The sequence below is a fragment of the Helianthus annuus genome, chromosome 14 (assembly GCF_002127325.2).
Source record: "Helianthus annuus cultivar XRQ/B chromosome 14, HanXRQr2.0-SUNRISE, whole genome shotgun sequence".
Classification (NCBI taxonomy): domain Eukaryota; kingdom Viridiplantae; phylum Streptophyta; class Magnoliopsida; order Asterales; family Asteraceae; genus Helianthus; species Helianthus annuus.
This window is the reverse complement of record NC_035446.2, coordinates 20,667,546-20,739,634: the sequence shown is the minus strand read 5'-3', so window position 1 is coordinate 20,739,634 and position 72,089 is coordinate 20,667,546. Positions and strand designations below refer to the sequence as shown.

General features: G+C 36.1%; 1 protein-coding gene and 2 long non-coding RNA genes across 3 annotated transcripts; all 3 read left to right on the top strand.

The window, feature by feature from the left end:
- The first annotated feature begins 42,545 nt into the window (after window positions 1–42,545).
- LOC110905338 lies at window positions 42,546–42,875 on the top strand. The gene is made up of 2 exons (XR_002573039.2): window positions 42,546–42,606; window positions 42,682–42,875. It is a non-coding gene; the product is annotated as an uncharacterized LOC110905338 (long non-coding RNA).
- Window positions 42,876–47,694: 4,819 nt separating this feature from the next.
- On the top strand, window positions 47,695–50,074 carry LOC110905339. The gene is made up of 2 exons (XR_002573040.2): window positions 47,695–49,707; window positions 49,892–50,074. It is a non-coding gene; the product is annotated as an uncharacterized LOC110905339 (long non-coding RNA).
- Window positions 50,075–54,756: 4,682 nt separating this feature from the next.
- Window positions 54,757–57,348, top strand: LOC110905340. Its single transcript, XM_022151157.2, has 3 exons — window positions 54,757–54,885; window positions 56,248–56,580; window positions 57,025–57,348. The coding sequence occupies exons 1-3, from the start codon at window positions 54,769–54,771 to the stop codon at window positions 57,091–57,093; spliced, it is 519 nt and encodes a 172-aa protein (XP_022006849.2). The 5' UTR covers window positions 54,757–54,768; the 3' UTR covers window positions 57,094–57,348.
- Window positions 57,349–72,089: the final 14,741 nt, after the last annotated feature.

Below are 72,089 nucleotides of genomic sequence, written 5' to 3'. Positions count from 1 at the left end.
GGGTATAGCCAGTACGATGAGGTTGTCAGCCCCGGAAGTGGGTACTGGTCCCAAAGACGTGAACTATATCAGGATCATCGTGCGCTGCTGGCGGAAACTGGGGATAATCCCAAGGATAACTGGGGTTGGACCCAAGGATCTGTGTTGCTTTTGAAGATCTTTGACGATATGCTGTAGATATCTGAACTATCATAACTCAAATGGTTCGTGAGAAGAGGATGAAGGATACAGGATCCTTATCCTTTGGTAAAAAGTAAGGAAATGTAATAGTTTTAAGATAAGGACATTACCAGAGTAAGGATCACTGACATCGCCGGGATCCTTTGAGGATACTTCAACATAAGGATCACATGCTTGAAGGATCACGTTCACATAAAGTATCTCTTTAAGTGAACAGCATTCCAGGCTCTTGGTAATAAGTTTCCTTCCATGGTTAGCAATCTGTATGCCCCCTTTCCTGCTTCAGCCTCAATCAAGTAAGGGCCTTCCCACTTTGGTGCTAACTTTCCGTCAGCAGGATTAATAGTGTTTTGGAATGTTTTTCTCAACACCATATCTCCGACTTGGAACTTCCTTATCCTAACATTTTTGTTGTAAGCACCAGCCATTCTTTGTTGGTAGCTTGCCATCCTTATCCTAGCCAGGTCCCTGATTTCCTCAATAGTATCCAAATCCTGAGCCAGGATTGTAGCATTCTCTTCAGGATCACGAGCACTTGTTCTAGCGGTTGGGATCACCATCTCTGTTGGGATCACTGCTTCTGCCCCAAATACTAAAGAAAAAGGTGTTTGACCAGTGGCATTCTTGGGAGTTGTCCTGTCAGCCCATAGCACATAAGGTAGCTCCTCTGCCCATTTTCCCTTCTTGGATCCTAGCTTCTTCTTCAGATTGTTGATGATGATCTTGTTGGATGATTCTGCTTGGCCATTGGCCTGTGGATGAACTGGTGTTGATGTTATCATCTTGATTCCCCAACTGTCACAAAAGTTAGTAGTTCTGCTTCCAATGAATTGGGAACCATTATCACATACAATTTCAGAGGGAATGCCAAATCTAGTTATAATGTTTCTTTTGATAAAGGATATAACTTCTTTTTCTCTGACTTGAGCAAAAGCTTCAGCCTCTATCCACTTAGAGAAGTAGTCAGTCATGGCAAGCATAAATATTTTTCCACCAGGTGCTTTAGGGAGCTTGCCAACTATATCCATCCCCCATCTCATGAATGGCCAAGAGGATGGTATGGGGTGTAGCAATTCAGCTGGTTGATGAAGGATATTGATGTGTCTTTGACAAGGATCACATTTCCTAGCATATTCTACAGCATCCCTTTTCATGGTTGGCCAGTAGTATCCTGTTCTAAGGATCCTTGAGAACAATGCCCTGCCCCCAGTGTGGTTTCCACAATCTCCTTCATGGAAGTCTCTCAACATTTCTTTAATTTCAGGATCCTCGATACATCTTAAATATGGTCCTGCAAGAGATCGTTTATATAGCACATTATTTAAGATTGTGTATTGAGATACCTTAATCCTGAAGGCTCTAGGATTTTCTCCCATCGGAATCTCCCCGTTTTGCAAGTATCTCATGATTGGTGAGATCCATGATCCTGCATAAGATTGATCTTCTTCACTAGGGATTACTGCAGTATCCTCTTCTATTTCCATGGCCACCTGATTTTCAATAGCAGGAGCCAGGATATGGATGATAGGGATACTTATATCTTCTGGAATCTTTAAGGATGATCCTAGGTTGGCCAATGCATCAGCTTCCGTGTTATCCTCCCTTGGTACCTGTGTTAAGCTGAAAGAAACAAAAGAAAGTGCCAATTTTTTGACTACCTCTAAATATTTGGTTAGTTTTTCACCTTTAACAGCATAGGATCCATTAAAGTGATTGGTGATCAATAATGAGTCTACATATACTTTAAGATATTTCACCCCCATATCCTTAGCAATTTGCAAGCCAGCAATTAAGGCTTCATATTTAGCCTCATTGTTAGTTGCTTGGAACTCACAGGCTATGGAGTGGGGTATTATGTCCCCCTGTGGCGATTTTAGTAGTATCCCGAGCCCTGTGCCCTTGACATTTGAGGATCCATCAGTGTGTAGTATCCAAGGATCCTTGGTCTCATCCAGCTGCTGGACTTCCAATTCTGCTTCTTTTTGTAGATCACTACTGAAATCAGCCACAAAATCAGCTAATGCTTGGGATTTAATGGCTGTTCTTGGCTCATATCTTATATCATGGGCACTAAGCTTTACTGCCCACTTAGCCATTCTTCCTGACATCTCTGGTTTCCTGAGGACATTCTTAATTGGAAAGTTAGTTCTAACAACAATAGTATGGGTTTCAAAATAATGCCTTAACTTAGTTGATGCCATGATTAATGCAAGAATAAGTTTTTCGAGGTGTGAGTACCTGGATTCGGCATCAAGTAAACTCTTACTTACATAGTAGATAGGATATTGTGTACCTTCATGATCCTTAACAAGGACAGCACTTACAGCGGTTGAGGATGCCGCCAAATATAAGGATAACACATCTCCTTTTTCGGGCTTTGATAATGCTGGTGCTGAGGACATATATTCTTTCAGGGCTTGTAAAGCATTCTCATGTTTCTCAGTCCATTCAAACTTCTTGTTCTTCCTTAGGATATCGTAAAATTCTTTACATTTTTCTGAGGATTTTGATATGAACCTGTTCAGAGCTGCTATCCTGCCTGTTAGCCTTTGCACATCCTTAGCATTGGCAGGGGACTTGATGTTTACTAGTGCTTTAATTTGCTCCGGACTTGCCTCAATGCCCCTTTGAGTTACCATATATCCTAGGAATTTACCTGCCTTAACACCAAAGTGGCATTTTGAAGGATTAAGCTTCATGTTATAATTATCAAGGATATCAAATGCTTCTTCCAAATCCCTTAGGTGATCCTCAGCTTTCTTTGATTTGACTACCATATTATCTATGTATACTTCCATAGTTTGTCCAATTTGATCTTTGAACATCATATTCACCAGCCTTTGATATGTTGCACCTGCATTTCTTAATCCAAAAGGCATGGCAATATAACAATACAAACCTGTTGGGGTCATAAAGGCTGTATCCTCTTGGTCAGATGGTTCCATCTGGATTTGTTGGAATCCAGATGATGCATCCATAAAGGTCAACAGTTCATGCCCCGCTGTTGCATCCACCATGGAGTCAATGTGGAGAAATGGGAAAGGATCCTTGGGACATGCCTTATTCAGATCAGTGAAATCGACACATACCCTCCACTTTCCGTTTTTCTTTTGGACAACGACCACATCGGCTAACCATTTTGGATACTTTACCTCTCTGATCATACCTGCTCGAAGTAGTCTCTCTACTTCTTCTTGGATAATGGCATTCCTTTCTGGTGCAAACTTCCTCCTTTTTTGATGGATTGGTTTAATAGACCTGTCAATGCCAAGTTTGTGAGTAATAATATCCTTAGATATACCTGTCATATCTTCATGTTTCTAAGCGAAGGTAGATTTTCTTCTTTTGAGGAAGGATATTAAGTCTTCTTTCATCTTGCCAAGGATCCCTGATCCGATATAGATTTTTGATTCAGGATCACTAGGATCCAAGAGGATTTCGTCCACATCTTGTTCCCTTGCCTCCAAGACATTCCTCGGAGGATACTGTAATTGCTATTGCTCCCTTGGCTTCGAGGTTGGCTTCATGGATGAGGTATAACAATCCTTAGCCTCCTGCTGATCACTGTCGATCTTGATTATCCCCCATGGGCTAGGGAGTTTCACACATTGATGATAGGTGGATGAGACTGCTTTCATATCATGTATCCAGGGCCTGCCAAGGATAACATTGCAACAAGATAAACAGTCAATAACACAAAATTTTTGATAATTATGTAATCCTTCCACGTAGATTGGGAGTTTGATGTCCCCCAGAGTTTTCTTCGTTTCTCCACTGAATCCTACAAGCACGGAGGATCTTGGTGTGATGTCTGATTCTGGAATACCCATTTTCTTCAGAACATCAAGCTGGATAATGTTCACTGAGCTTCCTCCATCGATAAGGATCCTGCGGACAAAGTGGTTAGAGATAAAGAGAGTAATAACCAAACTATCATGATGAGGATCCTGAATGTTAATGCGATCATCCTCATCAAACGTTATCATCTTCCCCTCTGAGACACTTGATGTTCTAATAGGTCTTTCTCCATTATCCATTTTTGACTCCTTTACATGCCTTTTGGCCGCCGAGAAGGATGTACCACAGATGTCTGATCCTCCGGAAATAAAGTTGATCACTTGTGCATTTGCCGGAGGTGCTGGAGCCTTTTCAGGGATCCTTTCAGGATCCTGAGTCCTTTGCTTTTTTCTTCCCAACAGTTCTTTTAGGTGCCCCTTGCTTAACAGATATCCAATCTCTTTTCTTAAAGCTATGCATTCTTCAGTTAGATGCCCGAAATCCTCATGGTATGCACACCATTTTGACTTGTCTTTAGTCCCGGATGGTTTATCATTCTTCCTGGGCCACCTAGCTTTTTCACCTAGATTCTGCATTGCAAGGATTAGTTCATGATTATCAACGGAAAAACAATATTCTGAGATTGGAGGATAATCTTCATCATCCTCTTCTTGGTCAACAGCATGCACATTCTGGTTCTCATTTCTATGGTAGGATTTGAATTTGTTGTTCTTGAAGGAGGATCCTTGCTTCTCCTGTTTTGAGGATCCTACTTGTCTCTCCTGGATCCTCTTGTCATCCTCTAGCCGGATGAACCTGAGTGCCCGAGTTCTTACTTCATCTAGATTCCTGCACGGTGTCATAACAAGATCATCATAGAATAATGAATCCTTAAACAGTCCCATTTTGAAGGCTTCAACAGCCGTAGCCATATCCAAGTTGGGAATGTCCAAGGATTCTTTACTAAATTTAGTTATATAATCCCTTAATGATTCATTATGACTTTGAGTTACCCTATATAAATCACTGGTTAATCTTTCAAATTTTCTACTGCAAGAGAATTGGTTATTGAATAAATTAACTAAATTGGCAAATGAAGTAATAGAGTAAGGGGGAAGACTTAGCAGCCATTTAAGAGCTGAACCAGTAAGAGTGGATCCAAATCCTTTACATAGGCATGCTTCCTTCAGCTTTTCTGGGATAGGATTGATCTCCATCCTCTCCCTGTATTGTGCTACGTGTTCCTCTGGATCCGTTGTACCATCATACAGCTTCATAGTAGGGATATGGAACCTTTTGGGTACCTCTGCATCACAAATTGGTGGTGCAAAGCAAGATACCTTATGGCTTCCATCTGCAATCTCTGGGATAGGCTTGACTACCCCTGGAACACTTGAGATCATATCTTTTAGCTTCTGCAACTCCCTGGCCATAGCATGATTGATACTTGTATCCTGCATGAATCCATGGTTAGTGGTAAGATAATTATTTAAAGTGTTACCTCCCATTGGGTTCAAGTTAGTGAATCCATATTGCTGGGATTCTGGAATAACGGATGGACCAGTGGAAGCAATGGTCTGCATTGGAATGAAGTCCCCTTGATGGACATCTAGACTTCCTGTTTGCAAACTTTTTAGGGATCCTGGCATCTGGAAGGATCCTGGTATCTGGAAGGATCCTGGAGCGAAGGAGGATCCTTGACCCTGGGATGATCCTGGAACAAAGTAGGATCCTTGACCCTGGGATGATCCTGGAACAAAGTAGGATCCTTGACCCTGGGATGATCCTGGAACAAAGTAGGATCCTTGAAACTGTTGTGTTCCCGGATAGGCTCCCGAATTCATGAAGGATCCCATATGCTGGGGATAGGATCCTGCCGGCTGAAAGTGTGAGCCTGATGCCTGAGTCATTACTGTTGATCCGAGGTGCAATCCTCTTGATTCTCCCATAATTTGCACGTCTGGAATTTCCGATGGCTGAGAAGTGATCATTGGAGTATCAAAGTTCAAGGATTTGGGCATCAGTGGGGAATGATCCTCTGCCGTTCTTTTTTGTCTTTTGAGATCTCCAATTTCCCTGAGGATCCTATCATTAGTTTCATCCTGCCGCTGCATGCGATCCTTCATCTGCAAAATCAAAGTAAATACGTCACTAGTACTGGGAGTATAAGAATTCATAGCAGAGGAAGATGGGGGTTTAGAGTTAGTAGGAGTTGGTCTCTTCTCAGCATTCTTCTGGGATCCTGCCGGTGGAGGAGGCAGAGTGTTCTGAGATGAGGTGACTGCAGACATCGCCGTGGACATGTTTTTCAATGATGAAGCCATGTAATCTTTTGAAATGATTTCGAACAACAGGTTTTCTTATGAATGAAGCACCAATTGCCCCACGGTGGGCGCAAAACTGTTTTGGTCAAAAATCACACAAGGATAATGCAACCAAACTTTATGTAAACGGGGTATGATGCTTGGTTTGTAGAAAAAGTAAAGGATCACTTCAATGTGAAATATGCAAAGACATGATGATTTATACGAGGAAAAAGCCCTTGATCAATGTATGATCTCCGGCATAAAAAAACTCGGGTGATGGCAACTACCGATCACCAAACTTCAATATAAGAAAAATGGTTACAACTTTGGATGATAATGAGCGGAGTACAAGGATCACTATAGTTTCGAGTGTCTAAGCGTGTGAGAGTTGTGTTGTGTGTTCTTCCGAATGAGGAAGAGTGTTATATATACAAGTGTAGGTGACCTATTTTAGGTAAAAAGACTAATAATCAGCTCATTACCCCTTTAGAAATAAAAGTAAATCTAGCCTAAATTATCGCCCTTAAATCATGCCATGTTTCCATATCCTTCACAACGTCCATCTCCGATTAAGCACATGCCATAGCTGTAAAGACGTGTCCTCTAATTGTGATGCTTAAGAGCGGATCCTGCTAGATGTCCTGCAAAACAACATTAAATTCAACGAAAGCAACTGTTAGCATGAGGATCCTATGATGGTCCGTGATCCTGATCCTGGAACTCTGCTGAGGATCACTATCTGCCAAAGAAACAAGGATCACTGGTTAGGATCACATGTGAGGATCATGTAATGTAAAAATCCAGCCCCAACAGCATTATCAAAACCTGAAAAAGGAGATGTGTTATCCTTATACCTGGTGGTATCCTCAACCGCTGTAAGTGCTGTCCTTGTTAAGGATCACAAAGGTACACAATATCCTATCTACTATGTAAGTAAGAGTTTACTTGATGCCGAATCCAGGTACTCACACCTCGAAAAACTTAATCTTGCATTAATCATAGCATCAACTAAGTTAAGACATTATTTTGAAACCCATACTATTGTTGTTAGAACTAATTTTCCAATCAAGAATGTCCTCAGGAAACCAGAGATGTCCGGTAGAATGGCTAAATGGGCAGTAAAGCTTAGTGCCCATGATATAAGATACGAGCCTAGAACAGCCATCAAATCCCAAGCACTAGCTGACTTTGTGGCTGATTTCAGTAGTGATCTACAAAAAGAAGCAGAATTGGAGGTCCAGCAGCTGGATGAGACCAAGGATCCTTGGATACTACACACTGATGGATCCTCAAATGTCAAGGGCACAGGGCTCGGGATACTACTAAAATCGCCACAGGGGGACATAATACCCCACTCCATAGCCTGTGAGTTCCAAGCAACTAACAATGAGGCTGAATATGAAGCCTTAATTGCTGGCTTACAAATTGCTAAGGATATGGGGGTAAAGTATCTTAAAGTATATGTAGACTCATTATTGATCACCAATCACTTTAATGGATCCTATACTGTTAAAGGAGAAAAACTAACCAAATATTTAGAGATAGTTAAGGAATTGGCACTCTCTTTTGTCTCTTTCAGCTTAACACAGGTACCAAGGGAGGATAACACGGAAGCTGATGCATTGGCCAACCTAGGATCGTCCTTAAAGATTCCAGAAGATATAAGTATCCCTATCATCCATATCCTGGCTCCTGCCATTGAAAATCAGGTGGCCATGGAAATAGAAGAGGATACTGCAATACGGGGAGATTCCGATGGGAGAAAATCCTATTCAGGATCATGGATCTCACCAATTATGAGATACTTGCAATACGGGGAGATTCCGATGGGAGAAAATCCTAGAGCTTTCAGGATTAAGGTATCTCAATTCACAATCTTAAATAATGTGCTATATAAACGATCTCTTGCAGGACCATATTTAAGATGTATCGAGGATCCTGAAATTGAAGAAGTGTTGAGAGACTTCCATGAAGGAGATTGTGGAAACCACACTGGGGGCAGGGCATTGTTCTCAAGGATCCTTAGAACAGGATACTACTGGCCAACCATGAAAAGGGATGCTGTAGAATATGCTAGGAAATGTGATCCTTGTCAAAGACATAGCAATATCCTTCATCAACCAGCTGAATTGCTACACCCTATACCATCCTCTTGGCCATTCATGAGATGGGGGATGGATATAGTTGGCAAGCTCCCTAAAGCACCTGGTGGAAAAGTATTTATGCTTGTCATGACTGACTACTTCTCTAAGTGGATAGAAGCTGAAGCCTTTGCTCAAGTCAAAGAAAAAGAAGTTATATCCTTTATCAAAAGAAACATTATAACTAGATTTGGCATTCCCTCTGAAATTGTATGTGATAATGGTTCCCAATTCATTGGAAGCAGAACTACTAACTTTTGTGACAGTTGGGGAATTAAGATGATAACATCAACACCAGTTCATCCACAAGCCAATGGTCAAGCAGAATCATCCAAGAAGGGAAAATGGGCAGAGGAGTTACCTTATGTGCTATGGGCTGATAGGACAACTCCCAAGAATGCCACTGGTCAAACACCTTTCTCTTTAGTATTTGGGGCAGAAGCAGTGATCCCAACAGAGATGGTAATCCCAACTGCTAGAACAAGTGCTCGTGATCCTGAAGAGAATGCTACAATCCTGGCTCAGGATTTGGATACTATTGAGGAAATCAGGGATCTGGCTAGGATAAGGATGGCAAGCTACCAACAAAGAATGGCTGGTGCTTACAACAAAAATGTTAGGATAAGGAAGTTTCAAGTCGGAGATATGGTGTTGAGAAAAGCATTCCAAAACACTATTAATCCTGCTGACGGGAAGTTAGCACCAAACTGGGAAGGCCCTTACTTGATTGAAGCTGAAGCAGGAAAGGGGGCATACAGATTGCTAACCATGGAAGGAAACTTGTTACCAAGAGCCTGGAATGCTGTACACTTAAAGAGATACTTTATGTGAACATGATCCTTCAAGCAGGTGATCCTTACATTGAAGTATCCTCGAAGGATCCCGGTGATGTCAGTGATCCTTACTCTGGTAATGTCCTTATCCTAAAACTATTACATTTCCTTACTTTTTACCTAAGGATAAGGATCATGTATCCTTCATCCTCTTCTCACGAACCATTTGAGTTATGATAGTTCAGGTATCTTCAGCATATCGTTAAAGATCTTCAAAAGCACCACAGATCCTTGGGTTCAACCCCAGTTATCCTTGGGATTATCCCCAGTTTCCGCCAGCAGCGCACGATGATCCTGATATAGTTCACGTCTTTGGGACCAGTACCCACTTCCGGGGCTGACAACCTCATCGTACTGGCTATACCTAGGATCCTACGTATAATGGTAGACGTACCATACATCCGTTCATAAGGTTTCTAACGTTTTCACATTAGCTAAGGTTTTGACATTTTCATGTCACTAAGTTTGGATAGTCGCCAGTAAGGGCCATACTCCAGTTTACATACGATCCTTTGGGCTTGTCCCCAGTTATCCTTTGGGCTTGTCCCCAGTTATCCTTTGGGCTTGTCCCCAGTGATCCTTTGGGATCATCCCCAGTTATCCTTTGGGCTTATCCCCAGTGATCCTTTGGGATCATCCCCAGTTATCCTTTGGGCATGTCCCCAGCTACTAATTTATCTTTTACATTGGCTTAGTCCCAAGTTATGTTCCATTTTTCAGGTTCTCGAAGTTAAACAAATAAGGATCCTTAATCCTTATCATGCGTTAAAATTTCACTTATGGTTATCTTGATTAAAGGTTAGGATCCCAACTTGGATCCTCAGGTATGATCCTTGACTATTTTGATTATACTAAACAACCCTTACACTTTGACAACTAAACCTATGATCCTTGAAATTGATTGCTTCAAAAATTTTCAGTGTCAGGATATTTGATCTAGGATCATATCCTAAATTTATTAAACATGGTTTGCTCGACTCTTGTTACTCTAACGAATATGTTTCTAAAACAAACTGGAAAATAAGAAGATAAATAAAGGATAACAACACGAGATAAGCCAGAAAAATTAAAGTTATATTATTAACAAAAGGATCTTAAACCCTTTCAAAAAGTTGTCAAAATTGCCAACCCACATTTCTACCAGCAAAACGTGGCCCGTCCACATGGGTTGGCAAAGGGTGTCCATTGTCTGTGCGGTCTTAGCAGGTGCAGGAAATTAAAGGCGGCAGGATCACAAAGGCTTCATCCCCCAACAGAGGATCCCTCCACCTTTTGTAATCCTACCTATTGTCCAAAGGATCCATGATCCTTAACCCTAAAAAACTATTGTTTAAGTACAGACCATCATTGTTTCAAAACATCACAACCAAACCACTACCAAACTTAAAAAATTGGGCTCCGGCCTAGTCACAAATATCCATCATTGCCCAATCCTACAGCTCAAACCTTCGCTGCTCCATCACCACCGGCTCCACTAGCTTCTCCACCCTGATCATTGCCAGCATCACCACCCTCCAGCATTGGGATATCCTCAACATCATCATCATCCTCCAACTCTGCCAGCCTTGCCTTCCAACCTTCCACGTCCCATGTGCCTTTGTCAAAGGAAGGATCCTGAGCCTCCGCAGCCATTTGCAGCTGGATCTTATACATGGTTATCGCAGCAGAGACCTTGGCATCCTGGGTGATCTCCTGCTTCTCGCCATCCATGTCGATCAGCCTTTGAGCAGCCTCATCCTTTGTAGCCCGGAGTTCCTTCTCAAGATCGGCTATTTTGAGATCCTTCAACACGCCCATTTGTTGGAGGTCGGCGATTTGGCTTTCCTGATCCTCGACATGGCCAAGGTAGGTCTCAATCTCAGCAAGTTTCTGCAAAGGAGAAAAAAGGTAAGCTCAGGATTAGGTGATCCTCAAAGAAGCAGGATATACAGGCAAAATACACAAGCAGGATATTCAAGAAGGATAACCAACAGGGGTAATGATCCTTACCTCATTGACATAGTCAAGGAACTGCTGGCGGAGCAGGGGAAATCCTTGGAGATCCTCAGAAGTCTTTCTCTTCTTCCCCTTACCCCTAACAGGCGCTTTAGGGGCCGAAGCAGAGGGACTGGCAACAGAAGTCTTCTTTCTTGAAGACTTGACAGTGGCAAGTTCATCAATCCCGAACTTAGAGGCAGACTTGGCAGACTTAGTAGACTTCCCAGTGCCTACACAATCAAAACAAGATAAGTCTCCTAACTAATTTAACATTTTTGCATAGAACTTACTTTTTGGTAGGGATACTTACTTGACATTGTGGCAGATGCGGAGGATACTTCTTGTGAATCTTGGATGGTGACTTGAAAACTTCTGATTTCAGGATCAAGCTTTCTGAAGGCTAGAACTCTCTCTCTTGCAGCAGGGGTCAACTTGAGATAAGCAATGGATATAGCTGCATAAAAAACAAAAAAGACATTAGTGATCCTCATCATAAGGAACAAGTCTGATGGTGATCCTTCCAGGATCCTCTATCCTACCATGAGTAGCCCACTCCTTGGGCAGATCCTTCCCATTAGGGATGGTATCCCTTCTAACAAAGAAAAAACGCCGCTTCCAATTTGTATCATTCTTGGTGACCTTAAGAACAGGGTGATCCTCCCCAGCTTTCCGTTTCAACAAGTACCGACAGGAACCAAATGTGGTAAGATCATATAGCTCAGCCAGCTCTGCCATTCCCAAATCAATCCCCTCCTGCTCGATGATCCTTTCGAAGGTATACAACACCCTCCAGATCATCGGCATGGCTTGGATATAAGATATGCCGGTCAGGGAAAAGAAGGATTGGGTAAAGGCTGGAAAAGGATACGAATATCCTATGGTGAACGGAGTTGCAGGAAAAGCCACCCAGGTGTCGGAAACAAAATCACTTAGAGCGGTGGAAGTGAATGACTTGAAGATAGCATCCGCCGGAAAACAATGACGGATCCTATCAACATGAGCATCAGTAAAGCAGCACCTCTCCGTAGGAGAGTCTTTGACGATCCCTTGGCTTTTTAGGGGACTGCTCTTCTTGTGACCCTTGTGAGGAGAATTTCGGAGCAACATACTTACAGCAGAATGAAAACAGAGGAGCAGAAAAACAGAGCAAGAGAAGGAAGAAAGAAAAGAAGAGAATACCTGATCGATCTTCGGTAGAGATTATAAAGGGAGTATATCTTGAATTTAAATGCAGATTGATCCTTACCCTATCTCCTATTTATAATCATGATTTGCAGGGATGTCACCTCAGTGACGTAAGGATTGCAACGGCTAGTTCGAGATTAACTGCTAGTTATCCGAGTTGTTCGTTGCAGATAAGATCAAAGCAAAATATAACTCATTTATTTACAAAATCACTCCATATATTTTGGGGGCAATTGTTAGGGCTGGATTTTCACAATACATGATCCTCACGTGTGATCCTAACCAGTGATCCTTGTCTCTTTGGCAGATAGTGATCCTCAGCAGAGTTACAGGATCAGGATCACGGACCATTATAGGATCCTCATGTTAACAGTTACCTTCATTGAATTAAGTGATGTTTTGCAGGAACATTTAGCAGGATCCGCTCTTAGCATCATGATCAAAGGACGCGTCTTTACAATTATAGCATGTGCTTAATCGGAGATGGGCGTTGCAAAGGATATGGAAACTTGGCATGATTTACGGGCGACAATTTAGGCTAGATTTACTTTTATTTCTAAAGGGGTAATGAGCTGATTATTAGTCTTTTTACCTAAAATAGGTCACCTACACTTGTATATATAACACTCTTCCCCATTCGGAAGAACACACAACACAATTCTCACACGCTTAGACACACATTACGATAGTGATCCTTGTACTCAGCTCATTATCATCCGAAGTTGTAACCATATTTTGATATATTGAAGTTTGGTGATCGGTAGTTGCCATCACCCGAGGTTTTTTATGCCGGAGATCATTCATTGATCGAGGGCTTTTTCCTCGTATAAATCCTTGTGTCACTTGCATATTTCATACTAAAGTGATCCTTTACTTTTTCATCAAACCAAGCATCATTCCCCGTTTACATAGAGTTTGGTTGCATTATCCTTGTGTGATTTTTTGACCAAAACAATAGCCATCTGCAGCTGGATCTTATACATGGTTATTGCAGCAGAGACCTTGGCATCCTGGGTGATCTCATGCTTCTCATAATCAAAATTGATCAGCATTTTGGTCGCATCATCCTTGGTGGCCCGGAGCTCCTTCTCAAGATCAGCAATCTTAAGATCCTTCAGCACACCCATTTGTTGGAGGTCAGCAATTTGGCGGTCTTGATCCTCGACGTGGCCAACATAAGTCTCTATCTCAGCAAATTTCTACAAGGAAAACAAGGCATAACATCAGAAACAAGTGATCCTCGAAACTGTCAGGATACACAAACAGGGGCAGTGATCCTTACCTCGTTGAAGTAGTCCAGGAACTGTTGGCGGGGCAGGGGCAGACCTTGTAAATCCTCAGAGGCCTTTCTCTTCTTTCCTTTACCCCTGATAGGTGCTTTAGGGGCTGAAGCGGTTGGGCTGGCAGCAGGAGTCTTCTTCCTTGAGGATTTGACATTTGTAAGATCATCGATACCAAACTTTGAAGCAGACTTAGAGGATTTCCCAGCACCTACACAACCAAAATAAGATAAGTATTCTAACTTGAAAATCCTACATAGAATTACTTTTTAAATGAGGATACTTACTTGACATTGTGACAGAGGCAGAGGATACTTCTTGAGAATCCTGGATGGCAACCTGAAAAGTTCTTATCTCCGGATCAAGCTTCTTAAAGGCCAAGAGTCTCTCTTTTGCAGCAGGAGTCAACCTAAGATGAGCAACGGATATAGCTGCACAATAAACAAGAAAATGTTAGTGATCCTTATCCTAAGGAACAAGTTCTATGGTGATCCTTCCAGGATCCTCTATCCTACCATGGGTAGCCCACTCCTTGGGCAAATCCTTCCCATTAGGGATGGAATCTCTCCTAACAAAAAAGAATCGTCGCTTCCAGTTCGTGTCATTTTTGGTAACTTTGAAAACAAGGTGATCCTCTCCAGCTTTTCGCTTGAACAAATATCGGTGGGATCCAAAAGTTGTAAGATCATACATCTCACCCAACTCCGCCATACCAAGGTCAATACCCTCTTGCTCAATGATCCTTTCAAGGGTGTATAACACCCTCCAGATCATCGGCATAGCCTGGATATAGCAGATGCCGGTAAGGGAGAAAAAAGATTGGGTGAATCGAGGAAAAGGATATGAATATCCTATCAAGAAAGGGGTGACCGGGAAAGCTACCCAAGTCTCAGAGATGAAATCACTCAAAGCGGTAGGACTAAAAGACTTGAAAAGGGTTTCCGCCGGGAAACAACGACGGATTTTATCGATTTTAGGGTCGGTGAAGCAACACCTCTCGGAGGGGGAATCTTTGATGATCTCTTGACGCTTTAAGGGGCTGTTCTTCTTAGGATCCTTGCAGGGGGAGTTCCGGAGCAACATCTTTACAGAAGAATGGAAAGAAGAAGAAAAACAGAGCAAGAGAGAAGAAGATGAAAAGGAGAATACATGATTGATCTTCTGAATACAGTTATAAAGGAAGTTGCTTTGAATTTAAATGCATTCGATCCTATCCCTATTTCTATTTATAATCATGATTGTGCAGGGCTGTCACCTCCATGACGTCAGATCGCAGCGGATAGTTCCACCTTAACGGCTATATATCCGTTGAGTTAGTTATAGATAAGATTCAGCAAAATATAACTCGTTTATATTACATAAATACTCCTTATATTTTGGGGGCAATTGTTAGGGCTGGATTTTTATGACCTATGATCCTTACATGTGATCCTAACAAGTGATCCTTGCTTCTTTGGCAGATAGTGATCCTCAGAGGAGCTCCAGGATCAGGATCACGGATCATCCTAAGGATCCTCATACTAACGACTGTTCTTTTTGGACTTAATGTTATCTTGCAGGAATTACGAGTTGGATCTGGTCTTAGCAACGTAAACAAGGAATCTATCACGCTAATCTCGCACATGCATAATCAAAGATGGACGTTATAAAGAATATGGAAACTCAGCACAATTCAAGGGCGATTATTTAGGCTAAATTTACTTCTATTTCTAAAGGGGTAACGAGCTAGTAGTTAGGTGATTTGCCTAAAATAGAACCACACACACTTGTATAAATGGCACTCTTGAACATTCGGAAGACACAACACATTTCTCACACGCTTTAGCATACGATACTATAGTGATCCTTGTACCTAGCTCGTTACCATCCGAAGTTGTAAACATTGTTTGTTATATTGAAGTCTGGTGATCGGTAGTTTCCATCACCCGAGGTTTTTTATGCCAGAGATCATTCATTGATCAAGGGCTTTTTCCTCATATAAATCCTTGTGTCACTTGTGCATTTTACATTTAAGTGATCCTTTACTTTGTTCATCATACCAAGCATCATTCCCCGTTTACATAGAGTTTGGTTGCATTATCCTTGTGTGATTTTTGACCAAAACAATAACAATATAAACCGGTTGGGGTCATAAAAGCCGTATCCTCTTGGTCAGATGGTTCCATCTGAATTTGTTGGAATCCAGATGAAGCATCCATAAAAGTTAACAGTTCATGACCCGCCGTTGCATCCACCATGGAGTCAATGTGGAGTAATGGGAAAGGATCCTTGGGACATGCCTTATTTAAATCAGTGAAATCGACACATACCCTCCACTTTCCATTTTTCTTTTGAACAACAACCACATTGGCCAGCCATCTTGGATACTTTACTTCTCTAATCATACCTGCTCGTAGCAATCTCTCTACCTCTTCCTGGATAATGGCATTTCTTTCTGGTGCAAACTTCCTCCTTTTTTGATGGATTGGTTTGAATGACCTGTCAATGCCAAGTTTATGAGTGATAACATCCTTAGATATACTTGTCATATCCTCATGTTTCCATGCAAAGGTAGACTTTCTTCTTTTGAGGAAGGATACAAGGTCTTCTTTCATCTTGCCAAGGATCCCTGATCCGATATAGATTTTGGATTCAGGATCATCAGGATCCATGAGGATTTCGACCACATCATGCTCTCTTGCCTCCAAGACATCCCTTGGAGGATACTTTAATTGCTATTGCTCCCTTGATTTCGAGGCTGGTTTCATTGATGAAGTATAACAATCCTTAGCCTCCTGCTGATCACTATCGATCTTGACTATTCCCCAAGGGCTAGGGAGCTTCACACATTGATGGTAGGTGGATGGGACTGCCTTCATATCGTGTATCCAGGGCCTGCCAAGGATAACATTACAACAAGATAAACAGTCAATAACACAAAATTTTTGATAATTATGTAATGCTTCCACATAAATTGGGAGTTTGATGTCCCCCAGGGTTCTCTTAGTTTCGCCACTAAATCCCACAAGCACGGAGGATCTTGGTGTGATATCTGATTCAGGGATACCCATTTTCTTCAGAACATCTAGCTGGATAATGTTTACTGAGCTTCCTCCGTCAATAAGGATCCTGCGGACAAAATGGTTAGAAATAAAAAGAGTAATAACTAAACTATCATGATGAGGATCCTAGATGTCAACACGATCATCCTCATCAAAGGTTATGACTTTTCCTTCCGAGACACTCGATGTTCGAATAGGTCTTTCTCCATTATCCATTTTAGCTTCCTTTGCATGACTTTTAGCTGCTGAGAAGGATGTACCACAGATGTCTGCTCCTCCAGAAATAAAGTTTATCACTTGTGCATCTGCTGGAGGGGCTGGAGCTTTTTCAGGGATCCTTTCAGGATCCTGAGTCCTTGGCTTTTTTCTTCCCAGCAACTCTTTTAAATGCCCCTTGCTCAGCAGATATCCAATTTCCTTTCTTAATGCAATCCATTCCTCTGTTAAATGCCCAAAATCCTCATGGTATGCACACCACTTTGATTTGTCTTTAACTGCGGCCAGTTTGTCATTTTTTCTAGGCCATCTGGCTTTTTCTCCTAGATTCTGCATTGCAAGGATTAGTTCATGGTTATCAATGGAAAAACAATATTCAAAAATTGGAGGATAATCCTCATCATCCTCTTCTTGGTCAACAGCATGCACGTTCTGGTTGTCAGTTCTGTTATAGGATTTGAATTTGTTGTTCTTGAACGAGGATCCTTGCTTTTCTTGTTTTGAGGATCCTGCCAGTCTCTCCTGGATATCCTCTAGCCGGATGAACCTGAGTGCCCGAGTCCTTACTTCATCTAGGTTCCTGCATGGTGCCATAACAAGATCATCATAGAACAATGAATCCCTAAGCAATCCCATTTTGAAGGCCTCAACAGCCGTGGCTATATCCAAGTTGGGAATGTCCAAGGATTCTTTACTAAATTTGGTTATATAATCCCTTAATGATTCATTATGGCCCTGAGTTATCCTATATAAATCACTAGTTAATCGTTCAAATTTTCTACTACAAGAAAATTGATTATTGAATAAGTTAACTAGATTAGCAAATGAAGTAATAGAGTAAGGGGGAAGACTTAGCAGCCATTTGAGAGCTGATCTAGTAAGAGTGGATCCAAATCCCTTGCATAGGCATGCTTCCTTTAACCTTTCTGGAATCGGATTGATCTCCATCCTCTCCCTGTATTGTGCTATGTGTTCCTCAGGATCCGTTGAACCATCATACAGCTTCATAGTTGGAATTTGGAATCTTTTGGGTATCTCAGCATCACAAATTGGTGGTGCAAAACGAGATATCTTATGGCTTCCATCTGCAATCTCTGGGATAGGTTTGACCACCCCTGGAACACTTGATATCATATCATTCAGTTTTTGTAGCTCTTTGGCCATAGCATGGTTGATACCTGCATCCTGCATGAATCCATGGTTAGTGGTAAGAGAATTATTAAAAGTGTTACCTCCCATTGGGTTCAAGTTAGGAACACTGGATGTGAATCCATATTGCTGGGACTCTGGGATGATGGAGGGACCAGTGGAAGCAATGGTCTGCATTGGAATAAAATCTCCCTGATGGACATCTGAACTTCCTGTTTGCAAACTCTTCAAGGATCCTGGCATCTGGAAGGATCCCTGAAACTGGGATGATCCTGGAACAAAGGAGGATCCTTGAACCTGGGATGATCCTGGAACAAAGGAGGATCCTTGAACCTGCTGTGCTCCTGAGTAGGCTCCTGAATTCATGAAGGATCCCATATGCTGAGGATAGGATCCTGCTGGCTGGAAATATGAACCTGATGCCTGAGTCACTATTGCTGAACCGAAGTGCACTCCTCTTGGTCCACCCACATGTTGAATATTTGGAACCTCTGATGGCTGAGAAGTAATCACTGGAGTATCAAAATTCAAAGATTTGGGCACTAGTGGAGAATGATCTTCTGCCGCTTTCTTTTGTTTCTTGAGATCTCCGATTTCTTTGAGGATCCTGTCATTGGTCTTGTCCTGTTGCTGTATATGATCTCTCATCTGCAAATCAAAGTAAATATGTCACTAGTAGTGGGAGTATAGGAAGCAGAAGAAGTTGGAGGTTTAGAGAAAATAGGAGTTGGTTTCTTCTCAGCATTTTTCTGAGATCCAGCTGGTGGTGGAGGCAAAGGTGGAATGCCCTGAGATGAATTGACCGCAGACATCGCAGTAGAGGTATTCTTCACCGATGAAGCCGTGTATTCGTATGCAACGGTCCGGAATGATCACCAACAGAAAACTTTCTTATGAATGAAGCACCAATTGCCCCACGGTGGGCGCCAAACTGTTTTGGTCAAAAATCACACAAGGATAATGCAACCAAACTCTCTGTAACGGGGAATGATGCTTGAAATGATGAATAAAGAAAAGGATCACTTAAATGTAAATTGCACAAGTGACACAAAGATTTATACGAGGAAAAAGCCCTTGATCAATGAATGATCTCCGGCATAAAAAACCTCGGGTGATGGAAACTACCGATCACCAAGTTCAAATATAATAAATAATGTTTACAACTTCGGATAGTAACGAGCTAGGTATAAGGATCACTATGGTGTAGTATGCTAGAGCGTGTAAGAAATGTGTCGTCCCCTGCCAAATGCTCGAGAGTGCACTTATATAAGTGTGTGTAGCTGAAATTAGGCAAGTCTCCTAACTACTAGCTCGTTACCCCTTTTAGAAATAGAAATAAATTTAGCCTAACAAACTATCCGTAATTTGTGCTAAGTTTCCATATTCTCCACAACGTCTATTTCCGGTTATGCATGTGCGAAATTAGCGTGGAAGATTCCTTAATAACGTTGCTAAGACCGGGTCCAACTCGTAATTCCTGCAAAATAACATGAAATTCAAAGAGAACAATCGTTAGTATGAGGATCCTTGGGATGATCCATGATCCTGACCCTGGAGCTCTTCTGAGGATCACTATCTGCCATAGAAACAAGGATCACTGTTAGGATATCATCTAAGGATCACAGGTCATTAAAAATCCTGCCCTAACAATACCCTTTCGTGAGAGAGGGTGATCAATCCTCATATACCTTTAGGATTCAGGATATAGCCAATAGTAACGAAATTGTCAGCCACTTTTAAATGAACTGGTCCCGCTACCTTGAACTATTCCCGAATAACTTGCGCTCCAGGCGGGGTGTTTAAACCCAATTCGGAAGAAAGGTGAATACCTTTAAACCTGTGAAGGGATCAGGATCCCTTAAACGTGAGAGAGGGGGCCAATCCTCTAATCTTTCGAAGTATTCTGAATGTATATCCCGGAGCTATCTCCCGAAGCATACACTGCAAAACAACAGTAAACCAAGGTGGGTGTTAGCCTGGCTAACACCCCTCCGATGCTTAAGTTAGTATTGGGTTCAAAACAATAAAAAATAAAGAGATAGATCCATACCATCCTGAGTTAGAATTTAAATCCCACACTCACTTGAAATAGAGTTTTAGATGTACAGCATTCCAGGATCTCAGTAACATATCCCCCTCCATATTCTTGAGTCGGTATACTCCTTTTCCTGATTCTGATTCAACCTCATAGGGTCCTTCCCATTTTAGAGCCAACTTTCCATCAGCAGGATTAGTGGTATTCTGAAAAGTCTTTCTCAATACCCAATCTCCAACTTGAAATCTTCTAGTCCTTATATTCTTGTTATATGCTTTAGATATTCTCTGTTGATATGCTGCCATCCTTAGCCTTGCTGCGTCTCTTGTCTCATCAATAGTATCCAGTTCATGGCATAGGACTTCAGGATTCTGCTCAGGATCCCGGAGGTTGGATCTCGCTGTTGGTATCACCATTTTTGTCGAGATCACCGCTTCTACTCCAAACACCAAGAAAAACGGAGTTTGGCCAGTTGCACCTTTTACTGTCGTCCTATCAGCCCACAAAACAAAGGGTAATTCTTCTGCCCATCTTCCTTTCTTAGCCCCAAGTCTCTTTTTCAAGTTGTTGACAATTATCTTGTTTGAGGATTATGCCTGCCCATTTGCTTGAGGATGTACCGGTGTGGATGTAATCATTTTGATTCCCCAACTCTTGCAAAAGTCAGTAGTCCTTTTACTTATAAATTGAGATCAATTGTCACAAATTATCTCAGCTGGTATTCCAAACCTAGTCAGGATATTCCTTTTTATGAAGGATACCACTTCTTGATCTCTAACCTGAACGAATGCTTCAGCTTCGACTCACTTAGAGAAATAATCGGTCATTGCCAACATGAAGACCTTTCCTCCTGGAGCCTTTGGCAATTTTCCTACTATGTCCATTCCCCATTTTATGAATGGCCAAGGGGATACAATAGGATATAATGGCTCTACAGGCTGATGTAGTATGTTGTTGTGTCTTTGGCATGCATCACATTTTCTAGCATATTCTGCAGCATCTTTTCTCATGGTAGGCCAATAATATCATGTTCTTAATACTTTTGAAAACAATGACTTGCCCCCAGTGTGGTTACCACAATCCCCTTCGTGGATATCCTGAAGCACTTCTTTGGTCTCGGGATCCTCCAAGCACCTCAGATATGGACCTGCAAGAGATTTGTTGTATAAAACGTTATTTATAATAGTAAATCGTGATACCTTCATCCTAAAGGCCTTAGGATTCTCATCTTTGGGGATGTGTCCTTCCTTGAGATATCTTGTGATTGGAGCCGTCCAGGATCTAGGATCCTCTTAAGGATACTCAACACCAGGACCCTGAACACTTACTACCTCCTTACCCTGAGGATCCGTCGCAGGATACAGGACATGTAATATTGGTATTTGGGTCCCTTCTGGTATCCTGACTGATGATCCCAGATTTGCCAAGGCATCAGCTTCAGCATTGTCCTCCATTGGTACCTGTTCAAGTGTAAAAACATTGAAATATCCTGCTAATTTTTTGACACTTTCAAGGTATTCAGCCAATTTTTCACCTTTTACAGCATAAAATCCATTAAAATGATTAGTGATTAACAAAGAATCAACAAACACTTGTAGACTCTTGATATTCATGCTCTTAGCCAATTCTAATCCTGCAATTAAAGCTTCATATTCTGCTTCATTATTAGTGGTAGGAAACTCACATCTAATAGCCTGGGGTAATATGTCCCCCTGTGGCGATTTTAGTAATATACCTAAACCTACACCTCTTACAATAGATGCATCATCAGTATATAAAGTCCAGGATTCTAAGTTTTCTCCTAGCTGTTGTACTTCTAGGTCTACTTCATTTTGAATATCACTACTGAAATCAGCCACAAAGTCTGTTAGAGCCTGAGACTTAATAGCATTTCTAGGTTCATATACTAGATCAAAGGCACTTAATTTTACCGACCACTTAGCCATCCTACCTGACATTTCGGGTTTCCTAAGCACATTTTTAACAGGATAATTAGTTTTAACATGAATCCTATGTGTCTCAAAATAATGTCTAAGTTTTGTTGATGCCATAACTAGGGCTAATATCAGTTTCTCTAAGTGAGAATACCTAGTTTCAGCATCTAATAAACTTTTACTAACATAATAAATAGGATACTGCTGACCTTCATGATCCTTTACAAGGACAGCACTTACTGCATTCCCTGATACTGCAAGATCCAGGGATAATGGTTCGCCATCCTCAGGCTTCATCAATAAGGGTGCGATTGAAAGATACTGCTTCAAATCCTGCAAGGCTGCTTCATGCTTTGCTCCCCATTCGAACTTCTTATTCTTCTTGAGGATATCATAAAATTCCTTGCACTTTTCCGAGGATCTTGAAATAAATCTGTTCAATGCTGCTACTCGGCCTGCTAATCGTTGAACATCCTTCATGTTTGAAGGTGACTTGATATCTAAGATGGCTTTGATATGTTTTGGGCTTGCTTCTATACCCCTTTTAGTCACCATGTATCCTAAAAACTTTCCTGCCCCCACTCCAAAATGGCACTTGGCAGGATTTAGTTTCATATTGTACTGGTCCAGGATATCGAATGCTTCTTTAATATCCTGGAGATGATCCTCAGCCTTCTTGGATTTGACTACCATATCGTCAATGTACACCTCCATGGTGTCCCCCAGTTTGTCTTTAAACATCATGTTCACCAATCTCTGGTACGTCGCACCTGCATTTTTCAAACCAAAAGGCATAGCAGTATAACAGTAAATACCTGTTGGTGTCATGAAAGCAGTATCCTCCTGGTCTGAAGGTTCCATTTGGATCTGCTGGAATCTTGAGGATGCATCCATGAAGGTTAACATTTCATGACCGGCAGTGGCATCCACCATCGAGTCTATATGAGGCAGAGGGAATGGGTCTTTAGGAGATGCTTTGTTCAAGTCTGTGTAATCTACACAAACTCTCCATTTCCCATTCTTTTTTTGAACCACATTTGCTAGCCACTTGGGAAATTTGACTTCCCTGATCATCTTGGACTTCAATAGTCTTTCAACCTCTTCATGAATAATTATGTTTCGTTCTGGAGCAAACTTCCTTCTTTTCTGCTGGACAGGCTTGAATGACCTGTCAATATCAAGCTTATGTTTTATAATATCCTTGGAAATACCTATCATATCCTCATGTTTCCACGTGAATGTCGACATCCTGCATTTCAAAAAGTTAGTCAATTGCTTTTCAATATCCTGAGGGATATTGGTTCCTACGAGCACCGAGATATCCGGATTATCCTGATCTAGGATAATTTTCTTTACATCCTGCTCCGAAGCCTCCACGATATCCTGGGCCAGCATCTTTAAGTGCTATGCTGCATTAGGCTTAGTTGAGGATTTCATCGAGGATGAGTAACATTCCTTCGCCTCCTGCTGATCACTATCAACCTTGACAACCCCCCAAGGGGTAGGGATCTTGATGCACTGATGATAAGTTGATGGCACAGCCTTCATATCATGGATCCATGGCCTGCCTAGTATGATGTTATAGCAGGATAGAGAGTCAATCACACAGAAACGTTGTATTGAATTGACCTCTTCAATATATACTGGTAACTTTATCTCTCCCACTGTGTTCCTGGCCTCCCCGCTGAACCCAACAAGCACGGTGGATTTTGAAGTAATATCCATTGGAGATACATTCATTCTTTTCAAAGTCTCTAACTGAATTATGTTGATGGAACTGCCATTATCTACCAATATCCTGCGCACAAAATGGTTAGCGACATATAAAGTAATTACTAGAGCATCATAGTGAGGATTCTGAACAGTATTCCTATCATCACTATCAAAAATGATCAGTTTGTCAGTTGTGAGCATCGCCATCCTGGTCAGTTTTTCTCTTCTTTCTGCCTTAGCTTCCTTCGCATGTCTCTTGGCTGCGGAATATGAAGTCCCGCAAATATCGGATCCTCCTGAAATAAAGTTAATTATTTTGGCATCTGCTGGGGGTGATGCTGCTCGTTCAAGATCCTTCTCAGGATCCTGCCCTTTATTCTTCTTTTTTTCCCTGTAGATCCTTTAGATACCCTTTGCTCAGGAGATAGCTTATTTCTTTTCTTAGAGCGATGCAGTCCTCAGTGACATGTCCAAAATCCTCGTGGAAGGCACACCACTTGGATTTGTCTTTCTAATCAGCTTTCTATTGGTTCTTTCGTGGCCATCTGGTTTTGTCTCCTAAACCCTGCATAGCATACATCAGTTCAGGTATGTTAACAGAAAAACAATATTCAGACAACTCAGGATACTCCTCAAGATCCTCATCTTCAACAGCATTGACTTTTTTGCTATCATTTCGGCCATATGGCTTTGAGCGATATGGTTTATATGAGGACTCCGATTTCCTGTTGGTTGACTCGTAGGTTGCGGACGAATTCATTTTCTCTTGCATCTTTTTGTCATCCTCCAGCAGAATGTATCTCAATGCCCTGTTACGAGCTTCATCCAAATTCCTGCAGGGATTCATTACAAGATCCTGGTAAAATTGAGAATCTTTATGCAATCCCATCTTGAAAGCCTGCACAGCTGTTGCAACATCAAGGTGCGGGATATCTAAGGATTCCCGGCTAAACTTATTCACATAATCCCTCAAGGATTCCTGAGGTCCTTGAGCAATCCTGTAAAGGTCACTGGTTAGTTTCTCAAAACTCCGGCTGCAACAAAATTGACTATTAAATGAATTAACTAAATGAGCAAAGGAAGTAATTGAGTGAGGAGGAACGTTTAACAGCCATTTCAGGGCTGATCCTGTTAAGGTAGAGCCGAAGCCCTTGCACAAGCATGCTTCCTTGAGATCTGGAGGGATAGGATTAATTTCCATCCTTTCCCTATACTGGGCGATATGCTCCTCAGAATCCGTAGTTCCGTCATAAAGTTTCATATTGGGGGTTTGAAATCTTTTTGGGATTTCAGCATCACAAATGGGATATGCAAACCGCGATATCCTGTGGCTATCATGGGATACTTCAGGAATTGGCTGCACCACCCCAGGTACACTGGATATCATGTCTTTCAGCTTCTGAAGCTCTCTAGACAACGCTGATGTCATTCCTGCATCCTTCAAGGATCCAACACCGTTAGTGGTAAGAGTATTATTATTATTAGATACATTACCGTTCTGAGTGTTTTGGCCATATCCTGAAGCATATCCTGAGCTTCTCACAGTTGATATTCTAACTGATGAAGGTATCTCAGGAGTATTATTCTGGGAATGGCTTGGCACGATATTCCCCCGGTTATCCTCAGTGTAAACTGCAGAACTGAAGTTCAAAGCCCTGGGTTGCAAGGGAGTGACAGTATCTTCAGCAGGCCTGCTCGAGCTTGACTTCAAGAGTTATATCTCTCTCATCAGCATCTGATTAGTTTCCTGCTGCTGCCTTATCTGTTCCTGTACACTACCAAACAAATTTAGAATTTCCTCATTAGAAGCTAAAACAGGACCGGATCTCTGGACATTGCGGGTGGGGATAACATCCCGAGCCACATGAATTTCAGTTCCTTGAGAAAAAGCTTGAGATCTCGGAGGAGGTGGTAGAAGCACCGAACCAATTGTTGCAGAGGTTGAAGCAGCCATGGTGGAAGAGCTCATGTTTGATCTTGAGGCCATTGAAAACAGTTTTGAAAAGAAATTCAAAAACAGAAAACCGAATAGCGATTTTGCAAAAGCTTTTATTAAAAATAGCACCACTTGCCCCACGGTGGGCGCCAAATTGTTTTGGTCAAAAATTACCGAAGCAATTTAGTGATCAAATTAGTTAAGTGAGGTAGTGTGCTAGAAATATGTGTTGTAAATATGCTGATTAAGTTATTTGTAAAAACAATTTGAAGATACGGCTCAGGATACAGAGCTGTATCTATGATCAAACAATGAGCAAAAAAGGTAAAGGGTGACACCGGATATACGAGGAAAGCCCTTGATCAATCTTGATCGCCGGCACAAAACCTCGGGAGTTGACAATCGCAGCTGCCTTGTTCTTCTATTGCTTCAAATATCAGGATACAGTGCAGGATGTGATGCGGATCAACTAGGTGTTACAAGGTAATTCGAGTACAAGTGTTTGTGTGCAGTGATTGCTAGTAGCTAGAGTGTACATTGTGCGAATGAAAAGTGAATGCCTTAACTTGATCCGATCCATCTATTTATAGTAAAAGAAATTTAACAAACTACCCTATTAAACCGGGATTCGGCGGATATTCCCCATTCGAACGTTGTAGACCTGGTCTTTCGGGTCAACGTCTCTCACATAACTGGTTTGCCCGAGTCTTAAGGAGAAGAGGTCCACTTGACCGTTAGCGACCCACAGCTTCTAACCTGCACGTGGTTAATTTAGCTAATACCAGGATATCGCACCAGGATGTTACCAATATCCTGATCCGGTATCCTGATCATAAAGTAAACAATCAAAAGCAGAATATTAGTCAGAATATATATGCTCAGAAAATGACCCATAACAATATCAAATATTTTTTTTTAAATTGTAGTGCAAAGTCATTAAACGTTAACAAATGAAATAGAAATTCTCAATATAAACATATAAGAAAAATATAGCTTGCATTTTATATACAACATTATGTCAAAATTAGGGAAAATAGAGCAAAAAGAAATAGATATCATTTTCGATAATTTTGTATCTTCTAATAAAAATATAAGACAAATATAGCTTGTATTTTGTAAAGAACATTATGACATAATTAGGGAAAATAGAGCAAAAAGAAATGATATCATTTTCGACATTTTTGTATTTTCTAGATTACATAATACTTTTGATGTTTGAATTTAAAACCTAAGATATTTTTTCCTAATTTTAAATATAAAAAGTTTAAAAGAGATGAAAGGAGAGAGATGACATATTAATGATGATATGAAGTGTTTTAGAGATAAGAGAGAGAAAATGTGACATTGAGAAAAAAAAAGACTAAAATATCCTTTTGATTTAAATTGATTATAGGCGATGTATTAAAATTTATTGGATATGAGGAGTCCTCATGGTTCTTGTAACTAGTAGTGGTTCCTCGTTGAATCAAATCCTACATATATATATACATATATATATATATATATATATATATATATATATATATATATATATAGGGTAGGGTTCCAGCGTGAACAACCTCCCAAGAGTGAAGTGCGTGAACAAATCTGGACCCTTGATTTCCTTTTTAGTTGTTAAGGGTAGGATTGTAATTATATAAAAAATTAGATTTAAATCATTATTTTAGTAATTGAATTAAGTTACATCTTTCCTATTTTAAATTCATTATCCATATTAAGTTTTATTTATTAATAAGATAATTATCAAAACAAACAACAAATCACCAAATTTCAATTTTAATTTTTATTTCAGATTTCATCATCAGAATTCAAATTTTGATTTTTAAGATCCACGTAAACTTCATATTTCAACGGTATACACGTGTGTACTTGGATATAAATAGAACAGTACACATGTGTACTCAACATCGTACATATGTGTAATTAGCTACATAATACATACATAGAAACAATACCTGTAAAACTATTTTATATTTATCAAATTACAAGTTCCATAATGTTTTCCAAACCAAACAAAAAAAAACATATAATTACAAGTTCCAGTTTCGTAAAAACAATAAACCCAACATAATCGAAAAAACAGAAAAACATAATCTTTTACAACTATTCGCCACGTTGTATGCTGAATCATCCTTATCGACCAAACAAACAAACATATGTGAATCATCCTTATCGACCTTCTATCTCCGCTTTTCTCGTTAACGACATCTCCTATAATAGAACAAAAAAACTCAGTAACTAATACTTTGCATAATTCACAAGTGTACATTAACAACTTTACACATTCAATACACAAAAAATTCTGAGATATCACAAAAACAGACGCTATACACATGTGTACATCACATTAAAAACAGAGGAAAATCATAATACACGTGTGTACTTTGCATTAAAAACAGAGCAAAATCGGAATACACATGTGTACACCGGCTTCAAAAATAGAACATAACAAACAAAAAACACATTGTACATATGTGTACAACCCAGTGTACAATCTTCATCACATTTTCCCCTAAAAAACAATAACAATAATCGGAATACACATTAATCATATAATAAAATCAGCAACTTACCGCAGCAAAAATTGAGAACTATGTAAAAACAATCACAAAACTGACCAAATCCAAGCGACCTGCAAAAAAAGGAATTAAAAAAAGTCTTAATCATCTCCAAATTCAATCAAATCCAAAAATAAATCCATCCCTAAAAACTATGAACAAATGTAAAAACTATGAACAAATGCAAACGTGATAATCTGACAATCTTTAATTGAATCCAAATGATCAAACCATATACTATTCTCTTATTGGACCACCTTCATTCTCAATATTAGACAATTGATAGAATCAAGAATTTCACATGACAATCTATGACACAAAGATAAAGTTATTGGACCTCAAATCGTGAAACACGTGAACCTTTTGAAAACTAACAATTTATGATAATTTCACGTGAACCTTTTTTCCATTCACCTTCCTCGGATCCCTAAACAAAAAACGTACCCTAAATCGATCGATGTCGGCAGTGGTGAATTTCGTTGATGTCGATCGATGTCGGCAGTGGTCTCCTCTGCTTTTCATTGATGTCGGCGACGCTGCTATGTGAGAGAGAAAGATGTGTGGGATTTTGAAACCTAATTGTAGATATAAATGGGATTTATGCAATCAAGATGATATGGAAATTACGCATATACCCTTATTCTCTTAATTAAATAGTAACAAATAACCAAATAATTCCCATCATGCCATTCACTTAAAATCTCAAGATCATAAAAATCAAGGGCCCAGATTAGTTCACGCAGTTCACGCTGGAGAAAATGTTCACATTTGAACCTAATCCTATATATATATATATATATATATAGGGTCCATGCGAGAACCACCATTATTGTGAGAACCGCGAGAATCAATGTGAACACAAAAAAATCTAAAAAACACACAATTTTTTTAATATATTTTTTAAAATTTTTATATTTCGTTACAAAAAAAATGTTTTTTTTTCGAGTAACAATTATGGGTGCACATGCGCATATGTATCATGTCTTGGACAAATTCGTAATATATTACCAGTAGTAGACAAATGCACTTTCATTTACATTACCATATGTGATACACTACTTTTTACATTACCAATATTAAAAATGCACATGTGCTTCATTATGTATAACCATCATATAACATGTTTTGGTACAAAAAGTTTGTGATTTTAAATGATGAAGTAGGCCCCCATATACATGTTTTTTGGTTAGTTATATCTAGTGGTTGATGGTTTGATTATATTTGTCACTTGATGATGTAATATGTTGTTTGGATGGTATAAAGGGTATTGATGTACATGTAATAAAATGAAATATTGGTAATGGTATTGTATTATGGATGGTAGGAGGCAATGGTATTGTATCACGGATGGTACGAGGTAATGGTAGTGTATTATGGATGATATGATAGATGAAAGGGAAAGTGTATTCAAAGTGGTGTACCAAAACACGTTATAACATGTTCATACATAAAGATGCACATGTGCATATTTAATGTTGTTAATGTTATAACAAGTTTATACATATAGATGCACATGTGCATTTCTAATATTATTAATGTAAAAAGTAGTATACTATGAATGGTAGTTTAAATATTGTTAATGTAAAAAGTAGTGTACTATGAATGGTAGTGTAAATGAAAGTGCAATTGTCTGATACTATTAATATATTACGGAATTTGTAAAAAAATGATACATATGCACATGTGCATGGATAATTGTTACTCGAAAATTTTTTATTTTGTATTTTTTATTTTTTTAGTGACCAAGTATATCGATTTTTAAAAAAAAAATATTAAAAAAATTTTGAGTGTTTTTTTTTATTTTTTTACGTATTTTTTTGTTGTTTTCACACTGTATCTGGCGGTTCTTGCAATAAACGGTGGTTGCTAATGGATATATATATATATATATATATAGGTGGAGGTTCATTTGAGAACAAAATTAAATTGAGAAGAAAAAGAACAAAGGGTACAATTGTAAAACACTAAATAGTTTTTCTCACATTTCATTTATTATTATCTTTGACTAATTAATTAGTCATAAAGACTATCATCCTCCACACTAAAATTTTTGCCTACACACATTAAAATTTATCCTACACGTTTTGAAAATTATCCTACATATATTGAAATTTATCTTACACAACCCGTAATTCATCCTACACGCCACGCCTCGTAATTCATCCCGCACTTTAATTTAAAAAAATACTTTTTTTTAGAAAATAAGTTACAAATTTAATGTAGTTAGCTATTAAAAAGGAAGACTGCAATTAATGATCTATCTAAGTTTACCAATATACCCTTACACTAATATTAAATACAAAAATTAAATGAAGTAAAATGAAGAATTCTTATTGGTTGAAATTTCTTCTTTTTTATTCTTACAAAAAATTTCTTCTCATTTGAACTCTCCACTATATATATATATATATGTATATATATATATATATAGGGGTAGGTTCATTTGAGAAGAAATTTTATGTGAGAAGAAAAAGAAGAAAGGTCATATTAGTAAAATGCTATTTCATTTATAACTCATATCATTAATTTTTCACTCTTTAATTAATTAGTCAACTAATTATTAATTATCCTACATATAATCTACAAAACCTACACATATCAAAATTTTTCTACATATACCCTACACATTATAGAATTTTATCCTACACACCTCGAAATATATCCTACACAACTCGTGATTTATCCTACACAACTAGTAATTTATTCTAAACTTTAAATTAAGTTGTTTTTTTTTAATTTGAAAAAAGTATATATATTTTGAAAAGGAGTTACAAATTTAATTTAGCTAGTTATAAAATAGGAAGAATACACATTAATGATTTAGTAAGTTTACCAATATACCCTTATATTAAAATTAAATACAAATATTAAATGAACTAAAATGAAGCATTCTTATTGGTTAAAACTTCTTCTTTTTTCTTCTTACAAAAAAATTCTTCTCATTTGAACCCTCCACTATATATATATATATATATATATATATATATATATATATATATATATATAGGATTAGGTTCAAGAGTGAACACTAGTGTAGCTTGTGAACTGAGTGAACTAATCCTGGCCATACACGTGTGTAGATCAATGGTCAGGATTTGATGTTGAAATACACTAGTACTGTATTTTACGATTTGATGATGAAATCCTGGCCATACACGTGTGTAGATCAATGACCAGGATTTGTTCACTCAGTTCGTAAATATACTAGTGTTCACTCTAGAACCCCAACCTATATATATATATATATATATATATATAGTGGGAAGTTCAAATGAGAAGAAAAAAATCTTGAGAAAAAAAGAAGAAAAGTTAACCAATAAGAATGCTTTATTCATAAGGGTAATGAGGTAATTTTAACATTATAATTAATGTAATAATTTCCTATAATCTAGCTATTCAAATTAGTTTATTTATGGTTTTCACTTTATAACTTAAAAATAAAACAAGATATATATATTAATTAATTTATTAATTTATTTTACCACCCTACTTCATATGACATACTTACTACACAAACATATAATTCAACTTTCTCTAACTCTTTGTGTAGGAACATAACCCTTAAAAAGGTTGTACAAATATTATATGTTTGTGTATGAACATCCAGAAGGGTGTGTAGAAACATCCAAGGGGTGTGTAGGATAATAAAACAAATTAATGACATATAATTCAACTTTCTCTAACTGTTTGTGTAGTAACATAAACCTTAAAATGTGTTTAGGAACATTATATGTTTGTGTAGGAACATCTAGGGGTGTGTAGAATTATCCTATTTGATATATGAGGTGTGTAGTAACATTTTTTTTTTGTTATGTAGAAACATGATAAAATCCTACACAAACATTAACATAATGTAACCACCAAATTAACATAGATGTTCTTACACTAGTTAAAATATTGTAACCACCAAATTAATAACATAATGTAACCACCAAATTAACACAAACGCAATCTTACACTAACATTACCATAATACCCTTTTCAATTAAGAGAACTCATAAAAAGATTGTTTTATTTACATCTTTGCCACACTAATTTATAACCATTGATCATGTTAATCTATGGCTAGGATATTCTTCTCATTCTTCTCATTTAATTATTTCTTCTCATTTGATCCTCCCCTATTTTATATATATATATATATATATATATATATATATATATATATATATATATATATCTACGGGAGTTTCAAATGAAAACCACTACTTAACGCGAAAACTCAAAAACTAACTAAAAAAGCTTAACAAATGTATCTCAGGAGTATTATTCTGGGAATGGCTTGGCACGATATTCCCCCGGTTATCCTTAGTGTAAACTGCAGAACTGAAGTTCAAAGCCCTGGGTTGCAAGGGAGTGACAGTATCTTCAGCAGGCCTGCTCGAGGTTGACTTCAAGAGTTATATCTCTCTCATCAGCATCTGATTAGTTTCCTGCTGCTGCCTCATCTGTTCCTGTACACTACCAAACAAATTTAGAATTTCCTCATTAGAAGCTAAAACAGGACCGGATCTCTGGACATTGCGGGTGGGGATAACATCCCGAGCCACATGAATTTCAGTTCCTTGAGAAAAAGCTTGAGATCTCGGAGGAGGTGGTAGAAGCACCGAATCAATTGTTGCAGAGGTTGAAGCAGCCATGGTGGAAGAGCTCATGTTTGATCTTGAGGCCATTGAAAACAGTTTTGAAAAGAAATTCAAAAACAGAAAACCGAATAGCGATTTTGCAAAAGCTTTTATTAAAAATAGCACCACTTGCCCCACGGTGGGCGCCAAATTGTTTTGGTCAAAAATTACCGAAGCAATTTAGTGATCAAATTAGTTAAGTGAGGTAGTGTGCTAGAAATGTGTGTTGTAAATATGCTGATTAAGTTATTTGTAAAAACAGTTTGAAGATACGGCTCAGGATACAGAGCTGTATCTATGATCAAACAATGAGCAAAAAAGGTAAAGGGTGACACCGGATATACGAGGAAAGCCCTTGATCAATCTTGATCGCCGGCACAAAACCTCGGGAGTTGACAATCGCAGCTGCCTTGTTCTTCTATTGCTTCAAATATCAGGATACAGTGCAGGATGTGATGCGGATCAACTAGGTGTTACAAGGTAATTCGAGTACAAGTGTTTGTGTGCAGTGATTGCTAGTAGCTAGAGTGTACATTGTGCGAATGAAAAGTGAATGCCTTAACTTGATCCGATCTATCTATTTATAGTAAAAGAAATTTAACAAACTACCCTATTAAACCGGGATTCGGCGGATATTCCCCATTCGAACGTTGTAGACCTGGTCTTTCGGGTTCAACGTCTCTCACATAACTGGTTTGCCCGAGTCTTAAGGAGAAGAGGTCCACTTGACCGTTAGCGACCCACAGCTTCTAACCTGCACGTGGTTAATTTAGCTAATACCAGGATATCGCACCAGGATGTTACCAATATCCTGATCCGGTATCCTGATCATAAAGTAAACAATCAAAAGCAGAATATTAGTCAGGATATATATGCTCAGAAAATGACCCATAACAATATCAAATATTTTTTTTTAAATTGTAGTGCAAAGTCATTAAACGTTAACAAATGAAAGAGAAATTCTCAATATAAACATATAAGACAAATATAGCTTGCATTTTATATACAACATTATGTCAAAATTAGGGAAAATAGAGCAAAAAGAAATAGATATCATTTTCGATAATTTTGTATCTTCTAATAAAAATATAAGACAAATATAGCTTGTATTTTGTAAAGAACATTATGACATAATTAGGGAAAATAGAGCAAAAAGAAATGATATCATTTTCGACATTTTTGTATTTTCTAGATTACATAATACTTTTGATGTTTGAATTTAAAACCTAAGATATTTTTTCCTAATTTTAAATATAAAAAGTTTAAAAGAGATGAAAGGAGATAGATGACATATTAATGATGATATGAAGTGTTTTAGAGATAAGAGAGAGAAGATGTGACATTGAGAAAAAAAAGACTAAAATATCCTTTTGATTTAAATTGATTATAGGCGATGTATTAAAATTTATTGGATATGAGGAGTCCTCATGGTTCTTGTAACTAGTAGTGGTTCCTAGTTGAATCAAATCCTACATATATATATATATGTATATATATATATATATGTATATATATATATATATATGTATATATATATAGAGGGTAGGGTTCCAGCATGAACAACCTCCCAAGAGTGAACTGCGTGAACAAATGTGGACCCTTGATTTCCTTTTTAGTTGTTAAGGGTAGGATTGTAATTATATAAAAAATTAGATTTAAATCATTATTTTAATAATTGAATTAAGTTACATCTTTCCTATTTTAAATTCATTATCCATATTAAGTTTTATTTATTAATAAGATAATTATCAAAACAACAAATCACCAAATTTCAATTTTAATTTTTATTTCAGATTTCATCATCAGAATTCAAATTTTGATTTTTAAGATCCACGTAAACTTCATATTTCAACGGTATACACGTGTGTACTTGGATATAAATAGAACAGTACACATGTGTACTCAACATCGTACATATGTGTAATTAGCTACATAATACATACATAGAAACAATACCTGTAAAACTATTTTATATTTATCAAATTACAAGTTCCATAATGTTTTCCAAACCAAACAAAAAAAACATATAATTACAAGTTCCAGTTTCGTAAAAACAATAAACCCAACATAATCGAAAAAACAAAAAAACATAATCTTTTACAACTATTCGCCACGTTGTATGCTGAATCATCCTTATCGACCAAGCAAACAAACATATGTGAATCATCCTTATCGACCTTCCATCTCCGCTTTTCTCGTTAACGACATCTCCTATAATAGAACAAAAAAACTCAGCAACTAATACTTTGCATAATTCACAAGTGTACATTAACAACTTTACACATTCAATACACAAAAAATTCTGAGATATCACAAAAACAGACGCTATACACATGTGTACATCACATTAAAAACAGAGGAAAATCATAATACACGTGTGTACTTCGCATTAAAAACAGAGCAAAATCGGAATACACATGTGTACACCGGCTTCAAAAATAGAACATAACAAACAAAAAACACATTGTACATATGTGTACAACCCAGTGTACAATCTTCATCACATTTTCCCCTAAAAAACAATAACAATAATCGGAATACACATTAATCATATAATAAAATCAGCAACTTATCGCAGCAAAAATTGAGAACTATGTAAAAACAATCACAAAACTGACCAAATCCAAGCGACCTGCAAAAAAAGGAATTAAAAAAAGTCTTAATCATCTCCAAATTCAATCGAATCCAAAAATAAATCCATCCCTAAAAACTATGAACAAATGTAAAAACTGTGAACAAATGCAAACGTGATAATCTGACAATCTTTAATTGAATCCAAATGATCAAACCATATACTATTCTCTTATTGGACCACCTTCATTCTCAATATTAGACAATTGATAGAATCAAGAATTTCACATGACAATCTATGACACAAAGATAAAGTTATTGGACCTCAAATCGTGAAACACGTGAACCTTTTGAAAACTAACAATTTATGATCATTTCACGTGAACCTTTTTTCCATTCACCTTCCTCGGATCCCTAAACAAAAAACGTACCCTAAATCGATCGATGTCGGCAGTGGTGAATTTCGTTGATGTCGATCGATGTCGGCAGTGGTCTCCTCTGCTTTTCATTGATGTCGGCGACGCTGCTATGTGAGAGAGAAAGATGTGTGGGATTTTGAAACCTAATTGTAGATATAAACGGGATTTATGCAATCAAGATGATATGGAAATTACACATATACCCTTATTCTCTTAATTAAATAGTAACAAATAACCAAATAATTACCATCATGCCATTCACTTAAAATCTCAAGATCATAAAAATCAAGGGCCCAGATTAGTTCACGCAGTTCACGCTGGAGAAAATGTTCACGTTTGAACCTAATCCTATATATATATATATATATATATATATATATATATATATATATATATATATATAGGGTCCATGCGAGAACCACCATTATTGTGAGAACCGCGAGAATCAATGTGAACACAAAAAAATCTAAAAAACACACAATTTTTTTAATATATTTTTTAAAATTGTTATATTTCGTTACAAAAAAAATGTTTTTTTTTCGAGTAACAATTATGGGTGCACATGCGCATATGTATCATGTCTTGGACAAATTCGTAATATATTACCAGTAGTAGACAAATGCACTTTCATTTACATTACCATATGTGATACACTACTTTTTACATTACCAATATTAAAAATGCACATGTGCTTCATTATGTATAACCATCATATAACGTGTTTTGGTACAAAAAGTTTGTGATTTTAAATGATGAAGTAGGCCCCCATATACATGTTTTTTGGTTAGTTATATCTAGTGGTTGATGGTTTGATTATATTTGTCACTTGATGATGTAATATGTTGTTTGGATGGTATAAAGGGTATTGATGTACATGTAATAAAATGAAATATTGGTAATGGTATTGTATTATGGATGGTAGGAGGCAATGGTATTGTATCACGGATGGTACGAGGTAATGGTAGTGTATTATGGATGATATGATAGATGAAAGGGAAAGTGTATTCAAAGTGGTGTACCAAAACACGTTATAACATGTTCATACATAAAGATGCACATGTGCATATTTAATGTGGTTAATGTTATAACAAGTTTATACATATAGATGCACATGTGCATTTCTAATATTATTAATGTAAAAAGTAGTGTACTATGAATGGTAGTTTAAATATTGTTAATGTAAAAAGTAGTGTACTATGAATGGTAGTGTAAATGAAAGTGCAATTGTCTGATACTATTAATATATTACGGAATTTGTAAAAAAATGATACATATGCACATGTGTATGGATAATTGTTACTCGAAAATTTTTTATTTTGTATCTTTTATTTTTTTAGTGACCAAGTATATCGATTTTTAAAAAAAAAATATTAAAAAAATTTTGAGTGTTTTTTTTTAATTTTTTTACGTATTTTTTTGTTGTTTTCACACTGTTTCTGGTGGTTCTTGCAATAAAGGGTGGTTGCTAATGGATATATATATATCTATACTACTTTAATAAGGATATGTGAAGGACAAGATGGTAATTGAACAAGGTGTTGAAAAAACACTTAATGCACAATGTACAACTGTTAAGGCACAAGAAAACACAAACCCTTTTTACCCTTTACAAGGGTATACATCTGCCGTCCAAATGTTTTACTTTCTCACACGGATCAACATCGGGACCGTCCATTTGACTTCACACGGATCACCATATGCTTTCTCTCTCAATGCTCACACATCTCACAAAACAACATCAGATCTTCTTCTCTCTCTTCTCTCTCTCTTCTCGGCGATCTAGGGTTTCATGAGATCTATCACCAGATCCGTTTGAATCTATCACCAGATCCGTTTCATGAGCAGATCTAGGGATCCACAGATTTGAACAAGGGATCCGTTTGATGTTCTGATAAGTTGCAATGAGTGTTATATATCTTACCATGTTCTTTTGTGATTCTTACTTTTCTGGTGAAGCGGTTGACGGATGTTCGAACGACGAAATCTGGGGTTTACGAAGGATTTTCGCATGTGTTTTGTGATGAATCGACTCAGGTTAGGTTCTAAATGTTGATTTATCTTTAATCTTGATGTGGATTTGTTAGTAGATAGATGCGGTTATTTCAAATTAGGTTGAAAGTTTTGTGATATTTGAATTTGTATTTTTGGTGATGATAGTTAGGTTAATTTCAGATATGACATAGTGAAAGGATAAATTGTTTTTGTAGTTTTGATTTTACTTTATTCTGTTATATTTTGATCTTTTCCTTCATTTTTGGGACTGATAAGTGTCATGGTTTTGTGAAAATCTGAGGTTTACGAAGGATTTTCGCATGTGTTTTGTGATGAATCGACTCAGGTTAGGTTCTAAATGTTGATTTATCTTTAATCTTGATGTGGATTTGTTAGTAGATAGATGCGGTTATTTCAAATTAGGTTGAAAGTTTTGTGATATTTGAATTTGTATTTTTGGTGATGATTTTTGTAGTTTTGATTTTACTTTATTCTGTTATATTTTGATCTTTTCCTTCATTTTTGGGACTGATAAGTGTCATGGTTTTGTGAAAATCTGAGGTTTACGAAGGATTTTCGCATGTGTTTTGTGATGAATCGACTCAGGTTAGGTTCTAAATGTTGATTTATCTTTAATCTTGATGTGGATTTGTTAGTAGATGCGGTTATTTCCTACATCCGATGTTTTAGTTAGGATTTACCTTTTTAATTTTTTTTATGTTTACTTGTTTGTTTATATGTCACATGCAGATTAGTAAGACAAAGGTGTTTCTAAGGGCCGGACAGATGGCAGAGTTTGATGGTTGTCGGACTAAGGTCCTAAGTTATACGACCTAGATGGCTTGGATGTTTCCCAAGTGTTCTATGATGCATAAGCTGAGCCTGTGAGGCTATGATGCATAAGCTGAGCCTGTGAGGCTATGATGCATAAGCTGAGCCTGTCGACTCTATGATGCATAAGCTGAGCTTGTGTTCTTAATATGTCTGAACTGAAACTGTTAAGGCTATGATGCATAAGCTGAGCCTGTGAGGTTACATATGTGTTTCTTGTGCTTAAAACACTTGTACATCATGCTTTAAAGGTTGTTTAAGTTTAGTGGAAAATTACTCTTGTACATCATGCTTTAAAGCGGGGTTACATAACACAATAGACTGTGATGATGATTGTATTTTGAGGGTACATAGAAGATCCGAGTAGCATCTTGGCGGGGCAATATCCAGGTTGCATAGTTCTCACTTTGCAACCGTGTGTTGCAGCCATGGCTTTACCCGTACTTGTGTTCATCTCTCAATTACATGTCTGAGTCTTCCAGTTGTAAAAGTAATATCACAGATTCACAGATCTAAAAGTACATGTCTGAAAGACAGATGTTGATTTATCTTTAATCTTGATGTGGATTTGTTAGTAGATGCGGTTATTTCAAATTAGGTTGAAAGTTTTGTGATATTTGAATTTGTATTTTTGGTGATGATAGTTAGGTTAATTTCAGATATGACATAGTGAAAGGATAAATTGTTTTTGTAGTTTTGATTTTACTTTATTCTGTTATATTTTGATCTTTTCCTTCATTTTTGGGACTGATAAGTGTCATTGTTTTGTGAAAATCTGAGGTTTACGAAGGATTTTCGCATGTGTTTTGTGATGAATCGACTCAGGTTAGGTTCTAAATGTTGATTTATCTTTAAGGCTATGATGCATAAGCTGAGCCTGTGAGGTTACATATGTGTTTCTTGTGCTTAAAACACTTGTACATCATGCTTTAAAGGTTGTTTAAGTTTAGTGGAAAATTACTCTTGTACATCATGCTTTAAAGCGGGGTTACATAACACAATAGACTGTGATGATGATTGTATTTTGAGGGTACATAGAAGATCCGAGTAGCATCTTGGCAGGGCAATATCCAGGTTGCATAGTTCTCACTTTGCAACCGTGTGTTGCAGCCATGGCTTTACCCGTACTTGTGTTCATCTCTCAATTACATGTCTGAGTCTTCCAGTTGTAAAAGTATTATCACAGATTCACAAATCTAAAAGTACATGTCTGAAAGACAGCTTGCTTGCTGCAGTCTCTATAAAGTACTATACGATATATCACTTGGATGTTTCCCAAGTGTTCTATGATGCATAAGCTGAGCCTGTGAGGCTATGATGCATAATAGACTGTGATGATGATCCAGGACAAGATGGTAATTGAACATCCGTCAAGCTCTTCCTCACTGTGATGATGATCAATAGAGAAGATCTGATGTTGTTTTGTGAGATGTGTGAGCATTGAGAGAGAAAGCATATGGTGATCCGTGTAAAGTCAAATGGACGGTCCCGATGTTGATCCGTGTGAGAAAGTTAAACAACCTTTAAAGCATGATGTACATCATGCTTTAAAGGTTGTTTAAGTTTAGTGGAAAATTACTCTTGTACATCATGCTTTAAAGCGGGGTTACATAACACAATAGACTGTGATGATGATTGTATTTTGAGGGTACATAGAAGATCCGAGTAGCATCTTGGCGGGGCAATATCCAGGTTGCATAGTTCTCACTTTGCAACCGTGTGTTGCAGCCATGGCTTTACCCGTAGTTGTGTTCATCTCTCAATTTATCCGTGTGAGAAAGTTAAACATTTGGACGGAAGATGTATAACCTTGTAAAGGGTAAAAGGGTTTGTGTTTTCTTGTGCCTTAACAGTTGTACATTGTGCATTAAGTGTTTTTTCAACACCTTGTTCAATTACCATCTTGTCCTTCACATATGTTTGACGGATGTTCGAAGGACGAAATCTGAGGTTTACGAAGGATTTTCGCATGTGTTTTGTGATGAATCGACTCAGGTTAGGTTCTAAATGTTGATTTATCTTTAATCTTGATGTGGATTTGTTAGTAGATGCGGTTATTTCAAATTAGGTTGAAAGTTTTGTCATATTTGAATTTGTATTTTTGGTGATGATAGTTAGGTTAATTTCAGATATGACATAGTGAAAGGATAAATTGTTTTTGTAGTTTTGATTTTACTTTGTTCTGTTATATTTTGATCTTTTCCTTTAATTTTGGGACTGATAAGTGTCATGGTTTTGTGATAATTATGATATTTAGGTCATTTTTGGGGATGATAAGTGTTGTAGTTCAATGAAAATTATGATAGTTAGGTCAATTTTAGATATGGAATAGTGAAAAGATAGATTGTTATGTACTTTTGATTTTAGTTTGTTCTGTGGGATGTTTTGATATACTTTTTCATTTCCCAAGTGTTCTATGATGCATAAGCTGAGCCTGTGAGGCTATGATGCATAAGCTGAGCCTGTGAGGCTATGATGCATAAGCTGAGCCTGTCGACTCTATGATGCATAAGCTGAGCTTTGTTCTTAATATGTCTGAACTGAAACTGTTAAGGCTATGATGCATAAGCTGAGCCTGTGAGGTTACATATGTGTTTCTTGTGCTTAAAACACTTGTACATCATGCTTTAAAGGTTGTTTAAGTTTAGTGGAAAATTACTCTTGTACATCATGCTTTAAAGCGGGGTTACATAACACAATAGACTGTGATGATGATTGTATTTTGAGGGTACATAGAAGATCCGAGTAGCATCTTGGCGGGGCAATATCCAGGTTGCATAGTTCTCACTTTGCAACCGTGTGTTGCAGCCATGGCTTTACCCGTACTTGTGTTCATCTCTCAATTACATGTCTGAGTCTTTCAGTTGAGTGTAGTTGAGAGTTTGTAAAGTGTGAGTAGAGTGTAGATATCTCTGAATTATTTATAGAGACTGAAGCAAGCATGCTGTCTTTCAAGCATGGTGTCTTTCAAACAGTGTATGGAAGAGTGTTGATATATTATAGAGACTGCAGCAAGCAAGTTGTCTTTCACACAAAATTAAAGTGTTGCTTTTTCCTGAACTGAATTTAATTAGTTATACCTTTGGTTAACGACTGTCACGATCACTATTATTACAGAACAAGCTCACTCCGATCTTCTGGCAGCCGGAGAAAGTGTATCTGCTTGGAGAGTCTCGGAATCGGCTTTAGTGACGCTGAACGCTGCTTCATTAGAATAAAGGTTTTTATATTTGCAACTTGACAAAATGTGATTTATATTAAATTTATTTTAAGTTAATAGTGTACTGGTTATAACTAATATCAAATCTTTACTAATACTTGATTTCTTTTTATGATGGTTGACTTTGCGAGAACTAACGGAGCTTGTGTTCTTAATATGTCTGAACTGAAAGTGTTTGAGGCTGTGATGCGAAAGCTGAGCTTGTGTTCTTAATCTGTCTGAACTAAAAGTGTTGAGTCTATGATGCATAAGCTGAGCTTGTGTTCTTAATCTGTCTGAAGTAAAAGTGTTTTGAGGCTGTGATGCAAAAACTGAGCCTGTGTAATCTATCTGAACTGAAAGTGTTTGAGGCTGTGATGCAAAAACTGAGCCTGTGCAAGGTTCGCTCGGTCCAACAACTCAAGCAAATTTTTTCTTTGAATTTTAGGGGGAACATGTGTGCTTCTCTCCCAGGGCATACAAAACATAGGTTATTGGCGGCAGCTCGCCATATTTAACATATAAAAAAACTTTATATGTTAAATTTGGCGGACTGCCGCCAATAACCTGTGTCTTGTATGCCCTGTGGAGAGAAGCACCCATCTTCCCCCTAAAAAACATAGAAAACATTTGCTTGAGTTGTTGGACCGAGCGAACCTTGCATAATGCGTCAAGGGAAACTATTGGTCGAGCGAGACATTTGTTCAGGTATCCTTATTTCATGATAAAATGATTATGAATAGCTGTGCATAAACTAATCGCAAGTTTGTTTGGTATATGTAGGGTAATAGGGAACAGAGGTTGAACCTGTGGTTTGACGCAACAAAGAACTTCCGTACTTACTCTATTCTATGACTACTGCAGTGACACCGGTCGGCTTGAATCGAGCCCAAATCAGTTTTCTGGATTTGAAATGATAGCCATTCAAGTTTATAATAAAAAGCAATCATGCTGTAGTGAACTACTTTTAAAAAAAACAGATGTATGTATGTATGCATGTTCTGATTATATATTAGAAACCACCTACATATTTCTGATGCTTGAATGGGAACGACTATTGGACCAACAAAAACAAGATAATTTCATATTTATGATGCTAGCTACCAATATGTATTCATAATTGATTATCTTGTATACACTTGTACGAAGTGTCATGCACAACAAAAGGTAAAGTTATTCTTTGTGTGCATTGCCACTCAAGTTCATTGTTTGGGTCAACTAACGGGTCAAAATAGGCTTTCGAACTCTAAAAATGGATCTTCGGAATCAGTTAGTTGTAGCAAGAAAATGGTTGGTTGGGTTATGTGGTTAACTTTACTAGATATGCCATCACTTCATCTGTTATAAAACACAATATTGACCCATCGGTTGGCAGGTTTCAAATCTTGACTTGACCTTTAGAGCATATGTATTGGTAAATATCTGCCAACGTACAGTAAGTAATCAGATAGCGTTACCTTTTCAACACTTAACATTTTAATGTTGTTTTTGTAGTTATGTTTAATACAAGTATAAATAGTTGGACAAAGGAGTGTTGTTGTGTTGGTCCAAACCGACATGTTATAGGTTGTATTTTTTTTAATAAAGATGGTAACTTTATTATATTCGGCAATGTATATGATTTGAATTACACTTTTTTTTAGATTATATTCGGCAATGTATATGATTTATAATCATTAACTTATGAGTTTTTAAGAGATTACAATTTAAATTACATAAGGTACTAATAGATTCTACTTGACCCGGATTACATCTCTAAACAATGAAACCCTAAAATCTTGAGCCATTTTTCTCTCTAAATTCACTTGCTACAATTTATCGCGCCATATTGAAATCGAAGAACAACAAACCTATAGGTGATAAACTAACGGTAAACGAGTATCCTATTGTAAATCGTCACTCTCGCCAAACCTATAGGTGATAAACTAACGGTAAACGAGTATTCTATTGTAAATCGTCACTCCCGCCGCATCGCGCGGGTAAATGGCTAGTATATATATATATATATATATATATAGGTGGAGGTTCATTTGAGAACAAAATTAAATTGAGAAGAAAAAGAACAAAGGGTACAATTGTAAAACACTAAATAGTTTTTCTCACATTTCATTTATTATTATCTTTGACTAATTAATTAGTCATAAGGACTATCATCCTCCACACTAAAATTTTTGCCTACACACATTAAAATTTATCCTACACGTTTTGAAAATTATCCTACACATATTGAAATTTATCTTACACAACCCGTAATTCATCCTACACGCCACGCCTCGTAATTCATCCCGCACTTTAATTTAAAAAAATATTTTTTTTTAGAAAATAAGTTACAAATTTAATGTAGTTAGCTATTAAAAAGGAAGACTGCAATTAATGATCTATCTAAGTTTACCAATATACCCTTACACTAATATTAAATACAAAAATTAAATGAAGTAAAATGAAGAATTCTTATTGGTTGAAATTTCTTCTTTTTTATTCTTACAAAAAATTTCTTCTCATTTGAACTCTCCACTATATATATATATATATATATATATATATATATATATATATATATATAGGGGAAGGTTCATTTGAGAAGAAATTTTATGTGAGAAGAAAAAAAGAAGAAAGGTCATATTAGTAAAATGCTATTTCATTTATAACTCATATCATTAATTTTTCACTATTTAATTAATTAGTCAACTAATTATTAATTATCCTATATATAATCTACAAAACCTACACATATCAAAATTTTTCTACATATACCCTACACATTATAGAATTTTATCCTACACACCTCGAAATATATCCTACACAACTCGTGATTTATCCTACACAACTGGTAATTTATTCTACAATTTAAATTAAGTTGTTTTTTTTTTAATTTGAAAAAAGTATATATATTTTGAAAAGGAGTTACAAATTTAATTTAGCTAGTTATTAAATAGGAAGAATACACATTAATGATTTAGTAAGTTTACCAATATACCCTTATATTAAAATTAAATACAAATATTAAATGAACTAAAATGAAGCATTCTTATTGGTTAAAACTTCTTCTTTTTTCTTCTTACAAAAAAATTCTTCTCATTTGAACCCTCCACTATATATATATATATATATATATATATATATATATATATATATATATATAGGATTAGGTTCAAGAGTGAACACTAGTGTAGCTTGTGAACTGAGTGAACTAATCCTGGCCATACACGTGTGTAGATCAATGGTCAGGATTTGATGTTGAAATACACTAGTACTGTATTTTACGATTTGATGATGAAATCCTGGCCATACACGTGTGTAGATCAATGACCAGGATTTGTTCACTCAGTTCGTAAATATACTAGTGTTCACTCTAGAACCCCAACCTATATATATATATATATATATATATATATATATATATATATATATATATAGTGGGAAGTTCAAATGAGAAGAAAAAAATCTTGAGAAAAAAAGAAGAAAAGTTAACCAATAAGAATGCTTTATTCATAAGGGTAATGAGGTAATTTTAACATTATAATTAATGTAATAATTTCCTATAATCTAGCTATTCAAATTAGTTTATTTATGGTTTTCACTTTATAACTTAAAAATAAAACAAGATATATAAATTAATTAATTTATTAATTTATTTTACCACCCTACTTCATATGACATACTTACTACATAAACATATAATTCAACTTTCTCTAACTCTTTGTGTAGGAACATAACCCTTAAAAAGGTTGTACAAATATTATATGTTTGTGTATGAATATCCAGAAGGGTGTGTAGAAACATCCAAGGGGTGTGTAGGATAATAAAACACATTAATGACATATAATTCAACTTTCTCTAACTGTTTGTGTAGTAACATAAACCTTAAAATGTGTTTCGGAACATTATATGTTTGTGTAGGAACATCTAGGGGTGTGTAGAATTATCCTATTTGATATATGAGGTGTGTAGTAACATTTTTTTTTTTTTTGTTATGTAGAAACATGATAAAATCCTACACAAACATTAACATAATGTAACCACCAAATTAACATAGATGTTCTTACACTAGTTAAAATATTGTAACCACCAAATTAATAACATAATGTAACCACCAAATTAACATAAACGCAATCTTACACTAACATTATCATAATACCCTTGTCAATTAAGAGAACTCATAAAAAGATTGTTTTATTTACATCTTTGCCACACTAATTTATAACCATTGATCATGTTAATCTATGGCTAGGATATTCTTCTCATTCTTCTCATTTAATTATTTCTTCTCATTTGATCCTCCCCTATTATATATATATATATATATATATATATATATATATATATATATATATATATATATATATATATATATATGTGTATATATATATATATATATATAGCTACGGGAGTTTCAAATGAAAACCACTACTTAACGCGAAAACTCAAAAACTAACTAAAAAAGCTTAACAAATACTAATTTTTTTACCAATTTTCGCTTTTTTATGTATATAAAAAAAGTTTTTTTCAAATTTTTTTTGTAGTGCATATGTGTATGTGTACTACACATGTGTATTATTACACATGTGCATTACAAAAATTTTATTTTCTGTAATTATATATATATATATATATAGGTAAAGGATCCTATAAAAAGTACCCAAAGTGTGAGAAGGGTAAGAAATAATGTGATGATGACAAGTGTCCTATATCTAAATTAATTCAAAAGGGTGAATTAGTAATTTTCTATTTTCTTTCAATTAATTGATTTAAAGATAACTGCCCAAAATAACTTCCACCCTTTATTATAGGAATTCGATTTTAGGATTTAATCTACGAATCTGTGTAGTGTTATATAATTTTGTAGTGCAACAACCATTCAGAACTGCATAGTGTTATATCTTTTTTATATAGTGTTATATAGTGTTACTTGGTGTTATATGGTGTTATAATATGGTTTTTGGTGTTATATAGTTCTGTAGTGTTATATAACTCTGTAGCGCAACCATCAAAAAACACTATATAACACCATCAATTATTAATTCTGTAGTGCAACCACCATTTAGAACTGTATAGTGTTATATATTTTTTATATAGTATTATATAGTGTTACATGGTGTTATATAGTGTTATATGATGGATGCATAGTGTTATATTTTTCTGGTAGCATGCCTATGATGGATATATAGTGTTATATATTGTTATATAGTGTTATATGATAGATGTATAGTGTTATATGATGGATGTATAGTGTTATACGTTTCTTTGCAGCAGTTACATATTTTTCTATTTTTAGAATTTAGGATCGAGATAATTTAGCAATTAAATTTGAATAGCTAGTTTTTAGGAGATTGATGGCGGTTACCATAATTGAAACTTTGGAAAAGACACTATTGCCCTTTAATTTTACATAAGGTCCTTCTAATTAAAACACAATTTACATTTTATACCCTATTAATCTCAACCATTAGATCAAATATCCAATGGTTTAAAACACTTCTTACCCTTCTCACATTTTAGACACTTTTTACCATATACCTACCCTATATATATATATATATATATATATATATATATATATATATATATATAGGGAGCCGCTAAAATGAAAACCACCTCCAGTTGTAAGAACCGCGAGAACCACTCTCAACCAATTAGATTATGCCAACAATAAGGTTATTTTGGTCTTTTACCCAAAATGTCAAATCCTCTTATCTCTCTTCATTTATAGTTCTTTCTCTCTCCTCTTTCATTATATATGTCAGTTTCATCTTCACTTCTATTCCATTTCTCTCTCTTTTTATTTCACCTGCAACAAAAAAGACTCTCACCTTTCTCTTAAAATCAAGATATGAAACCAGTGTGGTTTCAAAGGATCGAGAAAGAGGTTACGAAAACCCCTGGGTTTCTGATCACCGGTGACGGCGGACCTCCGACCGGTCACCCACAACCACACCCCTATCTCCTGTGACGGCGGCGCCCCCTCGTTTCTCCGGCGACGGTGATGCCAAACGTCCCCTCATGCCCACCCTTCTCCGCAACCCACAACCACCCTCAAATCTCTCAGATCCATCTTCATCTCTCGATGGATTTTTTTTGCGGCGGTGTGTCGGTGACGGTGGATGAAGGCGGAGGTGTGGGTCACCCATACCTGTGACGGCGATGGTGGGTAGATGGGCGGTGGGTGTTTCCGGCGGCGGTCACTACATGTCAAGTGAGTTTTACTTTTCTTGAGTTCTTGATCTTTTTTGGATTAGGGTTTTTGTGGGGGTGATGTTGGTAAAGATTTGAATGAAGATATTACTGGAGGCATTTTGATAAGTCTGTGAATGGTATTTCTTTTGGGTTTTTTGTTGCTACTGCCATTTACTAGTTCATCAGATTCTTTTGTTCGAGCAAGTTGCATATTCGGTGGATTTTTATCTGTTGATTTTTGATATGCGGGTTTGATCTGTTGATTTTTGATATGTGGGTTTGATATATGGGTCACAAACAAGAATCTGTTAAACTTTTTGGTGATTTTGCTTTTCTAGTCATTTTTGATGAACTATGCTTTTCTAGTGCTTTTTATGAACTTTGTGTTCATGAACAAAGAATCTGATGAATTTTTGCTTTCTAGTTATTTTTGAGGGTGTTTGTTTAGGGGTGGTGGCTACTGGTCGGACTTATTGGGTTGTTTCGGTGGTGGCTACTGGTCGGACTTATTGTGTTGTTTCTGTTGGAGCTATGGTATGTACAGTTTGTTTTGTTTTGATTATGTTTTTGTTGGGTTTTTCTTTGATCGTTTCTGTTGGATCGATGTCGGTGGTACCTGTACAGTTGTTTGTTTTGATTATGTTCACATGATGGGTCTGTACAGCAGTTGCCGATAGTGCCCGGTGGTGTCCCGTGGTGTCCGCTGGTGCCGGGGGTGCCCCGTTGTGCCGACTTAAACTTTTTTTTCGCCGACATTTGATATTGACGATCGTTCTTGGCAGTGATGATGCAAAAAAACGTATTTTTTTATGACGATGGCACGGCAAGGATGGTGGAGGGTAGGTTTTTGAACCCGCAACCCCACCTTGCAGCCTTTTAATTTATCGGAAAAAATCTGAGCCAAACCCTTTTTTTTCGAGATACACTTTTGTTTTTTGGTGTTGTTGGTTTTTTATATTCTTTTCCCTCGTCGATGACGATAAAAATATATCCGAGACACCTACCGACTTTGCGATTTATGGGTGCGTTCGTCTTTGCGTAAATAAGTTTTCGTGTAAAAAAGTTTTTGTGGAAAAACTTCAACCGTAAACTTTTACGTAAAACGTAAAAAGTTTACCGTAAAAGTTTTTGGTGAGGCTTTGATGGCGGCGGTAGTTCAGGTGGTGGTGGGTTTGTGGGGGTGGTGGGTTTCAAGTCGGCGATGGGCGGCGGCGGAGTTGTGGTGGTGGTGGGTTTCTAGTCGGCGATGAGCGGTGTTGTGGTGGTGGTGGGTTTTGACGTCGACGGCAGTGAGGGGGTGAGCAATGACATTGATGGTGATGACGGCAGCCGGTAACCCCTCAGATCAAGACTCATGGGTTTGGTGGTGGTGGAGAGGGTTTGAGCAATGACGTTGATGGTGATCACGGCAGTCGGCCGGCGCCGGAGCTGCACCGGCGACGACTGCAGTAGAGGTGAGTGTGTTTGGTTCAAGTTTGGCTTAGATTTCGTGCTCAGATTCTGATGTGGTTTGAGTTTTGGTTCGGGTTAAGTTCGGGTTCACTTCAGATTTTGTCGGGTTTTCGGCTCGGTTTCGGGTCTCGGTCAAAGTTGGTCAGCCGCGGTTCGGGTGTGGTTCGACGGGTCAGATTGAATGTAAGTTTAAATCTTTTTTTTATTTCTCTGTTAATATAGTATTAAGTTACTTCAATTAGTTCTTACTTCTTACAGTTCTTTGCAATACTTTTCTTATTTGATCCTGATTATATGCATGTGTGTGTGTGTGAATGTGTAACATATTGTACAATCAAGAATCTTATTCTTTCTTTTTTGTTTGCAGTTTCCTTTCAGCTTTATGACCTCAAGCAGCAAGGTTTCATAGAGAGGCAATAGGTGAAATTTTTTTAGTAGACGAAAACACTGCGTTTTAGCGATTTTTATTACAAGAACCTGGAATTTGGTTAATGTTTAACATCTAAAATACTCTTCTCTGGAATTTGATTAGAAATTTGTTATGTTTTGACATTTTGACGAAAACTATGTATATTGATAATTGTGATTGGTTTATTGTTGTATTTAAAAAAAAAATCGACACTTAGTTGTCGGGATTGTCCAAAAACAGAGGAAGCTCTGCCCCGATTTTCGAAAAATCCGTTATACGTAAACTTAAAACGTAAAACGTAAAAATTTTAACGTAAAACGTAAAACTATAAAAATTTTACGTAAAACGTAAACTATAAAAATTTTACGTAAAACGTAAACTTTTATCTAAAAACTTTTTAATGTAAAACGTAAACTTAAATCGTAAAACGTAAACGTTTTAACGTAAAACGTAAAATGTAAACGTTTTAACGTAAAACGTAAACTTTTTGACATAAAACGTAAAACGTAAACCGTAAACTTTTTAAAGTAAAACGTAAAATCTAACCTTTTTAACGTAAAACGTAAAACGAAAACTTTTATGTAAAAACTTTTTAACGTAAAACGTAAAAAAAATGATGTACCTTGTAGAACGTAAAACGTAAACTTTAAACGTAAAACGTAAAACGTAAACCGTAAACTTCTATGTAAAACGTAAAACGACGCGCGACAACGGGGCGTAAAAACGTAAAAAATTTAACGTAAAAAAACGGCGCGTTAAAACTCAAAAAATTTAACGTAAAAAAACGGCGATTTTCTATTGCGTTCGGTTTTGCGTAAAAACGTTTTTGTAAAAAAAAAATTAAACCGTAAACTTGTTAACGTAAACCGTAAACTTTTTATCGTTAAACGTAAAAACGTGAAGCGTAAAAAGTGTTACGTAAATTTTTTCGTAAGTTTTACGTAAAACGTAAAACGTAAAAAGTTTTTCGTAAGTTTTACGTAAACTTTTTCGTAAGTTTTTCGTAAATTTTTTTCGTAAGTTTTACGTAAACTTTTTCGTAAGTTTTTCGTAAATTTTTTTCGTAAGTTTTACGTAAACTTTTTCGTAAGTTTTTCGTAAAACGTGAAAAGTTTTACGTAAAACGTGAAAAGTTTTACGTAAAACGTGAAAAGTTTAACGTAAAACGTAAAAACTTTTACGTAAAACGTAAAAAGTTTAAATTTTTAACGTAAAATGTAAAAAGTTTTACGTAAAACGTAAAAAGTTTTACGGGTAAAAAGTTTTACGTAAAACGTAAAAAGTTTTACGTAAAACGTAAAAACTTTTACGTAAAACGTAAAAACTTTTACGTAAAACGTAAAAAGTTTAAATTTTTAACGCAAAACGTAAAAAGTGTACAAAAAGGGGCGCGTTAAAAAAAGTGAAAAAAACGGCGCGTTTAAAACGGCGTGTAAAAAAACGACGCATTAAAAAACGTGGAGAAACGGCGCGTTTTAAAAAAAACGACGCTTGAAAAAATGGCGCGTAAAAACGCGTAAAAAAACGGCACGTAAAAAACTTCAGAAAAACGGCGCGCTAAAAAACTTCAAAAAAACGACGCATTAAAAAACTTCGGAAAACGGCGCGTTAAAACGGCGTGTAAAAAGCGTGAAAAAAATTTGGCGCGTTAAAAAACGTGGAAAAACGACGCTTGAAAAAAACGGCGGGTTAAAAAACTTCGGAAAAACGGCGCGTAAAAAACGTGTAAAAAACCGCGCGTTAAAAAAACGCCGATTGAGAAAAACGACGACTTAAAAAAACGGCGCGTTAAAAAAACGCCGATTGAGAAAAACGACGCCTTTAAAAAACGGCGCGAAAAAACGGCGCGTGAAAAACGGCGCGTGAAAAACGGCGCGTAAAAAACGGCGTTAAAAAACGACGTTAAAAAACGGCGCGTTAAAAACGGCACGTAAAAAAACGGCGTTAAAAACGGCGCATTAAAATAACGACGCGTTAAAAACGGCGTGTTAAAAAAACGCCGATTGAGAAAAACGACGCCTTAAAAAACCGGCGCGTTAAAAACGGCGCGTAAAAACGGCGCGTAAAAAACGGCGTGTGAAAAACGGCGCGTAAATACGGCGCGTAAAAAACAACGTTAAAAACGGCGCGTTAAAAAACGGCGTTTAAAAACAGCGTTAAAACGGCGCGTTACGCTTGAAAAACGGCGCGTCAAAAAAATGGCGCGTTAAAAAACGACGTTAAAAACGGCGCGTCAAAAAAACGTAAAAAGTTTAACGTAAAACTTAAATTGTAAAAAGTATAAAAATCTTTTGAAAAAAATCTGAATTTAAAAATGTTTTTAATAAAGAAATTATGTTTAAAAAATAAAAGTAATAAAAAGTAATTAATGAATAGGACAAAAAAGGTAATTTAAAATTAATATATATAAAAAGACAAAATAGAGTTATTTTACTTAAATACCCTTTTTGATTATAATATTAAAGACATAATAAAACAAAAAACTTTTAATATTAATATTAACTACTTTTAATCACATCCATCCATCTAGTTGATCTAAGGGCCATAAAGTGGTTCTCATGGTTTTTACAACTAGAGGTGGTTTTCATTTTAGCGATCCCCTATATATATATATATATATATATATATATATATATATATATAGGGGATGGTTTAAATGAGAACGCTAAATATTGTGAGAACCGTGAGAACAAATAAAAAAACCATGAGAACTTGGTCAAAAACAATTCAAATTCAAATTTTTTTTCTACACTTATCATTATTATTCGAATACAACGTTAGAAATTCAATTTACGCGTTTAAATTTAGGTGAATTCGTAAATAAAGAAAATTTACACATGTGTAAGTTTGCCATTTACACATGTGTAAATCTGTTATATTTACACATGTGTAAAAAATCTAAAAAGAGTGATTTTGAAAGGAGAAATGAATTGTTTAATGTTATAAATTCTTGTTTTGATGATGTATCTTAATTACAATGAGGTTTGTATTAAAAAATTTGGTTTTGATTGCTTTTTTTATTCGTTCTCACGATTCTTGCAATATTTAGCGTTCTCAAGATAACCCTCCCCTATATATATATATATATATATATATCGATTTTTAATAAAATAAATTGTAAAAAAAATTGTACGTTTTTTAGAATCTTTTAGTTAATCTTCGAATTTTCACGTTAAAAGTCAAAACATTTATGAACCCTACTATCAATCGCTTTTTGTTTTTCAATTAAAATAAAATATGCAAGACAAATAAATAAAAATTGCATTATTATTAAAAAAGTTAAATAAAAACAATACTTCGTAAACCTAAAAAAACTAAACGTTGCCATAAAAAACTACTCAATTTAAGAAAATAAAAAAACAATCTAAAAATTATTGTGCCAATTCCATTTCGCACAAATTTTCCAGTTTGCCTAGATTAGTACGAACCTTTGGCCTATTTTTTTCTTCATAGCGGACGTTTTTTATTGAGCCTTCCGTCGAGTTTTTTGTTTGAAAAGTGGGTGTTATGGTGTGTATTTTTAGATGGGTGTAGCTATTTGCACACCCATTTGCCTATTAGCACACTAAAAAGGTGTTTTTTGTCTTATATGTCACACCCTGCAGTGTCGAGCTGTGGCCAAATCGCGGCGTTTTGCTACGGTAAACCAGACAAAGACTGACGAGTCTGTTGACCGGACCAAAACGCCGAGCTTTGACCGCGTTTTGGTCATGTCAACCAGACCGGTCAACCAAACAAAGACTGACGGGTGTCTGACGGGTCTGTTGACCGGACCAAAACGCCGAGCTTTGGCTGCGTTTTGCTCTTGTCAACCAGACAAAAGACTGACACCCGGTCTGGTTGACATGACCAAAACGCAGTCAAAGCTCGGCGTTTTGGTCCGGTCAACAGACTCGTCAGACACCCGTCAGTCTTTGTCTGGTTGACCGGACCAAAACGCCGCACTTTGGCCACAACTCGACACTGCAGGGTATGCACTTAAGACAAAAAACATCTTTTTGGGTTGGCTATCTACACACTTGGTGTGTAGATAGTTTGAGACTTTTTAGATATGAAATGTGTATAAAATGGGTAAAAATTGAATGTATGTAGAAGGTAAAAATTAGTGTTTTTTCCCTCCCCAACGATATATAGCCGTTGCAAAACAACTATATTCTTCAACATACACACATTACCCTGCGACGTGCATCACAAAAAAGAATCCATCATGTATGATACACCCCTATGTGGCGGTGCATTACAGTATCACGGTGTGATAACACGTACCAGCTTGACCCCTTTATAAAATCAAGGCTTGATATATAGTATATTTTATTAAATTAAAACATATTAAACAGTATCTTTATTGTATAAGAAATCAGTGTTATTATTATTATTATTATTCAAACACGCTTGAATAAGTCCGAACATAATTATTCTTTTCTACTGTGTTAAGTTTCAATATAAGAACGAGTAAATACGTTGAAACTCGTGGATGGCTAAATATTTTTACATCTATTCTAGACAATATTAATTGATTAATGATGCTCATACATATTTTTCTTAAAAGAATTACGTATGTTATCATACGTTAGCTTTTTGACAGTTTAACACCACCGTCATTATATGGGTTTCTTAACACAACTGTATATCAAAACGAGAAATATACTTTTCACATGCTATATAGCAACTACGAAGAAGGAGCATGAGCAGTAGATTCCGGCTCTAAATTCTACTAAATGTCTTAAATCAAATATAAAACATCTTTCGTTGACTTTGACTTTGGTCGCTAGAATAGCCACCGGTATATAAAAGTTACAAAACCAAAGCGCACATCCACGATAAAACAAATCAAAATGAGGCCGGGCAGCTCATTCTCTCATAAACCACCAGCCGAGAAAGAAAAGCAACGCAGAGATCGTATGAAGGACCTCTATTCAACATTAGCTACTCTGCTTCATCTTGAACCATATGTACATCTCACTCTATAGTTATACACACACTGATGCACACATCCACTATCATATATACATCTCTCTATCCTTAGGGGTGTAAACGAGCTGAACCAAAACTTAGATAGTTGCGGGTTATATTTTTAAAACTTTGCTTGATTCAAGCTCTTGGAGTCGATTTCGAGTAGCTCATGAGGGTCTTGGCTCGTTTATAACCAAAAATAACTTTATTGAGTGCACAAACATTCACTTAGTTTATATTTCTTTTTTAGATTTTTTTTGGATTAATTTGTTGTTTTGGGAGTTTGGCTTGGTGTTTATAAGCATTTCTGCAAATTATAATGCATTTAGACTGTAATAGCGCAAGTAAACTGATGGGTTGTCCATCTAAGAACTCACTGTTTTGTTTTTTACTCGACGAGTTGTTCGCCTAGGCAAAACGCATTTTGGTAGAGAAGGTTTCCACCTCTTATACTTATAAGGAAGATTGTGCTCTCCTCCTCAACGGACGTGGAACTTACATAGACATTTCACTACCATGGGTGGCGAAGTCATGCAAGTCCGATGAGGTGGCAAACAAACTCCTTGATGGATCCGTGAAGAGTCACAAGGTTCACCACGCTTGCGGTGTGCGCGTATAATGTATATATATAGTGAAGTCAAGCAAGTCTGACGAGGTGGCAAACAAACTCCTTGGTGGATCCGTGCAGAGTCACAAGGTTCGCCCCGCTTGCAGTGTGCGCGTATAATGTATGTATGTGTGGGCCCTTGAGGGCATAAGTGAAATTCCACTAGTTTTAACGTTATTTTACTAATTTAGTGAAAGTAACGTTAAAAGCGACAGATGGTTAATCATGTATCATGTGGTGACATTCATAGCCGAAAGACAAAAGGGAACATGCACTAATCGGCCTTTGTCCCGATTGTTGAGTGTTATGTGCCTTATGTCCAAGGCTTGATGCAAAATTACTATCGAGCCGAGGGTCTCATCGGAAGCACCTCTCTATTCCTACGGAGTAGAGGTAAGGTTATTTACATCTTACCCACCTCAGACTCTACTTTAGCTTTGCTATTTGTGAGATTTACTGAGTATGATGATGAAGTTTGCTTGTCAGACTAATTAACGAACTCAAAATAACATAGACTGATTCCCTTGAGGTCGCTAGCTATGGTAGCGAATATTGCCTAGCTGTACACAATCACTTTCAAAAAATGTCCATAAACACTTGTCCTGAAAACCCACGTGTTCCATTGTGTATATACGCTTACCATAAATTTACAATATATGGATTATGCATGTTATAAATAAACATTAAACGGTCATTGAACACAATCACACACATGCATAAACACTACCATAAACTACTATCTGAAATGTTACAGGATAGCAAGTCGCTGCCAGAGTTCTTGGATCGAGCGACTTCTTCACTGATACATTTAAAGGAAGGAGTAGAAAGATTGAAGGTTAGGAAAGAAGAGCTAGAAAAGGAAGTTAGCCATAATAGCAAGCCTAGCAATAGCGAACCGAGGTTAAAGGTGGTTCAAGTGACAGAATTAGTGGATCAGAAATTAGAGGTTAACATGATTTTCATGGTGAGTAACAAGAAAGTGGTGCCGTTTGAAGTGTTGAGAGTAATAGAGCAAGGTGGTGCTGAAATTATGAGTTCTAGCTTCAGTACCGTAGGCCCCCATATCTACTGTACCATTCATGCTCAGGTCCGTATCATCTTCTATCACTTTCAAAATCCCTTCAGTTATAAGCATATGCACAATGGCGGATCTAGAAAACCCTTATAGGGGCAACGTTTCAAAGAAAAGGAGTAACGAATTGAAAAACCGTCAAAAATTTTCAAAATTTGCACTACCGTCGGAGCGTCAAGGGGCAACATAGGTTACCCTTATTAAGAGGTACATCCGCCCCTGTGCATGCACGATTGCAAAGCTAAGATTCCATAGGAAAAAAAATGTAAACAACTAAACATACTAACCAAACATAATTTTATTTTTTTTTGAAAGGCAAACATAATTTTATGCTTAAATCTATAACTGGAACATTCATTATATTGGTATCACAATTTAGTAGATACCTCAACTTAATTACTCTTTAATAATCGAAAGCAAGCTTAATTACTTAAATATATATATTTTTAATTTGTGTAGGCATTTCAAGCTCGATTAGGGTTCGACGCCAAGCTAATAGAATCGCAATTAATGGAACTAATTTACTAGCCAACATGTAGGAGCTTTAATGTAGTTATATTTTATGTTCTAGTTCTTTGATTTTGCAATAAAGTGCAACTTTCGATGGTGTATGATGAAAGGATGCAATCACTCATTTGATTGTACGTGAATGTTGACTATGAGAAGTCATTAGTTGTACAAAATTGAATCGTAATAAATTCATTTGTTTTTTAGATATTGTCAGTTCCACCCAATTAACATGTACTATACATTCAATGTATATATTAAGTTGATTTTGTTGAATCTTGCTTCTTTCAGTTGGTCCCATTCTATAAACTCAATGTATAAAGTTGCTTAGGCTATGGGGTATGGGATAAAATCAGGAAACGTCAGCATCACATCATATTCACGTCAGACATGGGGTTTTATCACCCTGTCCCTTAACTTGCACGGTATGATATAAAGACTCATATTAAACAAAATTAAAAAAAAAAAGATTGTATTGGTTGAAAAGAGGTGGACCCCACTTGCACACTCCTTTTTGCTCGTTATCTTGGTGACAAACAAGGGATGGCGCCCCCCTCTTAACAACCTGAGAATGATGATGACGGAGAAGGGGCGCATGTAGATGAGGTGGAGAGGTGACGCCCTCTATACACTCCAGCCTTGTAAATGATATTCATAGAAAGAGAAAACACGTGATCATTTTTTTTAATAAATCATGTATGTATTTATTGTTTTCAGTTCACACAAACAAAATATCTTAGATTTGGTTGGCGAAAGCTTTTTGTCCACGTGCCTAAGATTGGAACTATTATGCGAAGTGATAAAAACATGTTTTCAATTATTACAATATATTCGTTTCGTCCTAGTGGGTCTTAATTTTACTCCACAATTCAAACCATCACCCCAATAATTCACACCATCACCATCATAACATATATATATATGTTAAGGTTCATATGAGAACCACCTTTATTGTAAGAACCGTAAAAACTAATGTGAACACAGCCTAAAATAGCAAAAAAAATCTTAAAAAGCCTAATCCCCACCCCCCTCCCCCCCCCCCCCCCAAAAAAAAAAAAAAAAACCTAAACCCCCCTCGAGAACGAGATTTTTATTAAGGTGGGGAGGATGTAAACCCTAGCTAACGATTATCAATATAAAACGTTGTTTAGTTCTTATTGGTCAAAATCATCAAGTCAGCAAGGCTAGTCCCGAACCTAGGCAGCCTATAAATAGAGTGCTTCCCTTACGGACCGTAAGGGATATGGCATACGGTCCGTAAGCCTGCCAAATTTCGTGTATAAATAGCAGACATTGGCACTTGCTTTCTGTGATTGAAACAACGTCAATTCTCACTATGTACATCGAATTAGAGCAGTAGTAGTGCAATTAAACACACACGGGTCACGAAGTGCTGCTACGATGCCGGGTATTAACTCGATCGCTGTTCAATTCTTTTCTTTCCGTCAGCTTTTATTTTTGTAAATAATAGCTCGGGATTTTACCCTCTAAATCCCTAAACTCTGCTCGTTATCAGGGTAATAACTCTAATCGCTGCTATGATTCAATCTCCGATCGATTATAACTATCCAACGATTGTCTGAGTGTTGCTCAAATTGAGTTATACTTTGTTATTCATCGTGATTTCAACTTGAATGTTTGAGTGCTGTCCGAACTCGGGCTATACTCTGTCATTCGTTGTGAATCCGCTGAATTGTTAAGTATTGCACTTGTAAATTTGTTGTGAGGGTTTCTATCTCGTGATTATCGTTAAAGTTGAATTGAGTTAATACACTAATACGGGTTCCCTTGTATCTAGAAATTAGAACTCGTAAGCAGGGAGCTGCTAGAATACTTAAAAGCAAAGTAAACTTAATAAGTTAAATAAACTTAGCAGTTAAGTTAGCTGAGTAGATTAATTAATTTGTTAACTAAGTTTAGTATGATTAATTAATCAGTTAATCAATATTAATTAAGCTAACAAGATTAATTAAGCTAAGTAAGGTTTATTAAAAATAGATATATATAGGGTCGTATGAGAACGTTTAATATTAATAATTAAATATATTATATTTTTTTTCCTTACTCCGTTTTTAATGAAACTTAGGTTAAAACGTAGATAAAAATATGCTCGTTCTAAAGACATATTCGTCGTTTTATAAAACGTCATATTTTAAAAGTTATAAGAGAAAAACGAGTGAAGCAGCTGAATTAATATATATAAGCAAGCTAGCTAGCATGTCAAGCACGTAGGTAGGCAAGTCAAATCTATCCCACATCGATCAAAAGATTATTTGAGGTGCTTGCTTGCTTGCTATAAATAAGAAGCTTAGGATTCATTTTCTTTGCTCATTTCTCTTCTTCTTCTCTCTATGCGTTGGTGTTCTAACCAATAATCACCGATACGATATTCCGTTTGGTCGATTCAGGAACCAACTAACGGATGCCAAAGTATTATACTTTGTGAGTTCGTTAAACGGAATCCAAAGTACTATACTTTGTGAGTTCGTTAAACGGATGCCAAAGTACTGTCTGAATAAGACTACACTTTGTGAAGTTCGTTAAGGTTAGAATCTCGTGACTATCGTTAAGGTTTGATTTAGGTTTTACACAAATACGTATTCCATTCTGTTAAACTATATGTTTAACTACCGAAAATACTTCCCACTACACACTCACAATCAAACAAACTATTAAATCATCAGAAGATCCAGAATAATAAAGTGCATGCTTAATTATCAGAAGAAGTAGAATCAAGAAGCTTGTTAACTCAATCTTGCATGCTTATAAAGTGAGTCATTCTCTTTTTTTTTTATCAACTGTTTTACAAAACTCCATATTATTTTCAAAGTTATAGTTACAGTGATTAAGTCTATGTAATCACCAAGTTACAGCCGGTATGTGGGGTTTTGTATACATTACTTATTTCCCGTCACACTTGGACAACGAGTTAGCCAAGGGGTGATCTGACCACAGTCACAGACACCATTTGGACAACGAGATAGCCAATGGGTAGTCGAGTGATAAATACTGTGGGTAGTTGGTTTGATATCAGAAACATTGTAATTCCCCTTAATACTGTAAATTATAACAAATCTGTTTTGTATAAAACCTGAATGAACTCACTCAGTATTTCCCGCTGACAAAACCTTTTTAAAACGCGTTTCAGGTAATTACAGTAAATTGGAGTAAGGACTGGATCCAGCACTGAAGGACTTCAAGAAGTGGCTTATTTTATTAATTAAATCAACTTAAGAGATATTGTTTTTGGGTTTATCCCGTATTAAAAGCTACCTTTGTAAAACATGGAATTTATTCCATCTATTTAAATGAAATCCGGTGTTTTTAAACTCTGATATTTTTTTCCTAACTCACGGTCCTGATGAAATTTCCGCTGCAATGTTTTTCAAAATAATCACCGGTACCACTTGACTGCTCGCGGCTTCCGATTCCGGCCAGGATGGGGTCGGGGGTCGTGACAGAAGGTGGTATCAGAGCCACTGCTTTAAGCCTATAAGTGTTGTGATAACAATACTTAAGCTTAAATAAAAGAGTTAGGAGATTACTATTAAATGATAGCACAGCTGATAGCAGTTAGACTTGAACATAAGAAAAGATGCCTTAGTATAAGCTAAGCCACCGGTTTACTCAATTAGGTGTTATAATAATACCTAAGTTTAAACAGAGAATTAGGAACTTAATATTATCTGGTAGCACTCAGGATAATATTTAGACTTGAACTTAAGAACTTTGCCTTAATATAAGCTTCAAGATAAAATTACTTATACAAGTATAATGTAATGGATATTGGTATACCATAAGAATGGTAATTAGAGTATTGCAAGATATGATAAAGAAACAATAACACTTAATTCTTGTTTATTGATATTACTTGGTCTAGAATAAAGATATGTTATGGAATTACAAATTTCCTTGATTCTGGATAAAAGTCCTAATAAAAGAGGCACTTTTAAAAATCTTGAAAAGATACTATTTATGGGAAATAGAAAATTTTCTCCGGCAAAACTGGGTATAGAGTAGCAGACTCTCCAGCTTGTCCGGATATACTGAGATTACCTCGAACCGGATAAGACGGGGTACATAGTATGTCAAACAAGTGACAAGATTTCCCTAAATAGTATCATGACCAAATATCTGACTGGTTCTTGGAAATATGAATCTGATAAATACATTAACCTTATAAAGGGTATGTATATTACAGCATGTGAAATATACGATTATATAGATATGTATATCTATAAGAAATTCCAAAAGCCATAACAATTGATAATTAAAAATAAAGCACAAGTATATCTGTCAATAACAAATCTAGATTCTTTTATCAAGAATCTCTTACATATATCGATATCAAACATTATTTCGTTTGATCATCCACCTCGTAACTCGAGCGTCAACCTAAAACAGTGGAAACTCTATAAGCTGGAACACCATAAAAAATATAAGAATTTCCAATACATTACCATAAACTATTAACGCCAGTAAGAAGCATGTAAAGTTGTGATAATGCACAAGAAAACACATGAAACTTAAATTATATGTCCACAGGCGGCGAAGTTTATCACACACGACTTCCAAGGCAAGACCTTTGAAAAATATAAATTAGGCACAATGATACCAATACTAATTCCGTCAGTAAAAGAACTCCTAATCAAAAAGCGGCACTTTGCCACATAATCTTACAAACAATCAAAATATCGCTGAGGTACATTGGAACAATATTTTACAACCATAGGTGCACAGTCTAATTATAGTCATAATTATTGGCACCACAAAAGAAGTCATCTACCTTTGCAAATCACCTATTTCATTTCATTTCATTCGACATTCCTTGGTAATGTCACTTAACAAAGGTTATCACACGAAGTTCCAGATAAAGTTCTTATATTTCTTTCGGTACAATTCTGACTTCTGCCTATAAATAAGTTGACTTTCGTGTTTCTACTTCTTTTAATGGTCATCATACCATAAAGATTTCTTTCATAGTAGCAAATATTGATCTATTTCATTTCTTGGTAAATCTACACGGTACACATGCACTGTTTGTTGTACATGTGGTTCATTTGAGTTACAAAGACCATAGGAGGGTTTCATTCCAATTTGTTGTTTTATCAAAAGTTCAAATCTCATTTTGCTATATTTGATCTTTGCATTGTAAACCGCGTTTTACAAAGCGATAACTCTTTAATATCAAATCAATGAATTTCTTGAAAAAAAAAAAAACTCTCGATTTTCTTTTTAAAGGGTATACATGGTTTCTGTTGTGATCATGTCCGAACTTCCTTATTAAAACTCGTTTTACCCAAACCCAGTTAACTTGCTCGCAATACGTACTCAATTCGAAGTCCCATATGATGGATTGAAACCATCATATTCAAAATAGTCCCAACAAGCACTTCAATTCTCTTGAACCATAACATGCTTGTTTAGTCTTCGAATTCATCAAATCATTTCTTTGATCACGATCACTTTGTGATGACATTTTCACAAATTTGAAGATTGCGCTAATCTAGGATTTAATTATTTATTTATTTACTTCTATTGAATCCGCTTTGTTGATTTATTTTATAAAAGCAATCTTAACACAATTGTGTGCTAAGATAATGATCCACCATTTCATATCCTAATTCCGTAGTCCTTACAACCTCAATCGAGCCTTTCATGATATTTCTTACCTTATCATCATTGATCGAAAAACATTATATAAACTTAATTGATTATATATAGAAACTTACAATATAGTATTCCTGTATTTAAAATTTTGTTAAAACCATTAAGGTAAAGAATTTATATTTTTACGTATAAAATTTTGTTTGAAGTATATTCTCATTTAAGTTTATGCATTTATTATTGGCGATTAATATTAGTTGTATTATTAGTAATAATATATTAAATAGTAATAGTGTTAGTATTATTTTTAGATACTAGAGTTATTATCAGGGGCATGTATTGAATAGCCTAGCCTTAGTTAGGCATGGACTGGCCACCTATGCTTAAACAAGGCAGCACTAACCAATATTCAACCATGATAATAACTATTTAATATATATAAATTAAGTCATCATACTAATTTAGTAAATTTCAATTATATATATATAAAAATATTTTATATTATATATAGAAATATGTATACTTTGTATTGTAAAGAGAATACATATTATCATAAAACAATCAAAGGGACGAATAAAATTATCTAAATAATTGTCTAAGTATTCATGAACAAGACATATTATAAATAAATGTTCATCTTGATTAATATTTCACAACTATTAATAGAAATATTCTTTTATAAATATATATATTTATCAAATGTTATTTACGCAAGCCAATATTTAAGTATGCTTGATATTAAAATAAACATTTATTATTTTACTTTTATGATTTAAAATACTCTATTATAAAACCTTATAGTTAAACATACTTGATTTTAAAAATAATAATCGCGAGTTCTAGGATATTGGGTAAACCTATTTATAAAACATATATAATTATTTTGTCAAAATTACCACAGGTTTTGATATTTTAAACCTATCTATATCTATTTATTATTCTACTTTATGATAACATAAAATGAAAAGGTATTGAATAAATCAAAATATCACCTATCTTTAATCAAACATTTTAATAAAAGTCATCTGAATACAATTATGTAAATATATATATATATATATATATATATACTAATTTTATTATCTTTTCATGTATTCTTACAAATCACCAATCTCATCACATTGATTTTCTCATATCATAATTCAATATTTGACAAAACATTTTCATGTTTTCATTTCATTTTGACCCAGTCAATCTTAAGTCTTCCTTAGGTACCAATCAAAGTAAGTTTTCTTCTGACAAAGAATTTTACTAATTCCAAAAAGTTCTTCACATTCATTCTAAAAATCTATAGATCATATATCTTTTGGCTTAAACATAATCACCTTGGAAACTATATCATTTCATCGGAATGTCTCATCTTTCGAAATATCTAGATTCGCTTCCTTGAAACTCTCAAATTCGAAAACGATAAATTTATTCGGTCATCATTGAATTCTTTTAATCATTACAAACACTTTGTAGCGTCCGAATGGATTTGTAGCCTGTGCTAAATCCTATTCATACGCCATTCGTTTGATTTGTCATATTCTTGGTACAATTATGTACTCAGATTACGATACACTAAATTCTATTGTCCAGTACCATTTAAGTAAACGATATTGATTTTCAGATAATCATTAACAAATCATTTTCCATACTCCCATTCACAAATAGATATTTATCAATTCGGAACCTTCCTCAATTGATCAAAGAAAAATTCATTTCGGATATTGAATCCAATTGTTCCTATAAATCATTTTTATTTTCAAAATTCATACCCCTCAAAATATCTTTTGATTCCATTAGACGATACATTGCTTCTCTTAATTAAAAGAAGAAACATAACCCCAAGAAAATATCTTAGTCCAAATCTCGAGGACGAGATTTTTATTAAGGTGGGGAGGATGTAACAACTCTCACTAAAATTAATATTTAATATGATAATTATCCAATAAGGAAACCCTAATTGAGACACCCAAGTGATTCTGCATAAACCCTAAAATTTCCAGAATAATCGGAATCAGGATCAGGGCCCCTAAAACTCAAAGGGGGTAAACCCTAGCTAACGATTATCAATATAAAACGTTGTTTAATTCTTATTGGTCAAAATCATCAAGTCAGCAAGGCTAGTCCCGAACCTAGGCAGCCTATAAATAGAGTGCTTCCCTTACGGACCGTAAGGGATATGGCTTACGGTCCGTTAGCCTGCCAAATTTCGTGTATAAATAGCAGACATTGGCACTTGCTTTCTGTGATTGAAACAACGTCAATTCTCACTATGTACATCGAATTAGAGCAGTAGTAGTGCAATTAAACACACACGGGTCACGAAGTGCTGCTACGATGTCGGGTATTAACTCGATCGCTGTTCAATTCTTTTCTTTCCGTCAGCTTTTATTTTTGTAAATAATAGCTCGGGATTTTACCCTCTAAATCCTTAAACTCTGCTCGTTATCAGGGTAATAACTCTAATCGCTGCTATGATTCAATCTCCGATCGATTATAACTATCCAACGATTGTCTGAGTGTTGCTCAAATTGAGTTATACTTTGTTATTCATCGTGATTTCAACTTGAATGTTTGAGTGCTGTCCGAACTCGGGCTATACTCTGTCATTCGTTGTGAATCCGCTGAATTGTTAAGTATTGCACTTGTAAATCGTTGTGAGGGTTTCTATCTCGTGATTATCGTTAAAGTTGAATTGAGTTAATACACTAATACGGGTTCCCTTGTATCTAGAAATTAGAACTCGTAAGCAGGGAGCTGCTAGAATACTTAAAAGCTAAGTAAACTTAATAAGTTAAATAAACTTAGCAGTTAAGTTAGCTGAATAGATTAATTAATTTGTTAGTTAAGTTTAGTATGATTAATTAATCAGTTAATCAATATTAATTAAGCTAACAAGATTAATTAAGCTAAGTAAGGTTTATTAAAAATAGATATATATAGGGTCGTATGAGAACGTTTAATATTAATAATTAAATATATTATATTTTTTTCCTTACTCCGTTATTAATGAAACTTAGGTTAAAACGTAGATAAAAATATGCTCGTTCTAAAGACATATTCGTCGTTTTATAAAACGCCATATTTTAAAAGTTATAAGAGAAAAACGAGTGAAGCAGCTGAATTAATATATATAAGCAAGATAGCTAGCATGTCAAGCAGGTAGGTAGGCACGTCAAATCTATCCCACATCGATCAAAAGATTATTTGAGGTGCTTGCTTGCTTGCTATAAATAAGAAGCTTAGGATTCATTTTCTTTGCTCATTTCTCTTCTTCTTCTCTCTATACGTTCGTGTTCTAACCAATAATCACCGATACGATATTCCGTTCGGTCGATTCAGGAACCAACTAACGGATGCCAAAGTATTATACTTTGTGAGTTCGTTAAACGGAATCCAAAGTACTATACTTTGTGAGTTCGTTAAACGGATGCCAAAGTACTGTCTGAATAAGACTACACTTTGTGAAGTTAGTTAAGGTTAGAATCTCGTGACTATCATTAAGGTTTGATTTAGGTTTTACACAAATACGTATTCCATTATGTTAAACTATATGTTTAACTACCGAAAATACTTCCCACTACACACTCACAATCAAACAAACTATTAAATCATCAGAAGATCCAGAATAATAAAGTGCATGCTTAATTATCAGAAGAAGTAGAATCAAGAAGCTTGTTAACTCAATCTTGCATGCTTATAAAGTGAGTCATTCTCTTTTTTTTATCAACTGTTTTTTACAAAACTCCATATTATTTTCAAAGTTATAGTTACAGTGATTAAGTCTATGTAATCACCAAGTTACAGCCGGTATGTGGGGTTTTGTATACATTACTTATTTCCCGTCACACTTGGACAACGAGTTAGCCAAGGGGTGAGCTGACCACAGTCACAGACACCATTTGGACAACGAGATAGCCAATGGGTAGTCGAGTGATAAATACTGTGGGTAGTTGGTTTGATATCAGAAACATTGTAATTCCCCTTAATACTGTAAATTATAACAAATCTGTTTTGTATAAAACCTGAATGAACTCACTCAGTATTTCCCGCTGACAAGACCTTTTTAAAACGCGTTTCAGGTAATTACAGTAAATTGGAGTAAGGACTGGATCCAGCACTGAAGGACTTCAAGAAGTGGCTTATTTTATTAATTAAATCAACTTAAAAGATATTGTTTTTGGGTTTATCCCGTATTAAAAGCTACCTTTGTAAAACATGGAATTTATTCCATCTATTTAAATGAAATCCGGTGTTTTTAAACTCTGATATTTTTTTCCTAACTCACGGTCCTGATGAAATTTCCGCTGCAATGTTTTTCAAAATAATCACCGGTACCACTTGACTGCTCGCGGCTTCCGATTCCTGCCAGGATGGGGTCGTGGGTCGTGACAGCGTCTCACATCACCGCTCCATTTTTTGGCGTTTAACAAACGCGCGGCGTTTTTATTGTTTTTTAGATCAGGATCATAGTAAATATTTTGGCGTTTTAACTAAGTATGGCTTTGATTGTTGTGTCAAGTAGGATGCAGGCCTATAATGTAAAAAACATCAGTAATTTTCTTGATGTTTATTTTGTTTTCTATCAATTGTTGTGCCATGTAAGATGCAGGCCTATCAATTATTGTGCCATGTAGGATCCATGTAGTGGCTTTTAATATAATAAATGTTTGGCAATAATGTTACCGTCTCTTCATTTTACTGATTTGAAATAACTGTTTCGTTCAGTTTCATCTGTCAATTAGTGTGCCTTTTCCAGTAATACTTTGTTTGACATTTTTTGGCGTTTTATGTAGCAACAACGTGCTTTGCTAGCATCCGTTTTCACAATTTTCATACTATCAGGCGTTTTGGTGTTTGTAGTTTTTAGCGTTTTATGCTCAATTATTTTTATTAGTAGAGAATTAGATAATAAACAACAAAGAATTAGCTAACAAACAATAGAAAATGAAAAAAAATTAAAATTTCTAATCTAATTTCTCATCCAAATCTTCACTGTCATCAGCCTCTTCTACTTTAATCTTTTTGGCGTTTTGAACATGTTTTGAGTACCTTATCTAGATCCTTATTTTCCTACATAATGTCCATCTTTAGAAGATGTTTATTTTTAGTGGCATCATGTATTGTGGTTTGATATATACATGTTTGGTGACATGTTGAAGATCAACGTCTGCTCGAATGTATTGATCCCTTCATGTCATCCATATATCCATCAAGAACAAAGTGACATGATGACATATCAGTGTCATCAGTCTCTTTTTCATGAATATTTGTCTATCTCATTCAGTAAAAGCTCATAGAGATACCCACCTCAGAGAAGAATCCATTCAGTGAAACTTCATTCAGAACAATACTCAATATAGAAGAAACGAGGTTTCCTATCTGTGGCTTTTTTAACTATTTTTTTGGCGTTTTAAAGTGAGTGGTTTCTAGGAAACATGTTGTAGTTTTTGGGTGTGATCAATTGATTGTGCAGAGATGTCTCTCTTATAGGATGTTTTTAGGGTGCTAAGAAGCAACTCACTGTTGCCAGATCCAGTTGTGAATCACAATACCGCGCTATGGCCAACACTGCTGCAGAAATTGTTTAGATAACTCATCTTCTTCAAGAACTTCATGCTCTTCCTCCTGAACGACCAACTATTCTTTGTGACAATCAAAGTGCTATTTGCTAGACTCAAAATCTAGTTGCTCATAAACGATCCAAACAAATAGATCTCGACTATCATTTTTTACGAGAATTAGTGAGAGGAGGCAAATTAGCTACTAAATTCTTTCCAACCAAGCTGCAGGTGACTGACATATTTACCAAAAGTCTTCCAAGTAGTCAGTTCAACAATCTTCGTCAAATGCTTCATATTGGTCCTCCACCGTTCAGCTTGCAAGGGGGTGTTAGATAATATATTTATGTAATTTGGTCCTCCACCGTTCAGCTTAAAACCCATATCACCCTGTCTTAAGCTCTTTTTTGTAGTAGTGCATAACTCTTGCATGTAATTTGTCTATATTCTTAGGGTGCTTAATGTATTTTTAGTGTCAATATATTGTAATCTGTATTATGTATTATGCTTCTATTCGATCAAAAACAACCCTTGAGATTTTGGAATAGATCCAAACACCTTTATTGGAAGGAAATCGGACAATTACCACTTCGACGCCATGAAGGTTAAATAAATATAGTACTTTAGAGTTTAGACTTTAAAGATAGATTGCGAATAGAAAGCTAGTGTGGGTACTATCTTAGTCGTAAAAGTTTTTTATGCATGTATAATACTATCTTATTTTTATAAGTTATAAATTTGTTGAGTGTCAAACTTTTGATATAAAGTCAACTATTTCGACTGTGCTGGTTTCAAACCAAATCGAAGCATGTGTTTTAACAAAGGAAACCATTCTAAGATCTCAATTTATTTCAAAGTCAAGCTGTGGATACTTTTTCATGTTCAATACAGTTTGAAGTTTTATTTTTCCACATATGTCCTAACAGAAAATATAGATGTGTGCATTTATATACACACGTTACAAATCAAGTTCTTTTGCCCATCCCAGAGTTTACTAATGTCCGTTAATCTTAAACATTAAATTAAATTAGTATGTATTACATATTTTTTTGAACGACAAAAATTATTTTTTACTCTTTATGGTACTTGAACACATGAGCTTTCCTAACTTAGATGTTCTAGAAGTTTTGCTTCTTGGACAACCAACCCCAATTGATGAATTGCTACATAGTCAGGGTGGGCTCAACCATTTTGATGGTCTAAAGCGAAGGAAAAACTAGAGGCCCTTTTCCCTCAAAAAAATTGAGTAAATCGTAATTGCCGCCTAAATACAACACTCCATATGCAGCGCCCCTACAAATCTGCTATACATCAATAATATCCATCTCAACCCAGCTCAAATATCATATATAATTATTACTATTTTTTTAAAGCTGTAGGCCCTGTTTATTTGGAGGCTCAAAGTTCAAGCCTCAAACTACTTAGTGGTCATCAAAATAATGATAGTAAGGTATGTTTATATTGTGATCATCAAAATAATGATAATAAGGTATGTTTATACTGTCATTGTAAAATTGATCAATTGCTTATCTATCTATCATTATTATTTAACAACAGAAATTATGATATATATTTCTTTTAAATTTTAATACTACCAAAATCTAAAATTAAAAAATTTAATTATTATGTACATCTGAACTACACTATAAAACATGTGACATCGTATGATCCTAATGATATCGTAATAAGCCATGTGCATATGACGTATTCTAAAAAAAGACCTAAACGGTTCATATCTTTATCATTGCCTTGGTGGCATCTGACTACGTATATGGAAAGTGATATATGCTTCAAAGTTCAGGTGACGAATTAAGCCAACCCTTCCCCACCTAAATCATTATTAATATTTCGGCTTCTTTTGGGAAAAACAAAACGTGTACGAAACTACCTTTACTTGTTATACTTAAAAATATTATTTCATCTTAAACATTTATTTTAAAAATAATAAATCGGTACCTATGGACAATTTGTCCATTAACAGTCTAACTAACTTGTCTTTGTTCAAACTTTTCTGTTACTTTTCTTCACTAAATAATGGTTGTATTATGAATGAATGGGTTGTCCGAATAAACATATGTATTCCTGTTTTAGACAATGAAGAAGTTAAGTGTAAAATGTTGGCGGTAATTCCCGACTCATCACAAGCCGGTGATGGCGAAAGGGTGACAAAGGAGTTCAAGTCACAAGTGGTGAACTTGGGGGATCAATGTTGACAAGTTGGTCATAATTAGTTAAGTTTCCTAATTAAATTATAATTATATTTGGTAATGTCTTGGTCACCAAGTTAGGGTTATATGGTAATGTCTTGGTCACCAAGTTAGGGGTAGCCTATATAAACCAAGGTAGGGTAGACATTATTAAGGGTCAAGAAAAGAGAAGATAAACCGAGTTATGGTTTATGAGTTATTGTAATCAAGTTTTTTGAGTTATATTTTCTTGGTTATAATAAAAGTTCTTGGAGAGTTATTCCATTCGTTCTTGTTCTTGTGTTTGATTATTCGATTGGGACTTGAATTGGTATCAGAGCCAAGTTCAATCGTCGATATCAAACGGGTACTCGGGTTCTTAATCGGCGGCTAAGAAGTCTAACGGGCCGGCGATCAAGAAGGTCGAGGCCAGCGGTACTGGTTCATCGGAGCAGCGACGTACGTACTGTTACGACGGCGGACGAGTAGGTTGTTCGTGTAGTCGCCAACGGCAACTCGGACACAAGTTGGTTTCCAATCCGGGCTGGTCAACGGGGATTTCGGTTCTGTTGCGAGAGTTATTCGTGATCAGTTTTGCGAGAGGCGAACGAAAATCTACATGCTAGCTCTAGCCTACGATTGAAGATTCAAATCAGAATATCTGCGGCCAGCAGCTGGGTTTATACATGTGATCAGAACCAGGTTCCGGTGGCAAGGGGATCGGTTACGGAATCGGTGACATAAAGGGATTTAGTTTCTTTCTAAAGTGGCGATTTAATAAAAGGCACGAAAGTTATTGTTTCATCGCTGCAACTAAACAAAAACATAAAGGATTTATTTTTTCTAAGGCAACACTTTAAGAAAAAAGGAAACAAAAGTCAACAACGCATGAAGGTTACGAAAAAAAAAAAAAACAAGCAGATTAGTTAATTATTCTTTGTTGGTTTAAAAGGTTTTGGTTTTAACATTAAACTTTGATTATTATTTGGTTGGATAAGAGGGTTCAATTCAAAGTTTGCAAGAGGGATTTGCGAGTAGACGATTCGATTCTGAAAAGTTGTTCGTGGTTGATCGGTTTGAGTTTGTTTTTTATCAACAGAAGGTTGATTTTTGCTTTAGATTTGAACGAGTAAGGTTTAAAGTCTTTGGGTTAACCAAGTTGATTTAATCAAGTAATATTTTTTGGGTTGACCGGGTTTGGGTTTGACCAAGGATTAAACCGAGGTTTGAGCTGGCAAGGAAGAACCAACCGGGAGGATCAAGACCGACAAGAGGATTGGTAAGAAGATCAAAGGGCGAATCGAGTTTCTTCAAGAAGTCACTACCCATGTTTTAGTCGTGACGATTGAATCAAGATGAGTCTAAATTCTAAGGGAACACACTATGATCCAAGAAAGCTAGTGTTTGCTCAAGATCGCAGCCGAGTCAATGGTGATGCGAGTTCTTATGACCAAAGGATGAGTCGTGGAGATAAGACTAGTCGAGTACAAGGTCGCAAGAATGTTCGAGCTAGGAAGGAGCCGAAAAGCACAGCTAGAGATCAAGATGTATTCTATGAGAATCAAGACAAAGAAAACATGTTGGAGCCCTACTTATTTCGACTCAGAAATTAAGGGGGTGATTGTTAGCGGTAATTCCCGACTCATCACAAGCCGGTGATGGCGAAAGGGTGACA

What these genes read in the sequence shown, in the direction of transcription:
- LOC110905340 (XM_022151157.2), top strand. Translation starts at nt 54,769, where the DNA reads ATGAGGCCGGGCAGCTCATTCTCTCATAAACCACCAGCCGAGAAAGAA. An exon ending in TGCTTCATCTTGAACCATAT is followed by an intron (nt 54,886 to 56,247) that starts GTACATCTCACT and finishes GAAATGTTACAG; the next exon opens with GATAGCAAGTCGCTGCCAGA. An exon ending in ACTGTACCATTCATGCTCAG is followed by an intron (nt 56,581 to 57,024) that starts GTCCGTATCATC and finishes TAATTTGTGTAG; the next exon opens with GCATTTCAAGCTCGATTAGG.